This window comes from Peromyscus eremicus, chromosome 13 (genome assembly GCF_949786415.1).
Source record: "Peromyscus eremicus chromosome 13, PerEre_H2_v1, whole genome shotgun sequence".
Lineage (NCBI taxonomy): Eukaryota > Metazoa > Chordata > Mammalia > Rodentia > Cricetidae > Peromyscus > Peromyscus eremicus.
In genome coordinates, this window is record NC_081429.1 from 36,232,001 (window position 1) to 36,301,747 (window position 69,747).

The 69,747-nt window shown below is 54.5% G+C and overlaps 2 protein-coding genes across 2 annotated transcripts in view; both read right to left on the reverse strand.

The window, feature by feature from the left end:
* Positions 1-292: 292 nt before the first annotated feature.
* Speg (striated muscle enriched protein kinase) lies at positions 293-50,142 on the reverse strand. The gene is given in 45 exon segments (XM_059278063.1): positions 293-1,355; positions 1,678-1,827; positions 2,113-2,188; positions 3,041-3,264; positions 3,372-3,546; positions 3,549-3,611; positions 4,040-4,079; positions 4,081-4,613; positions 4,775-4,942; positions 5,132-5,254; positions 5,352-5,519; positions 5,700-5,816; positions 8,805-8,936; positions 9,183-11,151; positions 11,343-11,411; positions 12,451-12,493; positions 13,044-13,196; positions 13,753-13,779; positions 14,212-14,390; positions 14,480-14,557; positions 15,131-15,188; positions 16,718-16,918; positions 17,039-17,135; positions 17,336-17,504; positions 18,029-18,141; positions 20,666-20,841; positions 20,928-21,051; positions 21,705-21,911; positions 22,074-22,178; positions 22,404-22,523; positions 25,095-25,318; positions 25,426-25,615; positions 25,734-25,892; positions 27,195-27,455; positions 29,913-30,088; positions 31,020-31,108; positions 31,342-31,511; positions 40,556-40,738; positions 41,239-41,382; positions 43,161-44,464; positions 47,139-47,475; positions 47,558-47,647; positions 48,230-48,259; positions 49,095-49,137; positions 50,109-50,142. Coding segments are annotated over 45 exon segments (9,483 nt in total). The 5' UTR covers position 50,142; the 3' UTR covers positions 293-1,162.
* A 14,155-nt stretch (positions 50,143-64,297) lies between these two features.
* The window catches only part of Des (desmin), a 7,257-nt gene continuing 1,807 nt past the window's right edge, over positions 64,298-69,747 (reverse strand). The window contains exons 2-9 of the mRNA XM_059278334.1: positions 69,603-69,663; positions 69,402-69,497; positions 69,120-69,281; positions 68,840-68,965; positions 68,166-68,386; positions 66,751-66,794; positions 65,232-65,314; positions 64,298-65,025 (exon numbers count right to left, since the gene is read on the reverse strand). Coding sequence (XP_059134317.1) covers positions 64,984-65,025; positions 65,232-65,314; positions 66,751-66,794; positions 68,166-68,386; positions 68,840-68,965; positions 69,120-69,281; positions 69,402-69,497; positions 69,603-69,663 — 835 coding nt within the window. The 3' untranslated portion in view covers positions 64,298-64,983. The remainder of the gene's footprint in view (positions 65,026-65,231; positions 65,315-66,750; positions 66,795-68,165; positions 68,387-68,839; positions 68,966-69,119; positions 69,282-69,401; positions 69,498-69,602; positions 69,664-69,747) is intronic.

Consider the following 69,747-nt stretch of genomic DNA (forward strand, 5'->3'; position numbering starts at 1 on the left):
TGGTCCATTCCAGAGCCCAGCGATCTTCCAAGTTACAAAGAGGACGCATAGGGATAGAGTTGGGTCCCTGGGATCTAGATAGAGGGTAGCTATGGGAATTCAGTAGGTGACTACAGTCTCCCTTCTTCTAGAAACAAAAAGGAGTGGGAGCCAAGGGAAGGATTGTAAGGTACCAGGGTGCTCACTGACACACTCTCTATACCCCTGAAGCACCGCCATTGCCTAGAGAAGGCTAAAGCGTACTCAGGACTCCCTCCCACCCCACCCAGAGACCACACGCAGGTCCTGCCGCTTGCTGTTTTTATTTTCCTCGTGACAGACAGACAGACAGAGAGCTGCACAGACATCTGGATGGCTGAGGGGATGGTCAGGACAACACAGGCAACAGGGACTGGGTGGAAAGGGAACTCCGTAGAAGGCAATAAATAAATAAATACAAACAGGAAGAAGGACGAAGGCCATGGAGGAGCAGTAGGGACATCCTTGGGCCAGTGGAGGGGGCCCAGAACTGCATCCGCGGGCACAGGAGACCAGCTTGAGTGGCCTGAGGCCCACGTCTTTGCCTTTCTCCTTTCTCTTTCTGAAGATTCAGCTGCTGGCCTGCCTTGCCACCCGAGCCCACTCTCTGCCCTCCCTCCCACCTCTGCGCCCTCCCTTCTATCTCGGCCCTGGCTCCTGGTGCTGTCTCAATGTCCTGTCCTCCTGTCCAATACTCACGGCCCAGCTTACTGTCCCCACACCACGGGGGATCCTTCTTCCTCTTCAGCCGCTCCCTTCACTGGGTTCTCCCTGAGATATACCGCTCCCACCCCGTTCCAGAACCTTCCTCACGTTCCTCCCTCCCCAGCCTCTACTCTTCCACTCTTCACTTCCCCCACTCCCTTCTTGCCTCTTTCTGTTCTCACCCTTGCCCAGGCTGACCAGTGTGGGTCTCCTGCTCTGGCCGTGGCCAGGGGTGACATCCGGCTGAAGCCCCAGGGGCCCTGTCCCCTTAGGTCCATGAGGTAATAGCCCAGCCAGATGTTGCTGCTGCTGCTGCTGCTGGTGGTGGTATCTGAAGCCCCCCCGGCCTGTCCAGCTCAGCATGGGCTCTGGAATGTCCCTTGGCAGCGTGAGTGGGAACCCGAGTTGATGCCCATGGCCGGGCTGTGGTCCATGCCACCTAGGGGCTGCCGGGGTAGGAGCGGAGCAGCACCTTGTGCCGGGTAGCAGCCTCAGCCCGACGTCTCCGCTGCTCACCCAGGAATTCCTTGAGCCGGTTGGTGGTGAAGGTGAGGGTCTGGCGGCGCAGCTTCATCAGGTAGGCATCTTGCAGCCACGGGTGGGCCAAGCAGTCCTGCAGTGAGGGCCGGCTCCTGCCAGGCCAGTCAGAGACCGTGAGCCAGGGAAGACGCTCTCGGAGAGGGCAGGCTGTGCCCTCCCTCAGGCCCTTTACCAATCCTGATTCACACGAATATGTGTGTGATACTGGGGCAGCTCATGGGCTCAGTTTCTCGGTCTTTGGAATAGGGACAGTGATTCTGTCTTTCCCAGGGCTTTTACGGGCTTTAAATGACAACATGACGCTACTGCTGCACTATATGAAGGAGTTGGGCGTCTTTGGCCACGGGAAGGCAGGGTAGTCTGCATTCAGAGGCAGGTAACACTGGAGGGTTGGCAGGTCGGGGGCCTACTCACCAGGGATGTACTGAGAGGACCTTTCGCAAGAAGAGGGTGGCACTCTGGGACGTGTTAGGGTACAACTGGAAGGCATCAAAGCGACCCCCCACAATCCGAGCCTCTGTTTCCTGGGGGTCTGCCTCATAGAATGGGGAGTATCCGCTAAGCCTGTTGTGGAAGACAGGTGGGTTGGCGTGGTCTCTCAGATACCCTTCTTATTGCCTCCACCTCAGAATGACGGTCAGCTGTCAGGCTTAGGAGACATCAGTGTAGGACATCTGGGAGGGGCACAATACTCGGGGACAGCGCCACCTGGCCACTGGATGTGTGGTGGGGAGACAGGGCATGAAGGAGGAGGTGTGGGCAGAAGCGGGCTGAGAGCTAGAGCAGGCAGAGGGAGAGGATCACGGGCAGAGGAGAGCCAGGGAGTTGCAGCAGGGTGAGGCCACTCACATGATGTAGGTGAGCACACCCGCTCCCCAGATGTCCGTGGCAGAGCCAATGGGGTCTCCCTTCACCATCTCAGGAGCTGACAAGAGACAGAGGCCAAGCTGACCCTAGGTTCCCTGTGGCCAGGGAACAGAAAGAGGCGGGCAGGAGCGGGGTGGGGGGGTGGGGGGGGGTAGGGGTGTTGGGGGGGGGGAGGTTCTGCGGCCTTGAGGAGCAGGACCATGACCAGGTTACCACGCCATGAGTAAAATCAGAGCAGCAGGCCTTATAGGTCAGCAGACAGGACAGAGGTGGGGATGGCCACCAGGAGATATGGGCCACCTGAGGAGGCATGGGATGATGGAGGTTCCAGAGGACCTAAGCTACAACTTCACAAGCCGCCTTGGATCATTTCCATGTGGCCAACACCAAGTTTAAGAGCTTTTGAAATCAGCCTGGCTGGCTCTAATCCCAAGCCTGCCCCTCCTAACCATGGGACCTGGGGCGATTTACTAAACTGGCCTAGCTCCCCATTGTCTCTTCTATAAAGTGTGGCTTGTAGTATAACTCTAAGGAATAGAGACAATAAGCCTCAGTTAGCAGGTAGTTAAATGGCTGCTGGTTTCCCCTGCTCTGTACAGTCATAATTGATTCTCTCGTCTTTCCAGCTTTTGCAAATCCCATCGCAGTTATTTGTAACTGTCTAATTGGACGAATACTTAACGTCAGGGTTCCTCTCTTTCCTCATCTGTAAAAAGGGAGTACTATTATGCTAAACTCTAAGGCTATTGTAAAGATCAATGAAAAAAAAAAAAACAAACCTCTGTTCATTATTTACATAACAGTTAACGCACCACTGTGAATGGCACATTTGTGGGTGGAGGGGGTGAGCCTGGCATGCCCCTCTGGCAGTTCCCCCTCCCTCTACCATACCAGCGGCTGGTCTTCTCACCCATGAACTCCAGAGTGCCTGTGCGGTGGCCAAGGGGCTTCAGGGCCTGAGGGTTGTAGGGCTGGGCACTGCCAAAGTCCACAATCTTAAGGGCATTGTCAGCGGCCAGCAGCAGATTGTCTGGCTTGATGTCCAGGTGTAGCACGTGGTGGCCGTGGAGGTAGTCCAGGCCTTGCAACAGCTGCACCACATAGGTGGCCACGTCATCTTCGGAATACCGGAATCTAGGGTGGGGGTAGGGAGGTGAGGAGCGGCGGCGGAGGAGGTGAACTTCCAGCCAGCTTCCCCAACTCTGGCTACCCGCCCCATCTCCCAAGAACCACCCAGTTACCTGTCGCTGAGCCCACAGAGGAGCTCCCGGTTGCCACAGCTCTCAGCAATAAGCACGAGGTACCGAGGGGTGATGTAGGCCTCGTGCAGGGACATGAGCCGCTCGTGGTGCAGGGTTCGAAGCACCTCATACTCCTGCAGCACCCGATGCTTGCCCTCGGCCGCGTACGGCACGATCTTGGCAACGAACGTTCGGCCTGTGGCATTCTCCCGGCAGGATCGCACCACACCAAAGCGGCCCCTGTGTGTGTGTAGGAGAGGGGGATGTCACAGACTCAGGGTGGGCACTCTCATTGTGAGAGCTAAAGCAGGAAGCAGGGACCCTGGGGACAAGAATGCAGTGGGCTTCAGAGTTCAGGGCTGGGAACAAAGATTGCAGCACTCGCTGGCTCTACCTACGGGAGGGAGAGTCCGTAGCCTCAGTTTTCCCATCTGTGAATGGGGTGATAATAACAAGGCAGTGCCTTCCTCTCACGATTGTAAAGATTAAATGACAGCCCATGGCTCAAGCTCGGGGTACTACCTAGCTGAACTCAGCAGTTCTAAAGACCCACACCTCAGCATCTTCTCCAAGTCCAGCCAGGACAGTCTGTCTGCTCTGTATCCGAAACTCTGTGTTCCTTGTGTCCCACCCACTCTCCCACCTCCCCTTCCCCCATCCCCGCTTGCCTGGCCTTCTCCTCTAGGAAGGTGTAGGGTTTCTGAGGGGGGCCCTGTCGAAGAGTGGTGCTCTCAGGCCCCTCCTTGGCTGGGCTGAGGCTCCGCACAGTCACCTTGGTGGGCTCAGGAGGGGGGGGCTCAGGGGCTGGGGGCTCGGGGGCTGGGGGTGCAGACACGAAGGAAGTCACCATATACAGGGAGGTCGAGGAAGGCGCTGGTTTAACCCCTTGAGGGGTAGAGGCTGGGGTCAGGGTTCCAGTGTCAGGGACAAAAGGCTGGGGTTCACTTGGGGTGACCCGGATACTGGGTGGTGGGGGGGTGGGCTCTGCCTGCTGGGCAGCCAGCAGAGCCCTGTGCTTTCGTGGAGGGGTCTGGGGGGGTGGACCCACGGCCTTGAGTGAGGACAAGGCCTGGTTAGCAGACTTGGGGGACGTGGAGGAGCTGGGAGCGGCTGCCTGGGGACTCGGGGGAGCAAGAGCTGGGGTGGGGGCCAGTGAGGTAGGAGAGTCAGGAGGTGGGGCCCTGGCTGGCCCTGAGGTAACAGGGGCATCTTGGGGAGCAGCAGCTGGCGGAGCTGAAGAATCTAAGAGGAGACAAAGAAAATTATCACTGAGTGTTCTGGGAGCAAAGCTGTGATGCGCCAGGGGGTGGGGGGGCGGAGGGGATGGGATGGCGAGGAATGGGGGGTCGCGGGGGGTGGGGGGTCCTGGGCTCTGCCACTACCACCCTACACCTTCCACTGACCTTGAACGCCTCTGATGAGGACCTTCTCAGAAGGGTTGCTGAAGGGCCCCTGCCCAGCCCGGTTGGAACAGGCCACACGGAACCTCACGGTCACACCCACAGGCAGGTGTGTTACATTGTAGTAACAGTCGAGGATGCCTGAGCTTACAGGGTGCCAGACAGATTCCCCTGCAGAGAGCACAGGGAGGGTTAAGGCCTCAGAAGGGATTATGGCTCTAGCTCTCCATGCTATCTATAAAGAGCCCAGAGAAGATGCCTCTGTGTAGAGAAGACACTGGCCTTCCCAAGCAGCGCCCCTCCCCCCAACCCCTGGCCTGCCACTGGCTGCCTCCCCCCCCACCTCTGCCTTGGCCTCACCATCTACCCGCCGCTCCAGAGTGTATGTGCAAGGCGCCCGGCTGTCTCCTGGCTTCCAGAGCACCAGCGCTGTGTCGTGGTAGGTCTGTGGCACCTCTGGAGGCGCTAGTTTTCCTGGGATGCCTGGAAGGAGAAGGAGAGACCCCCCCAGCCAAGGGTTCGGCAAGCTCCACCCCACCTCCTCGTCTCTACGGCATGGGCCCTGCCCCCCCTAACTCACGGGCCACAGACACAGTGCAGGAGCTGGTAATGCTGCCCAAGACGTTGGTAGCTGAGCACTCATAGAGCCCAGCATGCCGCTTGCCGGCCCGGGGTATGCTCAGCAGCTGCCGTCCATCTTTGCAGGACACAATGACCACTGAGGATTCTGACCTCAGGGACTGCTTATCTGGGGACAAGAAGGCATGGGGGGAGGGGCGGGGGTTGGAAGCTGGGTACAGTCAGGTTTCTCACACCTGACCTTTACTTCTGCCTCCCTGTGGCCTAGCCTCTCCAATGCCCTCCCCTGGGAGCCTCTCGTCACCCCCTGCCTCCCCACAGGAGGATGTGGAAGATGCAATCTACTTACCTTTCATCCAGGAGATACGGGGTGCCGGGCAGGCTGCCGGTAGGCAGAGCAGGGTGGCTGCTTCCCCCTCCAGCAGCACCTGGTCCTTGAGTTTAATGTGGAAGACTGGGGGGAAATCTGAAGGAAAAGAGACAACTCAGGACCCTGGCTGCTTGCTGCCGACGGAGGGACAGATGCATGTGAGCCCCGGTGGGACGGGGCCCACAGGGAACATAGTCAATGGTTCTTTCCTCCCAGCGGGGAGTAGAACTTCACGCCGCGCCTTCAAGAATTTTCTTTTGGTAAGCATCACCTTCTCCGGGCCCTCAGCACATGCAGAACCACCTTCTCCTTGACTCACGGTTGAAGATGCTCGGGGCAAACCTCACCTTTGGAAATCACTCAGAGCTGAGACCAGCGCTAAGCGTTCTACAAGCATTTGTTAAAATAAAAACAAACACATTTTTTGAAAAATGATAGCCGTTAAAACCCTGTAATTTAAACTCCCTCTGGGCCACCGCACAGCAAGCGGAGAAGGGAAAGGAGAAGATGCAGTGACCTGAGCTAACCTGGGCTGCATGCAGAACCTGTGATCAGAACGTGCCGTCTAGGGGCCAGCAAGTACACAAGCCTTATGGCCTGAGTTCAGCTGAAGAGAGCCACATGATGAAAGGAAAAAACACACTCTGAAGGTGGTTCTCTGTCTTCCACACGCATGCCATGGCAGGCACATGATTCGTGTACACACACACACACACTACATAAATGTAAATGTAGAAAAGACTGGCCCATGGTGGCACACGCCTTTAATTCCAGCACTTGGGAGGCAGTGGCAGGAGGATCTCTGTGAGTCTGAGGTCAGCTTGGTTTACATAGTGCATTCCAGGACAGCCAGAGCTACACTTGAGAGACTCAGTCTCAAAAAAACAAAAACCAACCAACCAACCAACCAACCAACCAAAACTAGTCTTGAGAGACCGGAAGCCAGCGCCCCCTATGGGCAGCCCCTGGAAGGCTGTCTCTCTGCCTCCTTGGGAGGTAGGGGAGGCTCCTGACATTCCAACTATTGCATACTCAATTCAGGCCACTAAAAAGAGATTCTGAGAGAGCAGAACAGAGACTACAGGACCCTGAGCAAGTCACATGCACCTTCAGAAGCTCTGCTTCTGATCTGTGAATTGAGAGACTGAGCCCAGTCAAGCCTGGGTGTGGGGAGGGTTTGCTGTGAGAATCTAAGGCAGGCACATGGAGAGCTGGCACATGTCTGGTGTGAAGGAAGTACTCCCAAACGTTAGCTTTTCTTGAGTCTGTTACTATTTTCTCGTTAACACAGCCAGCAGAGAAGCCAGGAGCCGAGCCTAGAAAAAGGGATTGTTTGAGCAAAGCAGGGAAGCTTCCCGGACACTGGCTTGGTGACCTTGCCCAAGGCAAGAGGCTTGGAGTTCTGTGCCAGCCCTGCTGGGCTGGAGTTTCCTCAGAGGCATGATGATTTGAGATTGTGATCCCTCGGCTTGTTCCTTAAGATCCAATCTGGTTTGGGTCACTGGGGGTGGGGCCTATTTTCTTCACCCCAGGAAGGAGAGCTAAAGACCCCTGGGAAAGCAGGATCTGAAGACCCAGGAGGGATCTGGAATTCAGCAGGAGCACATGAACAGCGTGTCTCTCCTCACTGTAGTCTATTGCTCCCCGAGGAGGGGTCCTAACCTCATCCTCCAGTGTACTGGGAATAGCCTCATCAGCTGCTGCACTCAGGCCTAGCTGGGGCACTAAGGAGGGAGCAGAACAGGCCAGGATAAAAGGTGAAAGGTGACCCTGGCCGGGCCCAGCCAGTCCTACTCTCATCCCCCAGGACCAGCCCCAGTTGATCAAGTGGGAAAGCCTTCTTCCTGCCGGGAGATGAGGTCAGAGGGCACAGCTGAGCAGGGAACCAGCTGCACTAGTGAAATGGAAGCCCCAGGTGGGAAGGGATGAGCCATCCCACATTTCACTGCGACCACGCTCTCCTCCATCTCTCTCCTTTCCATTCTCCCAGCCAGCTGGTCTTCCCTCCCTACCACTCACTGAGACCAGTCCCACAGTCCCGACTAGGGCTCGGGAACAGTCCTCTCAAGCAAGCCAGCAAGGTCAGACCCAGGCTGAGCAGTTTAGCCCAAACCTGGAGTGGACAGCTTCTAAAATTCATGTGCACAACTTTGCTTGGTGGCTTCCTCCCGACCACCCCGATGGCCTGGCCTCCTCTTTTCCAGGTGAAAGGACATAGGTGGAGAATACCTCCCTCCCTGCAGCCCTAAGGATGCTTGAGCAAGAAATAGACTAGGGGATATGGCAGGCCTCTACTCCAGCAAAAAAAAAAAAAAAAAAAAAAAAAAAAAAAGCCGGAGGGCTACTTTTCCCTGAAGATGTGCCTTGTGGGTGATGAGGAGAGGCAGCCAGGAGTTCAGAGTTGCAGAGAACTGAGGGAGACGTCCAAGCTGGGAGACAAAAGTGTGTCTTTGAGTGCACACACTCATGGGCTCTGGGTGCACAAAAGCAGGATTTTGAGCTGCTTCAAAAGTACACCCAGGGCCGGGCGGTGGTGGCATGCGCCTTTAATTTCAGCACTCATGAGGCAGAGCCAGGAGGATCTCTGTGAGTTCGAGGCCAGCCTGGTCTACAGAGCAAGATCCAGGACAGGCACCAAAAGTACACAAAAGAAACCCTGTCTCGAAAAACCAAAAAAAAAAAAAACCACCCAGATGCAGAAACCTTCCAAGGTCTCACAAGCGACATAAGGCCAGCCAAACAAAGGCCTCAGCAGAGCGACCTGGAGATGCTTCTGGGCTGTGGCTGCTCTCCTTATTAGATCTGACTTGGACAAGCTACTCAGCATCACTTCACTGAGCCTGCTTCCTCACCGGTAAACTAGGATGCTGAAGATCATCTTTCTAAAGAACGCGGTGCTGTTAAACAAGACAGCCTTTGTGACATGCTTAATAGGACACTTGCCGTTGCTAATTAATGGCAGCTGCTACTGTAATTATCATTGTTGTTTTCCTAACTCGAGGCCTCTTCCATGGCTGCCCAAGCTCCCCGTGATGAACCACTCTCCTCACGCAGCCAGGAGAGCAACCCGGAGAGGCTTCTTACCTGATTCACTGGGCACATATTGGTGACCTAAGTCCTCTTGGACACTGGCGGAGAGGTCTGGCTGCGATAAGCCCTTGTTCTTGCGCAGCCTGGAAAGGCCCCACCGGTGCCGGCTTCGGCTCTCCCCTGGAGCTGTAAGGACAGACCCGGACTCATGAGCTCCTGTGTAGACATTACCAGCCAGCACCCACATCCCTGTACCTCTCAAGGTTAAAAAACAAACAAACAAAAAACAAACAAAACCTCTGCCTCTCCACCTTCCTCCTCTCTCTCTCTCTAGCCCTGCCAATGCCACCCTTCGGGCCTCTGGAGTCCCTTTCTCCTTTCAGAGCCATCTCTAGCACCCCACACCCGCGTCTCACCTAATCCCCTCCTTACCTGAGGAACCCGATGTGCCGCTGGCCTCTGAGCCCAGCGACTCAGCAGAAGGTGTGGTGGCACCAGCCTGAGAAGCCAGCTGATTGTGTGGAACACCGAGGCGTCGTAGGCTCTCCCCTTCCGAAGTAGCCCTGCGCAGCCGTCCGAAGAGCGGTGTGCTGCGACCCGAGGCGCCCCCGGAGTCCTCGCTGCTGCCGCTGCGCTGCAAACGGCTGGACAGACGCTCCAGCGTGGAGCTCAGTCTCCTGCGCACCGCCAGCACCGGGGAGCCCCGCGCTGAGCTGCCACCCTCAGAGCTCTCCCCGTCTCCACTGCGGGACTCCCAGGCCGGGTGTCGTTGCCCGGGAGGGGTCCTCCGCAGCTTCTGCGACAGGGACAGCGAAAGGCGGCGCACGAGGCCAGGCTCTCCCGCTACCCTGAGGTCCTGCACAGAGCGCGAGCGCTCGGGCCGTCGCACCAGCTCTAGCGGAGTTCCCGCCGGGCTGGGACGGTAGATGCCATCGTCCTCCGCCCCACGGAAGGGACCGCGCTCCTCCGAGCGCGAGCGGCTCAGTAGCCGCAGGCCCCGGGACAGCGGCGATTCGCGGCTGCGCTTGAACTTAGCCTCGAACACAGCCTCTGATTCCAGGTTCTCGATGCTGCTGCTGAGGCTGCTGCCTGGCCTGGGGGGCACCGTGGGGACTCGGGCTTTCTCGGCTAGCACTGGGGGCGTTCTGGCCGAAGGCACGCGCTTATCGGAGGCCCCGGGAGGTGGGGAGGCCACCCTGGCAAACACAGCCGCGTGGGGCTTGGGCTCTGATGGAGGCACAGCGGGGCCCTGTGGGGACTGGGTGGGACTGGACAGCTGGAGTGACTGCATGATCTGAGCATAGGGGGTGAGAGGCTGCGCTGGCATTTGCAGAACCAGCGTGGGCTGTGCTGGTTTGGCAGCTCGGACTGGCTCTGGTTTGGGCTCTGGGACCTTCTCTGGGGCAGGCTGAGGTGCGGGGGGCTGGGGAGAGTCTCTGGGTGTGGCAGCGGAAGGTTCTGGGGTCTTGGTGATACTGGGTTTGGGGACGCTGGGCCTCGCAGGGCTGGGCGGCTGGGCCTCACTAAGGGCAGACAAAGAGGGAGACTCCTGTAGCCTGCGAGCCCCAAGCCTGGCTACAGGTATTTCGAGGGGTGCCCCCGCGCGGCGGTGCCGACCCCGGGGCTCGGCCTCACCCTGAGAGAAGCTGCTACTCTTTTGCAGGCCCCGAGACTCGGGAGGTGGCTGGTGGTGGGGTGCAGCCTCGCTGGAGGCAGCCCGCGCCATCCTGGGATCCCGTGCACGGCCCCCCAGGCTCTCCAGCAGGGGGCCCCTGAGGCCGCTGACCTTGCCATCCTCGGGACCCCCCCGCAGCAGCCTCTGACGCAGGGCCTGCAACCTCTGGGCATACTCGCCCTCGCCCAGGCCTCCCCGAGTCAGGCGGGTGGCACCCGGGCTGGGGCTCCTACGCTGCGGCAGCTCCACGGATGCTGCCTTGTGCAGGCTCCGGCCCGGCTCCCGCGACCCGACCCGGGGCAGGGCGCTCTCAGCAGAGCTGCCCCTGCGGAGCTCCGGCCGCCTGGGGCCAGACCCATCTGGGGGCTCCTGGCCTGGAGAGGGGAGCGCCTCAGGGCTGGGGGCCTCCTGCTCCTTAGAGGGAGCCCTTCCCTGTTCTTGCCAGTCCATGGGAGTGGCAGCCCCAGCGTCCGGGGTCCCCAGAGCCTCATCTTCAGTGGGGATGTCAGTGAGGGATACCCGGGAACCTGAGAACTCGGGCTGCAGGGGGCGGGGCACCGAAGGAAGTTCTTCCAACTCTTCCTCTTCCGAGTCTGATGAGGATGAAAGTCCCCCACTCGGGGGTGGTCTTCTAGGCATGGCCACCCACACCCGCTCCGGGGGAGCCCGCAGCAGCTCTGGAATGGGGCGCAGCACCAGGTGGCACTTGTAGCTGATCTGGGAGCGCTGCAATCAAAGTACTAAGGTCAGACCAGAAAGACCCAGAGGCCTAACTGGCTCCCAGGCTGTTTTCAACTCAGGGGGCAAGAAATATAGGTACAGGAAGGCAGCTCAGGCTGGAGTGGGAGGTGGGGGAAATCACATGGAGGGGGTGCTGTGTGGGAGGAAATTAGTGTGGAAAGGACAGACACACTCACCTGCCACCTCCTCCGTGACAGAAAGAGCTTCAGGTGATCCGTGCTCACCTCCGCACCCTTTGCTTGTGTCTGCAAACCCAAAAAAGAGGGCCTGAGGGACTGCACTCTGTCAACCCCCGACCATTCTGAGAGACAAAGTCCACTGTGGGGCTTGGGGCAAGAAGTATGGGTTCCTGGGGGTCTTGTCCCTGTGACTATTGTCAGGCCAGAGACACATCTGAGACAAATCATTTGACTGTAAGAGGAGAAGCAGGTGATGAGCAGTACCTGAGGGGGGCTTGCCCTGGCGTACTGGGTGGGTACCCTGGTGGTCCCCAGCTCCCTTTCTGTATGTATGACGAGTATCCCAGACATCTGCCGTCCTGGTGGCCCAGACTACCAAGGCTGCCTGCAGCACCCCACCCAGCTCACTGGGTGCCACTTGTTTCTGGTCCGAGGAAGGAAACTCTTACTTCAAGGGTTGCTAGCAGAATGGCTTGTCTTCAGCTGACCCAGCACTGTGCCCAATGACGAGTATTTTGTTTTGTAGGATGATGGGCACCAAGCTCGGGGCCTTGAACATGCTAGTGGAGCAGTCTGCCACTGAGCTATATGGCCTGACCAATGGCAAGTTTATTGAGATGACTTTTCTGGACTCACTTGCTGACTGCCTCTCTGCCAGTGCCTAGCCCCAGGATGCTGGGGCTTGAAAAGGAGAACCCTGACCCTGTGACCTTCAGAATAAGTGAGTGAGCCAGGCCAACCAGCCACTAGTGTGTGGAACCAACCCAGGACAGAGGTGGGCACACAAAAGGGAGGGACTTAGGCCTCTATTGGTCTTTAGCGCTAGCCAAAACCCCGAAGAGGATCCACCAGGGTAAGAAGAGTTCAGACCTGTGCTTAGAGTCTAGCTACTCCAACTTGATCATTGACTTGGGCCTCAGTTGCCTTATTAATAAAATGGGAGCAATACTACAATCTTTTACAGGTCCGTTGTGAGGATAATAGGTCACATACATATAAAATGCATATCATAGTTATCACACACAATGCTGCTCTGTAAATGGAGCTATTAGTAACATTTTCTTCCCCTTCATCTCTGTACCATACTTGGTAGGACTAGACTCACTTTGAACCAGGGATGTTCCAGTGTCTCTTCTGCAGTAGGTCTCCTGTAAAGGAATAGAAGTAATGATTTATCATTCACTCATTCATTCATTCATGAATGGTTGAGAAAATGGGACCTCCTAAGAACTAGGGATTTAAGGCTAGAAGGATAGATAGCTCAGTGGTCAGAAGCACATGCTGCTCTTCCTTCTCCAGGAGGTCTGATGCCTCTGGTCTCCACAGATACCACTGCTCATATGCACATAACACACTCAGGTACACACGCACACACACAAAATTAAAAATAATACAAACTAGCCAGGCAGTAATGGTGCATGCCTTTAATCCCAGTACTCCGGAGGCAGAGGCAGGTGGATCTCTGTGAGTTTGAGGCCAGCCTGGGCTACAGAGTGAGTTCCAGGACAGGGCTACACAGAGAAACTATGTTTTGAAAAAAAAAAATCAAAAATAAATAAATAAAATTCAAAGTAAATCCTAAAAATGCTACAAGAGAAAAACAAAAGAGCTGGGAGCTGCGTGTCTAAGGGCAGAGGCTCGGTAGGAGTAAGCATGTGGTTTGAGGGCCGGTCTCTGCAGCGGAAGAGGTCTACTCACAGCCGATCCTGCACCAGCACTTTGATGAGGAAGCCCCGGGCCTCCCTGCTCAGACTCAGGAATGTGGTCTCCTCAAAGGCCACGTTGTAGTTTCGGATATTCATTAGCGTTGTCCGATCGTTCTCCCCCACAAATGGGGAGATGCCTGTCAAACTGCAGGGACAGAGTAGGCTATGGTAAGACGTAGGCAGGGCCTTGAGGCCCGAGGCTAAGGTGAAGTGCCATGCTTGTGACGGGGGACTGGGAACAAGGGGAGCCCTAAGGATGTGGGGACATCAGAGGCTGGGCAAACCTGGACTGGAAGCCAGAGTTTTCATATTACTGTCCTGCTCTGCCCTGAGGTCCTCAGAGGGTTAGGGAGGCCATGGGAGCTGGTTGCCTGTGCTTTGGAGAACAAGTTCTGTCCCTCCCCCAGTGTGGCTCTCCTATAAGGAGACATCTCTCCTTCTAGGCCATGCCCTGGACCTCCTAGGACCAGGAAGTTCCCTGCCAAAATGGTGCTAAGCCTACGGGCCTCTGTGGATCCAGTATGCCCAACTCTTATGGAACTGGGACATGCCAACCAGGGTAAGCAGCCTCATGCATGTGAAAGCCCTTAAGTGGGGAAGGAGCAGTGTGTGTGGAAGAGACGGGAGTGGGCTGTGGGCGGTGTAAATGGTAGGGGTGGGCCAATCGGAAGACCAGTAGGAGACTGCAGAGGGGTCCTTACCAGAGGAAGGCAACGACACCCACGGGCCTGTAGGAAACCAGAAGTATGGGTGAGAGGCCAGCTCACTCCGGCCAGAAATGAGTCAATCTCTCCACCACCATTCTGAAAAGGATGGGTCCTCCCGGGGAATGCTGCATAGCAGTACCTACTTCAGGGAGGAACTCAACCCAAAGTCAGGGGCCATGGCAGGGTTGGCTGAAGGATCCCAGAAGTCTGAGTACCAATAAGCTTATACCAGTCTTACTTGGGGGAGGCTCAGCCCTAAGGAAGCTGGAAGCTGAGGGCTACAGAGCTGAGGCCCAGAGGGCTGGGTTAGCCCTGAATGATGAACAGGAAGGCGATGGGCAGGAAGAGAAACCTTAGGAGCAATGCTACCCACTGAATATCAGATTCCCAGTTCCCCGAAGCTCTTCCCAGCCAGTGAGCAAGTCCCCAGCATGGCCAGCATGCCAGCATTACCAGATGTCAGTGACTCCAGACACGGGGCTCTGGTTGACGATCTCGGGTGCTACAAACTCTGGAGTGCCATACTGACAATATTGGGGCTCCCCTGGAGTGAGTTCCTGGGCATTCCCGAAGTCACAGATGCGCACCTGCTCTTCACCCCCTGCACCATCCCAAACCAGCAGGTTCTCGGGCTGTAACCAAAGCACGGAGGCTGATTAAGGATGAGCACCCGACACGACAGCCCCCTCACCTTCTGACTGTTCTCCACATCCCTCCTCACCTTGACATCAAGGTGCAGCACATGGCTGTGATGCAGGTAACATATCCCTTCCAGCACTTGCCGCATATAGGTCCGGGTCTGCGGAAACAGGGGGACAGAGTCCGCGGAGGTGGCGGGGGGGGGGGGGGGGGGGGACACATTCTGTTTGAGCATCACCAGGGATGTGGCAAGAGGTCAGGCCATGCCTGGGCGGTGACCTTCAGGTGGGTCGTTGAAAGCTCATCTGTGGCCCACCACACGGGATGAGGGATGCTAAGACTCAGGGTCGCCATTTGCCACTGTACGAGTTGTGCACAGTACACGTAAAGAGGATCGTGATTTATATGATATAAACAGAACTGTGCAGTAGACAGTTTGCACAGCCATACAGTGAGGTTAAAGTCTCGGGAGTTTTTGTAGAATGTACATGTGAGGAAAACGGGGAGGCCACGGAGTTGGGGTCCGGAATATGTCTGCTGTTGTTTACAAAAGACAGGACAAGTCTTGTCTGGTGGGATGGGGACTCCTGCTGTGGGGCTGTGCTCTCCACCGCCACCCCTGGCTTCCTGGTGGGCACAAATGGCATGCATAGGACCCCCCCCCCATCATTCTTAGAGTTCACACAGGTGATAGGTGGTGTGCAAGCCGGCCCCTGCCACCCACTGCCCTCACCTCAGACTCACACACGGTGGGCTTCCTGGCCATGCGCTCTAGAAGCTCTTCTGTGCAACTGTGTCATAGGTCAAGGAGAAGCGTCAAGCACTAACTACTAACTGCTCGGCCCGGCCTCAGAACTGAGCCCAGGCCCTCCTTCCCCACAAAGCGTATCTGACACAGACAGGTCCAGACACTATGTCCCCCTTTCCTGGCATCAGGTCATACACATGGGAGACCTGCTTGAACTTGGACTCCCAGGCAACTCCCTGACCCTTTCTGAGCATAGCTTTCCTCCCAGAGTGAAATGAAGGTGACCATTCCTCTCCTGGCCTATGGAACATTTTATAGGGTTCACATCACAGTAAAATCTTGTCGACTAGAGATGAAACTCCTCGACCGTATTTGAGAGTAACCCAGAGGTCCGTGTAATGAAATTATTTGTCGTTTTGCTGAGGTCTGGACTTGAACAATGCAGACTGAGAGGCTGGTGTTCAGGTCACAGTCTCCCTGCTCCCGGAGGGTCAAGCCAACCGCCAGCGCCAGCGTCACTAGCTCAGTGTGCCTTTGTTTAGCACATTCAGAGAAAGGTGTGGCTTTGTGAAGAGTCCTCGTTAGTAAACGAGGTATCGGTTCTCAGCTGAAGCAGGGTCCTGTCAAATGTGTAGATACATTGGACCCTGTGATAAAATCATACGGTGTTTGCTAACTGTAGAGCCGTAGAATACACTATTTAACCTCTTTATGCCTCTTCCATCAGCCAGAAAATAAGGATGAAATTCTACTGGGAAGATATCCATGAGGACTGAGTCTATGCTAAGTGTAAAATCCAGGCATATACTAAATGCTATGTGAACTTAATGCTTTTTTTTTTTTTTTTTTTTTTTGAGACAAGGTCTCCTTACATAGCCCTACCTGTTCTGGAACTCTCTTTGTAGACTAGGCTGGCCTGGAACTCAAAGAGATCCACTTGTCTCTATCTCTTGACAGCTGGAATTAAAGGCATACACCACCATGCCTGGCATGAACTTAAATTTTTCTTGTTGGTTTTGTTTAGTTTTTTTTTAAACAAAAGATCTAGAAATGATTTTCAAAGATGTCTCCAGATTCATCATTCATCCCAACTGTCAACAGGTCCGTTGTTTTTTAAGGGTCTGATGTAGCCTGGACTAGACTATGTAGACAAAAATGACCATAAACGTCTGATCTACCTCCCCAGTCCTGGGGTCACAGGTGTAAGCCTCAACACTCACTCTTTTTTTTTTTTTTTTTGGTTTTTCGAGACAGGGATTCTCTGTGTAGCTTTGCGCCTTTCCTGGATCTCTCTCTGTAGCCCAGGCTGGCCTCAAACTCACAAAGATCCACCTGCCTCTGCCTCCCAAGTGCTGGGATTAAAAGCGTGCACCACCACCGCCCGGCTTCAACACTCACTCTTATGCAGTGCAGGATATTCGAGCATGCTAGATGAGCTAGATCCCACTCCGGTTACAGCCTAGCTCAAAGGACCACTTTGCAAAGGGCAAAACATGTTCCCACTCTGCCTTTACGAAGGACAGTCTTTCTTCTTCGTCCCCCCCCCCCCCCCCCCGTCTTGTCCCAGGATACAGCTCAGTGACAATGACAAGTCCCCGGCGCCTCTCAAAGGCCTCGTGGAAGTAGAGCACACAGTCATGCTGGAGTCGGGCCAGCAACCGGGCTTCACGTCTGGCCGATGCCTTTGGCTTGGCCTGGCTAGGGATGAACTTGGCTGCGAACTCCAGGCCGGAGCTCCGTTCCACCACACGCCGCAGGTAGGAGAAGGCACCCCTGGATGACACAGGGTGACAAGACATGGCTGTCACTACAGCGCCGACCCTCCATCTTTGCTGGCCCTCAGACCCAGCAGCCTCCTCCGGTCCCTGATGCCCGCTCTTCCTTGCCCCATACCTGCCGATCTCTTGGTGGATGTCGTAGTAGTCACTAAGTCTTCTTCCTCGGGGCTCCTCATCCTCTCCAGCCCCCTCGACCTCCATAGTTGTCTGAGCTGGGGAGGAGGCAGATGTCCCCGTGTCGGGAAGGGGCCACATAGAGACAAGGGCAGAGACAGGGAACGTGGGACAGATTCAAAAGACAAAGGGCCGAATGCTCACACTCTGTCAGGTGCTGGGGCTAGGGGCTGTGGCGGTAGGAAATGCAGGGCAGGGTACTGCCTGCCCCGAACTTCTCCCCCAAACACTAACCCACCTGAATGCACAGACAGCTCTGCCTTGCAGGAGACTTCGCCGGCCAGGTTCCGGGCTGTGCAGGTATAGACGCCTCCATCCTCCGTTCCTGCACTGAGCACCACCAGGGAACACTCGTTCTCCTCATACACGAAGCTCACGTGATTGCTCTCGGCCAGCAGCACCTCATCCTGCAGAAGTGGGTGTCACCTGCAGCCTAGGTCTGACCTTACTGCCATCTGGGAGTTAGTTTTTCCTCTACACCAGACCGCCTCCTTCATCTGGACCTGACGGCCAGGCGCCTGCCTGTCAAGCCCCACTCTGTCTCCGTTCAGTTCCTCTGACCCCGGGACCAGAACCAGCTTCTCCCTTATCTCTTGTTAATAACCCTTAACCAGTGCCAGGCAGTGGTGGCACACGCCTTTAATCCCAGCACTCAGGAAGCAGAGGCAGGCAGATCTCTGAGTTCGAGGCTAGCGTGGCCTACAGAGTGAGTTTGAGGGCAGCCAGGGCTTACACAGAGAAACCCTGTCTCAGAAAAACCAAAACCAAAATTAAAAAAAAAAAAAAGCCCCTAACCCTCGGTTAGTCCCCTGAGCCCCACCTCCCCCTGCTAACTACACCTCTGCCCGGACACTTCTCATCTAAGGCCTCCCAGAACTGCACAAATCCCAGGGCTCCCTGCCAGCTGCTTCAGCCTAATTTACCCTCTCACCTTGTACCACATGATGTCTGGCAGTGGTTTCCCCTCAACTACCACAGCAAAGCGGGCGGTCTCTCCAGGCCCCACCTCCACGTCTTCCATGATAGACTCAAACCGAGGGGCCTCTGTGACAAACAGAAGAGGACCGGACGTTATCACCACAGGGGACTGCCTCCTCAGGCCCTGTCCCTGTCAGCAACTGGATAATGAGAATACCAGGCCCTGGCTATCCAGACCCTCCCACACTCCCCCACCCCACCCCACCCCACCGCGCCTGAGGACACTGGAGTTCCTGACTTGGCTCTTAGGATTCATCTGATGGCTTTGAAATCAGGACATTTTCACACACAAAAGAAATCCCCTTTCTCTTGTCTGGCTATCCAGCCCTTTCTTCCCTGCAGTAACCAGGAGGCTGGTGCAGTGTGGCTCAGAGCTGCCCCCTGTGGGTGACTGCGCTTCTCAACACCCCACCTGGTGGCCTCTGATTGCCTCTACTTGGCCCCTGCAGGAGACTGGGGCTGTGACCTAGAATTCAGCTCCTGAAGGACGCCGCCTCTGTCTGGAAGCTCCTTTCTCGTTTAAACGTCCAGGAAGCCTTCTACCTTCTGGGAGATGGCAAGCTGAACAAAATGCCCTGCCCAGGTATTCACCGGACAGTCTAGGAGTGAACTCTCGGCTTCCTCCTCCCACAAACCACATGGCCACGTTATGCCCTACAAAGCAGCCTCTCATTCTCATGGTAGAATTAAACACACTTTGCAGTGGGCCTTGGAAAGACTGTGAATTCCAGGCCCCGTATTCTGAGTGCGTCCTCAGAACCCCAGCTTTAAGAGGAGTGAGAGTAATCAAGCCCCAAGGGAAAAAAAAATAGAGCAGCTGGGTATAGACTGCCACCACCCCAGGGACCTCCTGGCTTTATATAGACAACAGGAGAGGCCATTCTGGGTCTGGGAAAGAGGCTATTATGTGGCAGACATAAAGAGAAGGGGGCTGTCTTTCTATCTATCCTGCCTGACTGATGGCGAAGCAGGGCCACGCAGAATGGAGCATCTGGTATAACTATCCGGTTAAGATAGTCTCCCTCAATCACCATCCATGTCAAGCTAGAATTCAGGGCTCCCAGGCCTCTCCAAGCCCCAAATTTGACTACACCTGGGATGGGCGACCAGACACTGTGATCTGGGGACAGAGGGGGGACTGAGTAGGAAGTACAGGGTGGGAGCTGGGCAAGAGCAAAACTCCAGAAATGGAAACCCTATCAACACGGGGTCAGGAGGGTCCCACCTCCTCCTCACACCCCCGTGGCTGCTTGTACCCACTCCACAGCTGTCTTCCCTCTAGGAGCTTGGTCCCCGGTCTGCTGAGGGAGGAGGCATCTAACAAAAGTCAAAACTCTGGAGGTTTTCAAGTGAACTTCAACGATTTTGTTTTTGTTTTTGTCTTTCGAGACAGGGTTTCTCTGGCTAACAGCTGTCCTGGACCTCGCTTTGTAGGTCATGCTGGCCTTGAACTCATGGAGATCCACCTGCCTCTGAGTGCTGGGATCAAAGGTGTGTGCTACCATCACCTGGCCTCCCCCCTCCCCGCCCCGCCCCCCCACTCCCGGCAGAAAATGTCCATTTGCTCATAGATTGTCTGTGCTAACTAAAATGTCACTTTCTTTGGTTTTGGCTGGGACTGGATCCACTCAGCAGGTAAGAACATTCAGTTCAGGTGGAGCTGAGGTTTTTCAGTGGCACTTACAGATCCTGGAGTGAATTAACAAAGCAAAACACACACAAAAAAATGGCTACTTAATGCAGCTCCAGAAGCTCCGACTTCAGAGGAGAAATGACAGAAAGGGACTTTGGTTCTCGGCCTCCACATGGTTAAAGGTGACAGTGACATGTCGGACTGGTAGTGCTGACGTGCAGCCGGGGGGCCGCAGAGCTGGGCGGGGGGTGACGAACTGCGCTTGAGGACGTTTGCTTTTAATCAGCTCCTCCTCCCATACCGCTTTAGCTGAGACACGGTTTCCTTACTGTCCTTAGCACACAAGCTAACAGTGCTCACAGCTTTGCAGTCTGACGGGGGAACTCGAACCCGGCTCCTGTACTTATTGGACTCTGGGACCTTGGGCCGGGTTACCTAACACTTTGACCCTGCATCCTCATTTGCAGAACGGGAAGGACAACTAACCCCATCTTACAAGGATAATGCGTTAAATGAGGTAGGTGAAGCTCTTCATTCTGATCCCGGCACGTAGGAGACGTTAAATACTACATGTAACATTATGTATAACGTTGTGTATGTATAGGTGTGTACATGTGTGTGAGTGTGTGTCGGTGCCTATGGATCCAACCTAAAACTTTGTGCTAAGCAAGTACTCTATGGTGAGCTACCGTCCAGGCTTTTTTTTTTTAAGGCTAGACCTCCCTCCCTTGTGGCCCAGGTGGCCTCAAACTCATAATCTTCCTGTCTTGGCTTCCTGAGTGTAGTTATTACAGAACATGTCACCATGCATGCTCAATAAATATTAGTATTATTACTCTTATTATTACTAACGCTGGTATTGTTACTAGGACAGGAATGAGAGGGAGGACGTGGAATTGAATCTCCAGCAATGGCAGCGTACCTGAGAGGGTGGAATATTAAGACATTGTCACCCACCTGCCAGCTCCAAGGTGACCGAGCAGGCCTTGGTGCCATGGCGGTTTCGGGCAGTGCAGGTAAGGGGCCCCAGGTCTCGGCGGCTCACCCGGCAGATCCGGAGACAATACTGGTCATCATCTGGTTGCCTCAGTTCATACACGCCTGCGCGTGCCTCTAGGAGGGCTCCTCGGCAGCTAAGGAAGATACGATGAGTGATCTTGCCAGGCGGAGTTGGGGCTGGGACTGTCCCAGGTAGGGGCTGGTGAGTAAGGACTCCTACCTCCTCCAGACAACCTGGGCCTCCACATGGTTAAAGGTGACCGTGACACAAGCCGGTTGGCCCTCTACTACGTATACAACATCTGGTTTATCCAGCACTGCCGGGGCCTCCTCCACGGGTGGGCCTAGTGGGGCGGGGGGAGAACACAGGCTTTGTACTGGGCTGGCAGTGGTGCCAGGGCACCCTCTGCACCTTCACCCCCACTAAAGTTCCAGTTTTACAGATTGCTGTGGATGATGGTTTGATAAATAAAACACTGGTTGGCCAGTAGCCAGGCAGGAAGTATAGGCGGGACTAGAGAGAGGAGAGAGGAAAGGACAGGAAGACAGGGAAGACAGACACCAGCTGCCGTCCAGGGAGCGTCAAGGAGAGGCAACAGGTAAAGCCACGGAACACGTGGCGACATATAGATCAACAGAAATGGGCTGAGTATAAGAGTAAGAGCTAGACAATGGTAGGCCTGAGCTAATGGCCGGGCAGTTTAAATAATATAAGAGTCGGTGTGTTTATTTTATAAGTGGGCTTCGAGACTGGCGGGGATTGGCGGGAGCTGGAGAGAAACTCTCCAGCTACAAAAGATGGAGAAGTTGAGGCTCAGAGAGGTGGAGCATAGCCAGGAAGCAGCTAAGGAAGGAAGAAGGACTGATAACACCAGTCTTTAGCTTTGTACCCAGACCACTGCTGCCACTGATGGGATGGGATCCTGCCAAGTCTAGAGCGGCCTTTAAGCCTGTCACTGACTCCTCCTCCCCCCACCCCCTACGGCATCGGGCTCACCATGCTCTATCAGCTGCACAGGCTCCGAAGGCGCCGAGGGCTTGCTGCTACTCTTGCCGCTGGTGCTGAGGACTCGGAAGATGTGCCGGAGTCCCTTCTTCAACCCCGTGGCCGCCCACGCGGGCTCCCGCAGGCCTGTGACCAGTGCGGTCCACTGGTCTGAGCCCAACACCTGGTGCTGCACAGTGTATGTCAGAGAATCTGGGTCTAGAGAAGAAACAACGGAGATGTTCCTGGGCCCACTTCTCGCATACTACCCACTCACTCCCCCATCCTATGCTCGAAAACCTGGACCTTTTAGTGCCCCTGCCTGAGCCTTCTCCATCCATGCCCCATCCCTACCCTCTGGCCTGTGTGGCCCTGACCCACCGATAGCCATGTCCAGACTCCTGGGTGGGTTCCACGTGAGCGTGACCATCCTTCCGGTCACCGCCACTACTTGGGGAGCGCCATCTGGAGGGCCCGGAACCACATCTGAAAGCCACAGGTGGGAGGTGTGGGGGTGCTTCAGAGCCCGAGGGCTCTACAGGATCAGCTACCCTTAGATAGGAAGCTGGGGCTGAGGCTCAGCCCCAGGTACAGGGCAATGCCAGCTACTCCCTCAGCAGTGGAGAAGAAGCCGGTGTAGAGCCGCCCCTCCGCCCACCTCCAATCTAGCCCTTGGGTGGTGCCATAGGCTAGAGAGGGTGTTTGCCTCACCTGTGACGTAGAGATGGGCGTAGCAGGCAGCTTTACCCAACTTGTTGGCGATGACACTCTTATAGACACCGGCATGCTGAGGCCCCACAGCGGGGAACACCAGGCGATGTATGTCCCTGTCTGTCGGGGAGGGACAGGGACACATGGCTGATCAGGAGAATACGTTGTGGGCTTGGCTCATGTAACCTCAAGCCTGGCCACACGTACACTACCCACTGCAGGGAGTGGGGAAAGGGGAAAGAACAGGGCAGCGACACGTGGTGCTTCCTGCAGCCAAAGCTGGTCCTTGTACCTCTTGCGCATGTCACTTGGCATCTTCTTCTCACACAAGGTTTGTCTTTGTCTGTGTGTCCCCAACCCCGTGACAGGCCCCCCACTCCTGTACCCCCAAGGGGTTGAGACTTCCAAGTCAAAGTTCTGACAAAGTTTGGTGAGTAGGTCCCTCCCCGGTCTCTTCTCACCCCAGCGGACCCTGCCTGTGCCTCCTCTCCCACAGAGCCTGAGGAAAGCCCACTGGAGACCAGCCAAACCCAGTGACCCCCAATGCCCTCCCCACCATCTGGCTATTTCTTTCCAACTCTCATAGACGATAGGGTCCCTGAAGAGGCCAATGATTTCCACCTCTTGGTTCACCGAATTCCTCCCATTCAGAATGTCCTCAACTCTTACCTAAAGCTCCCTTCTCCTTTAAGACATAGTTCAGGCACCTGTCCATGAAGCCTAGCCTGCCATGGCCCCACCCCTCCTTCCGGTACCCTGATGCCCTCCCTGGGTCCCCAGCCCTCTTGACGCTCATTGCTGGGTACCAGGTCCCCGTGATTTTGGAGATCTCTTCTTTTCACTTCCATGAGTGACAGCTCCTGTCCAGATCTGCTGGTTCCACCCAGGACTCAATGCTTTGCGTGCAGTAAGCACCAAATATGTGTCACAATATAAATTACAATAAGAGTTGCCAGCTCTGCGTTCATCCTACGCCAGGTACTTGACATGCTTTTCTCAACCCTAATCCTCCCAACAACTCTACAGAATTATCCCCATTTACCAGTGAGGTCAGAGACATTAATTGGCTTGTCCAAGGTGACAGAGCTAATGAATGAGGAGGCAATGGTTCGACCTGAAGATCCATTTCCTCCCAAAGCTCCTTTCTTGCACTCTGCTCCGTCAACGATAAGGAGGCTGTCCCCGGCCGGACGTGAAGAAGGGACAGTCTGTACTGTTCTCCTCCACACCAGGGATGTACCCAAACAGCCCTGTCTTCCTTTCGTGTTATCTCACTCTGAACGGCCATCCGTTCACTTATCTCCGCCTACACTACTTATAAGGGAAGAGAAGCCAGAGGCTGCCGGTGGCCCCAGGTACAGGCACAGCACAGACGTCAGCTCAGATCCTGAGACAGACACCTACCAGGGCCTCCAAGGAAGTGAGGACACAGGGAAGCCTGTGACTGAGCAGTGACAGCTCTAGAGGGAGCAAGGGCCAGGGCTGCTGTGGTGGCACCAGGGATGAGATGAGAGTGGAGTTGGGAGAATGGACCGTTAGTGACTAAAACAGCCTTTATTTCTCTTTCCTTTCTCCTTTCCTCTCTCTCCCATATTCCCTTTTCTTTGGCAGAGTTTCGTGTAATCCAGACTAGCCTAGAAATCACTATGCAGCTGAGAATGACCTTGACCTTCTGGCTCTCCTATCTCTGCCTCCCGAATTCCGGCATTACAAGTGCATGCCGTCGTACCCAGTTTACGCAGTAGGAGAGGTCACAGCCAGGGCTTGGGGCTGGCAAGTACTTTACTAACTGAGCTGCATCCCCAGTCAGAAGCTCTTAGAGAGACGGGCTTGGGTCAGGAAGTCCTTGCTTACCTTTGAGGAAGTGTCTGTACCTCTCTAAGCCTCAGTTTCCCCATCTGTAAACAGGTATAAGAGTACCTGCCTCACAGGCCTATTGTTCCTGTCAGGGCTTCAGGACTTGGGGTGCACCACATAGACAGCACACACCAAGGGGCTATTAGATGCAGCTGCAGAAGAAATCCGTCACGGGCAGAGGCAGGAGGAACTCACAGGAGATTCATGTGGCTTCAACAATGGAACACAAGTGTTCCTTTGGGGGAATAACCAGGCAAGAGGACTCCCACCCAAACAGCCTGTTCTTCGTATCCCCTGGCTTCCTCTTTCTCATTTACTATTTGTCAGCAACCCTGGATCTACTTCTCTTCACAGCAAGACCCTGTGCATGCCAGCCCTGCCACTGAGACTTCTCGGGCATATGGGCAGCTCGGCTTTACCAACAGTGAGTGTAGTGGCCGCAAAACCTGTCATAAGATTTATCATCTGCTGACCGCTTGTTATCTACCAGGCCCGGCTTTGGGTGATATATATCACTAATTTCATTCTCATCACGGCTCCGTTGCAAATGAGGGAAGAAGGGCACTGTGGGTCCTGTAACCTGCTTGCAGTCCCCAGGCTGCTCAGCAGCAGGCTGTAAGTGCCCAGGAAGTGCTAACGGAGCCACTCGGGGGTGATTCGGCAGATGGCACTATTGTGGACTCAAGAAAGGACAGACTGACCTCCGAGCCCCTAAAGGTTCTGTTCCTCGGCCCCTCCCATCTCTAACCAAATTATGAAGAGAAGACCCTGAGAGGTTCCTAGGGGAGGATCCAAAAAGCCAAGAGGTCGCTGGGTCCCTTCCCAGTCACATACACTGTGTCATGCGTCGGTCGTCACTGCTTTGAATTCGGTGGCCATTGTGGAACCAGCTGATGGTGGGATAGGGCAGGCCGGTCACTTGGCACTCCAGCATGGCCTCTTTAGCTAGCCCCACTTCCAGATCTTGTAGTGGCCGCAGGAAGTCGGGAATGGACAGCCTCTCCAGATCCCCATGCTCCGGCTCCTCAGGGATGGACGGCATCTTCTCCAGCTTCGAGCTGTAAGAACCACATGGCTGCCCTGATGTGCACAGCTATGCCCTCCTGGCTCGGGGTAAGGGTCCCTCAGAGGCACGGCAGGCAGCACCTGGAGTCCTGTGTGGTACCTGGGGCCAGAGGCGGCTGTCCGAGGCTCCTCCACATACAGCTGGGCAGAGCAGTGGGCCTGGCCGTGAGTGTTGGTGGCATTGACTTCATAGAGTCCCTCATCCTCACTTCCCACCCGGGCGATGTGCAGTGAGTGCAGACCCCCATCCTGCCGCAGCCGCAGGTTCTCGCTCTCATTCACAGGGTGGCCTGGGGGCAGGAGGACATAGACAGGAAGCTACTGGAGCAGAAGGAAGGACTGTCCTCTAAGCACACCCTATCTTAGCCCTTGACGTTGTCTCAACATATTCAGAGTGGGGGACCATACCAAAATGAGTCCAGGTAACAGAGGGAGGCGGGGTACCGCTGATCTTGCAATCCAAGCGGGCCGCACGGCCTTCTAGCACCTCGACGTCTTCCAGCAACCGGGTGAACAGAGGCGCCAGCGATGGCCGGACCGTCAGCCGGGCACTGCAGGTCAGTTCATCTGCGAGGAAGTGGGCAGCACTAAGTCAAAGAAGGCTGTGGCAGCTCAGACCCCTCATCTCATGGGTCCACTCCAGCCTTAAGAGCCTGGGCTGAGCCCTATGAAGCCTCTGAGCATGAAGGCCGAGGCAGTGGGCAAAGATTCATAGGCCAGGCCTTCTTTGGAGGCAGGGAGTCAACAAGGATGGGTAGCAGCCTCGCAGTGTGGGCTGGGGACACTATAGGAACACAGGGCCTGCTGAAGCTCTTACCTGCCTCTGGCCATTCAAGATGAAACATAGCTTGATTCTGAGAAGGTTCTTGAAGAGAAGCCCCCTGCCCAGACTTGTCTGTGTCTGGTTCATGCCCATACTGTCCCACCTGTCATACACCCAGAGGCAGGTGCCCTCATCTCTCTTCTTCTCAGAGAACAGGACCAGGACAGAGATACCATTGATAGTAACAACAGCTGGCCTCCATGAGTCTCCACCCTTTGACGGGCACTGGGGCTTTGTTCTCTGCAGGGGTTAGTTCCCTAATCCTGCCAATCCCCCTGCCTGGTAGGTATTAGCACCATCCCCTTCCACAGACGGATAGACTAAAGCTCATACAGAGGAAGTGACTTGTTCAAAGACGTGTGCTTGGCAACGTGCAGGGCAAGAATAGAGCTGCCCAAGTCAGGTTTGTTTGCTATATCTCAATGGACTTGCTCTACCTGGGAACAACATCACCTTCTGTGCGGAGCGCTAAGTCAGTGGTTCTCAACCTGTGGGTCACAACCCCCTGCCATCAAATGACCCTTTCACAGGGGTCCCATATCAGATATCCTGCGCGTCAGACATTTATATTATGACTCATAACAGTAGCAAAATTACAGTTATGAAGCAGCAATGAAAATAATTCTCTCCCCCCCCCCCCCAGACAGGGTTTCTCTGTAAAGCTTTGCGCCTTTCCTGGATCTCGCTCTGTAGACCAGGCTGGCCTCAAACTCACAAAGATCCACCTGCCTCTGCCTCCGGAGTGCTGGGATTAAAGGCGTGCGCCACCACCGCCCGGCCAGCAATGAAAATAATTCTATGGTTGGGGGGGGGGGGTCATCACCACATGAGGAACTGTCTTAAAGGGTGACTGCATTAGGAAGGTGGAGAACCGCTGATTTAAGTGCTCATTGTTCATGGGCCAGAGGCCCATACTCTCTCCTGCCCCCCCTGGTTAGAATTCCTCTTCCCGGGCGGGCGTCTGTTCTGCACCCCGTCTCTTAGCCCCCGCCCCCCCAGCTCTGGGCACCAGAGCAGCCCTAGCACCTGAGTGAGTAGGTAGGTACCTTTGGCGGTGCTCAGCTTACAAGTGTAGACCCCACTGTCATCCTCATGCACAGAGGTGAGCAGCAGCTTGCTCTTGCGGCCGTCAAAATGCATCTTACACTTGAGCAGCGCGGGCTGCAGCAGGCGGCCGCGGCACAGCCAGTCCACCTCCACGTCGGCTGGACCCGCCACCAGGCACTCAAACAGCGCCATCTCCCCGGCCCCCACGTCCACGTCCTGCAGGGGGGCCAGCACGGCCAGGGACCGGCTTTCAGGGTGTGCTGAGGGGAAGGCAGCCACGGGGGTGGGGGAGGGGAGGGCACAGACAGAGCAGAGAGACACACGGGGCAAGGAAGACACACGCACACGCACACACAGAGAGACAGACAGACACAGAGAGAGAGATGCATTTGGTTCCTCTGGAGACTGGGAAAGCCCATCCGCCCCCAGGCAAGACAGCGAGGAGCCCCTAGAACCTGGCTCTGGGATGGGAACCCACGTTGGCCCCTGGGAGGGAGAAGTGATGAGAGGTGGAAGGGCACTGGGGGAGGGGATCCAAAAGGACGGTGGCAGCAACGACGGCGGCAGCGGCGGCGGCGGCGGTAAAGAAAACACAGCACGCTAGCTGGGTACAAACTGGACTTTTATTTGAGCTACAAAATAGTTCTCTCCAAGCCTCCACCCCCACGATGACCCTGCTCCTGTGCTCAGCCTGGCCGTCTCTCTCCTTCCCAGACAGAGCATGCCAGACATGGCTGTGAAGGAGGGTGCCCCACTGGACCCTAAGCTTGCCAGCAGCCAGGGCTTTGCCCCAGACCTCCGGCCTTTGGTCTCTTGTGGAATAGAAAGTGTTGTGCCATTTTAAAACCCATTTCTGAAATGGTCAGTGCCCTGCCCCTTCCCGGTGAGCCTCCTGGCCACTGCGCCTGCCGCTCTGGGCCCCTCCATCCCATGGATGCCATGTTCTGCCTTATTCCACCTCAGCTCAGAGGCATCCTTCCCTAACTGTCACAGACACACAGACAGACAAACGGATAGACAGACAGTGGCCTGTAGCAGCATAGCACATGCACTCGCTTGATGCTCCCCTACAGGGAGACTGGGGGAGCTTGGCACCCCTCATGGTTGTCCCTTCCCAGCACTCAGTCCTTCTGGGGGCCTCCTGGCCTGCACAGCCCCGTACCCACTTAGGGAGGATGGATCCACTGGGGCCCATGGGCTACCCCAGAGTGCTTCATGGGCTAGGGAGGGAGGAGTGGGGGAGGCAGGGATAAGTCCGGGCCGGAGAGCCGGCTGGGTCTGTGGGCAGGAGGCAGTGAAACACAGCGAGGTCCGAGAGGTGCCTGAGACAGGGGCGCGGCCCGGAGGGTAGCGGGGGGCAGCGCAGATGGCCCCCTGAGCTCACTCGCCTGTGTACAGACAAAAACCTCAGTCAGCAAGCGGCAGGTTAGTGCGGCACACGCACACGCACACACACATGTGCGCACACACACACATACACACACACACACAGGCACACACAGGCACACAGGCCTAGCTAGGGCCCCTCTGGATATGGAGCTGCCCCTAAAACTTCCAATTTCAGGTCCTCCTAGATCAGTGCTGGGGTAAAAGGGCCAGTGGCTAGCCTGGTCCCTGGGGCCCCTCGACAGACAGAGACCCTGAGCAACAAGGGGAGAGGTGTTCATAGCCGTTAGGAGCACCCCAAAGCCTTCGGAATGCTGGACGGAACCCCAAAGAGAAAGAAGCACCATGACACAGGTTAACACTAGAGACGCGAGGTAGAGCCCAACCCCAGAGAAGGAAGAGGGCGGGGAACGGGCCTGAAGAATCTAGAGCTCGGAGAGGTTGGTAACCATAGCCAGAGGAACCGGGGAGACTGAGGCAGGCGAGGCCTGGCCGAGGAACTAGGACTGTAGGTCTGGGTTCCAGCAGGGGCTTGGGAATGTCTTGGGAAGCCCCCAGAGCTGGCCTTTGCCAGGCTTGAAGGAACTGCGCCCAGTGAGGGGCAGGGAAGGACCATGGTAGAGTAAGGGGCTGAGGAGATGTTCCTAATCCTGTGACGTCACATGGAAGGGATGGTCAAGTGGATGGCCACCCTTTGGAAGGGTGACCCAGCAGCCTCCGAAGGTCAGTCTGGAGAGATCCTATTCTGCCAGCTGCCTGAGAACCCTGCCTTATGTCCCCAACCCTGAGGGCCTAGCCCTCTCCGTACTTCAGGGCTCTATAACCCTGGCACCTCTGATGTCCCTCCATCATGACGATGATACCCTCGGGGTCCCTTCGAACGGGTCCAGCCACCAGCCACTCCCAATTGCTACCCCAACCCCAACAGTTTCTGCACAACAATCAGATGTGTATGGAGGGCGAGTGTGGGGGACAGGAGGGCAACGGGGTCAGGGAAGAATAGGCCTGCACAGAGCAGGCGGCAAAAGCTTAGAAGGACGGGAAGAAGATGGCTATCTACAGGAGGCAGGGCTTCTAGCTACCATCAGGCATTGTCATGATGGAGCACAGGGAAGGCAAACCGGGGAGCCAGCTGAGTATGGAATTATTTACTGTGTGATCTTGGGCAAAGTCTCCTCCTTTCTCTGGGCCTCAGTTTAGCCAACTATGGTACGAGCAGGTGGACTAGGGGTCCTTCCAGCATGACCTATTGTAACTGAGGTGGGATGTGAGCTGTCAGGAGGGTAACAACCAGGACAGGCAGGCGTTTCATGAGTCTATGTGCCTCTCACCTCGGACCTCCAGGCGGGCCTCACACTGCCGAGCGCCATACTCGTTGACGGCCTTGCAGGTGTAGAAGCCAGCATCACCCCGCTCGGCAGCCAGGATCCGCAACCGGCACAGCCCACCCTCCGCCTCCTCTGCGAAGCGCCGCTGGTCTGGGCGCACGGGCTGACGATTTCTCAGCCTGTCAACAAGACGAGGAAGGCTCAGTCCTACAGCCTGAAGGCCTTACCGCAGTCCCAGCAGCAGGAGGAGGGAGGCTGTGGAGTCTCCCCACTGGCTGCAGGCCTCTCCTCCTCACTGGCTTCCCAAATCTGTATGGCAGATGTGAAGGCAACCTTGGGATCCAAGGCTAGGCTTACCCCAACTCCACCTTCCTACCTCCTCCAAGTACTTTTAGACCCAACTGGATCTCTACCATCTCACCTGCATCACCTCTAAATATTTCTTAAATGACCCCATATCATATTTCCACTTATTTGTAACATAAACATAGATTCCCATTCCCCCAACTGATACTGATGAACTTTCAGTCTTAAAATAATAATAATAATAATAATAATAATCATCATCATCATCATCATCATCATCTCCAGTGTGCACTGGAGACTACACAATCAATTCAAAATAAAAAGCAGAACCCAAACCAGCGTGGGGGCGGGGACAATGGCATGCTGAGTAATGTTCCGGGCACCTGGGAGGCGCCAGGCATGGCAGCTGAGAACCACATTTAACTCAGACTTGGGTAGCTCAGAAACAGATTGTGACGACTGAGTCCACCACAGCCCGGGTACAGAATGGCTTGGCTTTAAAAATCACCCTGCATCAGCTGATGGCATAGAGATGAGTAGCCGTCTACATGGCTAGAGGAGTCCTGGCCATTCATTCAAAGTGGGTGGACACGAAGTCACTCATTGTCCCATGCTTCTCCAACAGAGGAAGCCCTGGGCAGGCATGCAGAGTGGTACTGCTATACCCGAGATGGGGTCCCAAGAGAAGTTCTCTAGAGCTCTGTTCCCTTCTACCAAAGCCAGTTCTTAGGCTTAGCCTGGGAAGGGGGGGGGGTCGCGGAGTGGGCGGTACTGGTGGGTGGTATATTGTGGTTTGCTACTTACCAGGAGACCACAGGCTTGGGCTCCCCCTGCACTCGGATGCTCATAATGACATCTTGGCCTTCTCTTACGGATTGGTCCATGAGTGAGACCTGAAGGAGAATCCCAAAGCATCAGGGGTGACAGAGCACAGCACTGGCTGCTGAGAACTGGGGGACCTGGGACAGAGGTCTCTTCCACACCAGTCAGTGGCTGTCTCTGGGTAACAAGGGTTAATGGGGGCAAGGTTCCATTAAGTGCAACACTTAGGAGTGGCCTCGGGAATCAGGGGTGCACAGAGGGATGGTGTCCACAGAAGGCTGGGTACCAGCCTCGGGGGTCTGACCTTGAAGGTTGGGGGTGCCTTGGAGTCAGAGGAATCCCGATCCTGGTTGGGACTGAGCTTCATGGTAGGGGTTCGGGGCCAGGTCTCCCCAGGCTCTGGGAACTCCTCTGGGGGGCTCAGGTACTCCTCATCAGAGGTGATAGGGCTGCTGAAAGGGGATGTGGACCCGCCTGGAGGAAAGATAGATGATTTCAGGGAGAAAAGATGGAGAGAGCTGGCTGGGGAGTGTTACAGAGATGAGGCCGCCCCTGCAGGCCCAGCCCTGACTTCACCTCCTGGGGAAGCTCGCTTGCTGTGTGACCATGCCCAGCTACCTCCTCTCCCTGAGTCTGATTCCCTCCTCTGCCTGGCGCTGCCAACCCTGAGCCTGATGATAGTCTACAGAGAACAGCCTAGAGCAAAAGATTTGGTCAGCTGAAGGGCCACTGCTTGGTCTGGGGGCGATCCTGAGTCCTACTGAAGCAGTTCAGTCACGTCACTAGCAGGAAGTGGGCCTCCAAACTCCCAGTCACAAGCCCCAAAGGAGGTAATAGATATCTCTAGGACCCCGCGACAGCAGGATCAAGACACTGGTTCCTTAGGTGAGCTGGACCTGGCGCAGAAAGAGCACATACCTCAGACAAGCCCCATCCTGACCTCTATCCAGGGCCAATGAGGTGGCAGTGACCAGGCGGCCCTTCCCCCTCTCCCTTCTCAGCTTCCCCAGGGGCACCTGTTGGCCCCATCATTACAGCATGAACCCCACATTCTCAGGGGACAGGAAAGCAGAGTCAGAGTCATCCATAGAAAAGGGTGATTCAGCCTAGGGAAAGAGGAGGGGGACCCCTGAATCTGCCCTGGGAGGGGGAGGGGTGTCCCCAGGGCCCTGAAGCTCTCCCCTCCAACTGGCCAGGGGCCCAGCCTCGCTGAGCTGGCGCTTTTCCGACTGCCAAATACAGACATGAATCTGCCACAGCCCCCCTGGCCCCTCCTCCTGTTTCCCCAACCCCAAGCCCCCAGCGGTGCTGCGCCCCAACTCACCCTGAGACTTTGCACACGGACCCCCGGCCTGCACCTTCCTTTAAGCCTCTGCCCTGGCACCGGGCCCTCCTGCTCCCTGCCCACTGCCCACGGGCCTTAGCTCCCCAGGGAGCAGGCGTTCAGCCTGCCCAGCCCCGCTCACTCGCTGACCCAGCGGAGGCCCCGCACTGAGCCGGCCCTGGGGGAGGGGAAGTGAGCCCAGGAGGGGGGAAAGGAGGAGGTGGGTGGGGGTGGCCAGCGAGAGGCAGGCGCTGGCTGGGAAGGTGGTGCCTGCGGAGACCACAGGGAGCAGCAGCCCCTGGAGGGAGCGGTGGAATCGGAACTGGGGGAGGGGCGGAGCCCAGCCCGGCTGAATTTAGCCGCTGCTCATTCCAAGCACCCAGCGTCTGCCTTTCCTCTCATTACAGCTTGGGACACTGACAAGCGCTGAGCGCCTTGGTAGGGCCTGGACTCTAGGTGTGGGGACCGCAATCCTCAGAGGGGGGCCGGGGTAGGGTGACCCTTCACTGCGGCATTTAATATGCTTGACTGATCCACCGTAAGAAGTGCCAAAAGCAAATGGCGCTATGCTTTGCTTTGCCCAAACCAACAAGACTCAACCTGGGAATGCATGACTGGCCAGCCTTAAACCCTAGAACAGGCCACAGCCAGCTTTCTCAGACATAGAGAACCGAAGAACTGCCGGGGCTTGGGGCCCCTCCTTCCCAGACGTGTCCCCTCCCTGTCAGCCGAAGGAAACTTAGCAAGCACATGGCTGTCGCCTCCCAGGTCCTGCAGTAGGCAAGGACCCAGGCCGGCATCTAATTCAACCACGGGCTCTACTGGGTCCCTGCTGGCAACTTGCCCTTCACCCATCAGCCCACGAAGCCCGTAACCAGGAAGGTGTAGGCTATTCCCCACCAGTGGTCAGTCCTCACCGGCATCCATGTGCACCCGGGGAGTGGGGGGAGGAGCTTGGAGAGAGCAACAGAGACAGAGGTGTTGAGCCCAGGCCACGAGTCCTTCTCCCTCCCTACCCCCTCACTCCACCCAGGGCCACATTCCCAAGCTATGACCTGTGTTCCCCAGCACTACCAGTGAGGAAGAGGGGTAGAGGCCAAGAGGAGGGCCCAGTTTCAGGTTGGCTGTCTCAAGGTTGGGGAGGAGAGAGAAATCTGGAGACATGACCCCCAGCTGACACTGAGATCATAGGCACAATCCTGGGAAGAGGGGGCTCCTCTCCCTCCGTGGAGCTTAGATTCCTGGCTCCAGGGTCACCTCCAAGCTGGACAGTGCTAACGCAGCTCCAAGGTTGAGGAAAGGAGGGCGGGGCAAAGATTGAAGTCTGATTGGCAAAGGTCTGTGAATGCCTCGGAGACCCCTGGTGGCCCCCGGGGGAATAGCACCTAGGTGCTATCCAGCCAATCAGCAAGTCTAGGTCAAGTCTCTTCCGGCCAGAAGGCTAGCTAGGCTGTAGGCTCAGGCTCCAGAGGGGGCAGAACGAGTGCTCTCTGCAAAAAGTGGTCTGTGCTACACCATAAGCCCAAACTGTGTCTCCAAGGAGGTTAATAGAGGATCCTAAGCTCCATTGGCCTCATGGGCAAAATCGCCTTTCTAACCAGTCCCTAACACTCCAGGCCTGATCCATCCATCTACAAACCCAGATTTCATTGTTGGAGATACTCTTATACCAGCAAGGAAACAGGGGGGTGGTTCTCCCGAACCTTCCCCTTAAAGGACCACTATTCACACAGTGACTCCATTCACATAGCTGTCCTGTCAATGACACTTTCAGGTCAGTCCCATTCCATAAAAACTGGTTATTAGAAAGCCTGCAAAGCTCCTCCGGCCAGTGCATCCAGCCGGTCCCAACTGTCTGTGGCGCCATCACTACAGACACAGCTTCTGCTCCCGCCCAGTGTCTAGCACATGAATGGCATCCCCCGAGGCCCTTTACCTCAAGACTGTCAGAGTGATGCTCAAGCCACCCACACCAGCACCACTTGGGGCTTATTTTGAAATACAGAGTCTTAAAAACCTTATCCAGACTACAGAATTGATTTTCTGAAGTGAGAAGTCAAAAACTGTATTTCTTTTTCAAAAGCACTCTAGGGATTCCTAGGCACATGAAAGTTTCGAGACCCAGGCAAATCCTCGCGGGAGGAGGGGAACCCAAAGAGGTGATTTCACTGAATCTTAGAGCACTTGGCCATTCAACTTCAAAGGACAGCTATAAACCCAGACGTCTGCATCGACAGCCCTTGTGTTTTCAATTGCACCAGCCAGCTCCCCATTATCAGCCAGGTCCTTAACACCAGGCCAGTGATTTTAAACATTTAGGGTTTTTTTTTTCCCCAGCTTATTGATTTTCTTTCTTTTTCTTCTTCTCCTCCTTTTTATTTATTTTTATTTATTTTTTTTTAGATTAATTTATTTATTATGTATACAGCATGTATGACTGCAGGCCAGAAGAGGGCACCAGATCTCATTACAGATGGTTATGAGCCACCATGTGTTTGCTGGGAATTGAACTCAGGACCTCTGAAAGAGCAGCCAGATGCTCTTAACCCCTTGAGCCATCTCTCCAGCCCCTCCTTTTTATTTTTTTAAAGACAAGGTTTCTCTGTATAGCCCCGGCTGTACTGGAACTCACTTTATAGACCAGGCTGGACGCAAACTCAGAGATCCACCTGCCTCTGCCTCCTGAGTGCTGGGACTAAAGGCGTGTGCCACGACCTCTGCCCAGCTCAGCTGGTTGGTTTTCAAAGTTTGCTGTGCTTTAGAATCACCTGGAGAGTTTTTTGGGCTACAACCTACTGGGACCCTCCCTGAGGTTTCTGATTCATGGACTAGGGTGACAGTCTGTTTGGGTCATTTATTTTGCAGTACTGGGACTTGAACTTAGGGACTTGTGCCCACTATGCCAGCATTCCACTGAGTCTCTTTTTTATTTATTTTGAGACAAGGTAGGGTGGCCTTGAACTCACTCTGTATCGCTAGCAGGTTATGATCTCAGCCTCCCCAGTAGGTAGGATTACAGGCCTAATTGGACAGGTAGGGCAACAGTCTGGATATCTAGCACATCCCCCAAGGGATGCTGATGCTTTCGAGGACTCAGAGGACCACATCTCTGTGGTCTCTGCTGCAATCTCAACCTCCCATCTCAGACAGAGCCTTATTACTCTGTGTGTCTCCCCAGTCTCCATAGGTCCAGGGCTCAGGGTGTGTCCAGGCTTGAACTTCCCGGACAATGTTTCTCTCATTCCTCCAACCTCATCCCCGAGCCTTGTGATCCACACAGCCCCTAATCTGTCTTCTAGCAGGGCCTCCAGGCATGGCTGCAAGGACCACGATGTGGAAAAGACACAGCCGTGCAGAAAGGGGACTTTGGCTTGGTAAGGAAGACTAGCCAGATACATTTGAGTAGAATAGTGAGCCGGACTGGGGACATGGTGGCAAGGGAAGAGGAGCCAGTAAAGGCCACAGAGATGACTCTTGGCTCTGGGACTGGGGGAAAAAGTAGTATTCAAATAAGAGTTTGTTTTAGAGAAATTGATTCTAAAAAAAATTTTAAAATAACCCCCAAACCTCCAAAATTAAAAACTTACATGAGGTAGAAAGTGTAGGCTCAGAGGCCTGCCAACTGTCTGGGAACAGAGGAGGGTGGCAGAATAAGAAAGGGGCCACAGGGCTGGGTGTCTTTAATCCCAGCACTGGGGAGGCAGAGCCATGTGGATCTCTGTGAGTTCGAGGCCAGCCTGGTCTACAGAGTGAGTTCCAGGGCTGAAGGGAGCCCCACAAAGTTTGTGGGAAAGGAAGAACTGGCTGAGGGTTAGCCAGTACTTCCATGTGGCCAGGCCTTCGCCTTTGCCCTCCATATGTACTGCCGTATGTACCGATAGTACATACTCCATATGCACTGGTAGGTTCTGGACAGGCACTTTTATGGCTGCCACAGTGATCACCAGTGAAGAAGTAAGGAGGAATGGGGGCTGGGCTTGGAGGTGGGACTTGTCTCTGTGTGTTGGCATTAACATTTCCCAGAACCCCCTGGGGCAAGAAGAAATGCTGCGGAGAGTGTTTCGGGTTTAGTTTTAAATGTATGAAGCGCTGGTGAGAATTCACACAACCCAGCCCGGCGAGTGATGAATTTCTCACATATGATGATGCTGGATTGGGTCAGCTACGCTATTTACATCCACACTAAATTAGGTCTCCATTCTTGTGACAGGTGGTGGGTGAGAGCTAAACTCCATCCTAAATAACAGCCTGGGGGAGTCAGTCCACAGGTACCCCTGATGCAGGACAGGGAGGGAGGGCTGAGTCTGGTTGAGTAGACCATGGTACTCTGCTTCCTCAAATGTGGTCCAGATCCCAGTGAAACGGTTAACAGGGACTGTGCGACATTCAGAGAGCCCATCTATCAGTGGCCACTGTCACTGCAAGGGAAGAACCTCAAACCATGCAGATGATCGCCTAGGATCCAGACCAGGAAGAGAGGGTAGAGGTTGGTGGCATGATTTTTTTCCTTTCCTTCTGTATTCATGATACCCAATAAATAGCCTCTTTAAAAAAAATATTAGTGGTGATCTTAAATATAAGATAGATAAGTCACAGTGAATGATGTCTCCTGGTCCAAATATTGGAGGCCAATATTCTGTCCCCTTAGAACCTCACCTGTCTTACTGAGTACATAGCTCATCCATTAAGATGATCCTTACATGACAGACAGACAAAAAAAAAAAAAAAGAAAAAAAAAGAAAAAGAAAAAGAAAAGAAACCAGGCCAGCTAAGGCAAAGTGAAGAGACCAAGGTCTTGGCCGGAAAATGCTAGGCCTTGAGTTCAAGTACATGAGACATGCAGGCACTGGAGGAAGTACTCTGAGCCGCTTCCTCCTGGCCAGCACTAGAGGGCCTCCTGCCAGAGTTCACAGAAGAAAGGACCCAAGAACATCAGGACACAACAGGACCCGAGCCACAAAGGATGGAGATGGAGAGGAGGCAGAAACACCCCCTCCCCACATCTGGCTACTCACAGAGGTCCGGGCAATGTCCTCCCTACAAGCTCAGGACACACCTTAGCTCCAGTCTCTTCAGAGGGACAGGAAAGGGGCTGTACCGTGCAGTGGTTAGGGATATTCAGCTACCAGTTGCCCTAGCTTAGCATCCTAACTGGTGGGGGGAAGTAGCGGCTGAGACCATTAACATGCATCACTAGTAAGATGACATTATACAAAACCTGAGAGTCCTAATTGCACTAGCCACATTTCAAGTGTCGGATGCAGTGTGCAATTGGTGTTCCATACAACATTGCACAGTTCAGACATAGAAGACTTCCCTTGTCTTGCAAGGTCTGGTGGTCACCACTGCCCTGGAGCACTTTGCTAACACTGCCCTGGTCTCGGTGACCTCATCAGTGACGTGGACACAACAACAGGACCTACTTCACGGAGCTGGGTCAAATGTGACTATGTAATCAACAGTAGGCCCAGTACACAGGAAGCACCCAGCAAATACCAAATAGTGGTTGTTTTTACCCAAGGCACGCATTAACTTGTTACTTGGATAAGTAATTTCCATTACTATATCACTTATTATTAATAACCTTCCCAGGCAGATTCCCAGGCTGCTGGCCTGGTTCAAGCTCTATGTAATCATAATCATACTCTTTTTTCTTTCATCTGAAAGATGGGAGTAACACACACACACACACACACACACACACTTCTCCATCTATACACACACACACACACACACACACACACAAACACACACACACACACATGCATGCACGCACAGGTACAGGATGCAATATTGCCTACACACACACACACACAAGCATGCACGCACAGGTACAGGATGCAATATTGCCTGAGGAAAGAAACATGAAAAGAATACATGACACTCTGCAAACAGAAGCGACCGTTCAGAGACAGGGCACCTGGCATCTGCGAGGCCTCAACGGAGGCTTGGATGACAGATGTGACAGCTGTCAGAAGCTTCACTTCAGTTAGGCACACACCCCACACCCCGGAGACTCCCTTTATCTACATTCAACTTGAGAGTTATTCGGTGGGTAAGAGGGACTCAGGGCTCCGACAAGAGAGCCTTCACTGCAGCCCCTGTTCCCCAGGCCAGGGGCTGTGTTCTCAGGTTGCCTGGGTCCCGGTTACTGGGGTTCCCAACCAAGAATTGACATCCGTGGGTTTTAAAAGCAGGCCCTGATGGTGTGGGTACCCCTGGAGTGCACTGGGCATCCATCCTGGTTTCCATGGCACTGAGTCTAAGGGTGGAGAGGTTGTAAGAAAGGGCTGTGGCTGAATACAGGCCTCCTTCCACAAGACAGTGCCACTTCCTTCCACATACCCCCTGTACCCCCACAGCCAGACACCCTCCTAGTCCCATCCTTCAGTAACTACAGCTGCCTGGTCTGACACCCCTTTTTTTGCCAAATGTCTTTACCACCACCGGTTCTGCCTGCTCCAACCACTCTCTGGGCCCCCTGGCCTCCGTCCAACCACTCTAGACCAAACAGTGCCTTGTAGGGTAAGAAAGTCAGTTTGGTCCGTAACGAGTGCTGACACTGGACCTGCGTGCCAGCCTCTTGGGTCCTGGAGTTGGTCTGACTTATGGGGGGGATGCTGCAATGCTTGGTGTAACCTAATGACATAATGAAAGGTTTCTGGGTCCCCAGGATGAAGCAGGCACAGAGATGTCGTGACAAGCTGAGGACCTAGGGGCTGGAGAACAGGGAAGGTCTAGAAGACAGTGGCTTTGGAAGAGCAGGAGTGGAGTCCCCCAGGCACAGACAGTGTGGAGAAGCGGGCAGGGAAAGGACAAGGCACTTTCCAGACCCTCATGGAAAACTGAGCTCGTGTGCACAACATCACCCTCAAACGCCAGCAACGAACCTTTGTCTACAGCTTTACAGTTCATAAAGCCCATTCGCACATTGACTTCCGTCCGTGAGGATGGCATAATTATCTCTGGTTTACAAATGAGGGAACTGAAGCCCAGGAGAGTCAATGTGGCAAACACAGAGCTCCCAGGCAAGTGCCCCAAGCTGCTTTCCCAACCTTAAAAGGCTCCTGGATGGCCACCCGCCAGTACTGGGGCACCTCCCACCCCACCCCTTGCCAGCTCTTAGCCCAAGCCAGGTATTGACTGGAGCTCTGGAGCTAGACCTGGGGCCCCTGGGAGAGCTGGGAGCTGAGTCAGAAGCCAGTCCCAGAGGTGATGGAAGGCTGGAGGCACCGAGCGGAGGGGTGGGCATGATTCAGCATAGTGGGAGGGTGAGGAGAGAGGAGAAAGCCTCAGATGACTCCAGGGAGGGTTGTGGAATGAAAGAAGAAGGCCACAAGATGGACACGCACCAAAGGAACGAAGATGGCCCAAAGTCTCAATGCAAGCATCCCAGAAAACTGGTCTCTGAGCTCTGGCCTCCCAGCTAATTTGGATACCCAGTGGTAACATCCACCTCTGCGGGTTTCACCAGTACCTCTTCCTGATATAACACCCTCGACATCCCCTCCTTACCACGCAGGATCAGCACACTGTTAGACTCAACCATCTAAATGACTAGAACTTCCATGCGCGTAGATACTGGTCCAGCCCTGCTTGAACCAGAAAGATAGTGGGCTGAAACACAAAGGAAGTAGCCTGACACCAAGTGAGAGCCTTTGTAAAAATAGACAAAGCAGCCTCAGGATGGCCATCTCTGAATGGTGCTCTCAGCTGCGGCCTCTGTGGGGCCTGAGACCTAAGAGGAACGGACACAGCACTTGGGCCCTTCTTTCTTACTTTCTGTTTTCTTCTTGTCCTGGAAAGAAATGACCTCAGAAGCTCTTGGTGACTCTTAAATCCTTTGAACTAAGACATTCTCCCCCCACTCCCCGCCCCCGAGACTCAGAGACAATCGGCCTTTCCACAGACCCCATCCAGAGAATCATCTTGGCAAGATAGCATTTAAAGGATGTTCAAGGATGAATTTCACCAACTTCATGGATTTTTCTGGATTAGAGTGTCTTTGTCCTGAGACTGGGGCCCCTTCAACTGCTTCCTCCAGAGAGTCAGACCCAGCTCAAGGAAGGATCGCGCACACCGGGAAGCCAAGTGCTCAGGCACAAGTGGGGAGACTCTGAACCCACATCCCCACGTTCACCAGGAAGCGTCCACAGCTCACCCCAAGCAGGACCCAATCTGGAAGGCTCCCTACCAGGTCTCACGGCCAGTGAGGAAGCACAGCTAGCCTGGCCCAGTTCGTTGGTGGCAGTGGCGGTATAGTTTCCAGCATCAGCAGCCCGGGCCTCCCTGAGCAGCAGCGTGTGCCGCTCACCCTCGGCCCGGATGAGAAGGCGCCCCTCACTGTGCAATGTGGACCCATCCTTTTTCCAGGACACTGTGGGGAAGGAGGAAGAACCAGCTCATCATGGCCACAAAGGGTTTGCTGGGGAATTGCATCCCTGCCCACCACCCTATCTCCCCGACATGTTTTCCCATGCCAATAGATATTTTTTTAACTTTTAAAATGAGATGGGATTCCATGCAGCCCAGGCTCACTATGTAGTTGGGATCACAGATGCTCTCCCACATTATGTGGTGCTGTAGGTCAAACCTAGGATCTTGTGTGTGCTAGGCAAGCACTCTACCAACTAGGGTACCTTTAGCCCTCCTCCCTCTAGGGAATTCTGAGGAACCTACCCTCACTCCAGAGGCCCAGGCTGCCTTACCCCTGAGCTGGGGAGGTAGGGGATCATCTTGCAGAATACACCGGAGTCAGGACAGCCCCATGGACTGACAGTTTTCCTCTTCCCCACCCTGCCATAGAGGATTCCTGGAAACCTATCCTGTCCCCATACCACATGCTCCTGCCAGCCGCCAGCCCTCCCTGAGGCTCACCTTGGGGTGGAGGGTTGGCGGTGATGATACACTTAAGCAGCACGTCAGCTCCTGGTGCCACCACCACGTTCTGCAGGGGTATCTCAAACACTGGTGCCTCCAGCGGCTCTTCTCCAGCGGATACATAGGAGTCGTCCGAGGACTCTGCCAGACACAGGAGCAGAGGTAGAGAAGACAAGGGGGCATGAGCCTTGTGGGGCCATCGGGGGACATTTGTCGGGAGGAGGAGATGTTGGTCGTATGGAATCCTAGAAAACCCAGACCCAATGGACAGAGAACAAGCTACCAGCGACCTAAGACCTAAGCAGCAATACTAGGTTCACAGGCAAACGTGGGGGGCGGGGCGGGGGGGGGCAGTCAAATGTGTAAGGCCACCAGATTCCAAAGAGGCAGTAGCAGAGAGGTCAGGGGGGTCTATGAAGATCAGCTTTGAATATGTCCCTTCAGCAAACAGTAACACTATATACTGAACTGCCCACTGAACACCGAGTACCAGGAATAAACAGACAATAAGATATGGTGCCTGCTTATAGGATATTATACACACAGAGAGATAAAAATCACCCTGTTGTGGTTCTCCCTAGGTATCTTCTGGATGTATGCTGGAGGTTGAACTCAGGGCCTCCTGCATACTGGGCAAACGCTTCTCTGCTGAGCCATACCTCCAAACCCTCCCCCGGTATTTTCCACCTCTAACATTTTATCAGCTAGATAACGGACCACATAGGTATCCAAAAGGGCAGCGAGGATCCCAGGTTGGCTGTCTTTTTAACTATATCACCTTCAGCAAACGAGATCATCTCTCTGAGCCTCAGCTATGTTATGGAGAAGAGGAAGGCAGAGCATTCAGTGTTCTCTGTACAGCTGGCATGGAGACTGAAATGGAGTAACATCTCTATGGGCCTATTTGACGCAACATCTGGGCCACTGTGGTGGAAACACAGTAATGGTGCTAAGTAAGACGAATGAGAGCCTACACGCGTCTAAAGATTCTGAGGGGCCGATCCGGAAATGAAAAATAATTTTGATAGAGAAAATTACAAGGTGGTAAGCGTAATAAATAATCCAGGTACTGGCAGGCCCTAGGACACCCCGGGAGAAAGCATCAGGGAGTAGGGGAGAGTGAAGGGTGCTTTCCTCTTGCTTCTCCAGGAACAGGCCCCGGGTTGCTGTTAGCAACGTTCGGGGATAGAGACAGTAGCATTCTGTTGGTGATGGTGCTCATCATCCATAGGAATCAGTGAGGCAGGATGCAAGGATGAGACAGGGGAGCCTTGAAGGTGAGTGTGGCTCAGACCTTGGTGGCCACAAAGGGGTAAGGGAATCATGCCGGAATGGGGGTGGGGTGGGAGCTGTGACAGAGTAAAGGGTTAGGGAAGCTTCCATTTTCTTTTGGTTTTCTTTCTCCTCTCTCCCCCCGCCCCTCCAGTAATTTTAGACTCTCTTTCCACAAAGGGATGGGGACCATGAGAACTCCTTAGGTTCCAGCCAGCGCCTCCTCCAGCTGCCGCGCCCTGGTAGCAGTTCGCTGGACCTTAAAGGACATACAGCAGACACCGGGGCTTTGCTCACATCTCTGCCCCCACTGAGCACACTCACATTTCCCCTCATCAGTGGCAGATTCTAACACAGGACCTTTGCTCCAACCCCTGTGTCAGTAACAGAAGCAGCAAACAAAACCCGTTTGCCAGCCGGGCGGTGGTGGCGCACGCCTTTAATCCCAGCACTCAGGAGGCAGAGCCAGGTGGATCTCTGTGAGTTCGAGGCCAGCCTGGACTACCAAGTGAGTTCCAGGAAAGGCGCAAAGCTACACAGAGAAACCCTGTCTTGAAAAACCAAAAAAAAAAAAAAAAAAAAACAAAAAAACCTGTTTGCCTTAGCCCGCTCGCCCTTGCTGTTCTCAGCCATATCTGTGCTCTTACCGAGCTCAGGGGAAGTAGGCCGAGCACGGCGACCTTTGCCTTGGCTTCGGGTCCCTCTGCGGTCCCAGGCCCCCCAGGGACCATCCTCCTCAGGTCCTCTGCGAAGCCTCTTCTCAGCCTCAGGACCGGCTTTGTTCTTCTCCAAGGTTTGGGGCAGAGCAGAGCCCTCCACGCCCGGAGTGGCCCAGGGTAGAAAGCGCACCGCTTGTGCAGGGGGTTCCCGCTTGCGACCAGAGGGCGCTTTTGTCCTGCTTTCTTGGGGATCAGCAGTGGCGGGCGGCACAGGGCTCCTGCACTCCTGGATGGCTCTGCTCCTGGTTAGCGGGAACTGGTCCCGACGCTTAACCTCCTGCTGCGGGCCTTCCCCCAGCTCAGTCCTGCCCACCGGTCCTCGGCTCCGGGGCCTCCCAGGTTCGTCCCCAGATTTGCCGGGGCCACTGGGAGGAGGCGGCTGGGTGGCGGCCGGGCTCACAGCCCGTGAAGTCTTGGGTGTGGAGGGCTGGGAGAAGAGCGGGGGCTCGCCGGGCTCCCGAGGAGATGGGGCGCGCTGCAGTGTGGCGCGCAGGGACTCGTGCGAACGCACCAGTTCCTCCCGCGACGTGGATCTGCGGATGCGGCCCAGCTCCTGGGCGAAGCGGAGCTCGAGGTCCGAGGCTGAGCTGCGCTGTCTCGTGCGCTCGTCCAATGAGGCCGCCTTCTGCTGGAACAGGCGACGCCGTTCGGCCACACTGCCTCTGGGTGACCGCAGCTCCTCCTGCGAGGCCCCTGGGGTGCCCCACGCCGCGCCGCCCTCGGACTTGGGCTGCTCCAGCGAGCGAGCCTTGCGCAGGGGCACCCAGGGCCGCAGGGGCGCTGGGGGCGAGTCGCTGCGCTCCAGGCTGCGTCGCCGCTCCTCGAAGAACTGCAGCTTATCCAGGATGCGGGAGCCCGCACGCACCAGCCGGGGCGAGCGGCCCAGCGCTGACAGGCGACCCGAGGCCTCGCTCAGTGGCGTCTGGGGCCGGGACTCCACCGTGCCCGCCAGCGACGGCCCTGATGACTTAGGCTTTTTCCCTCGCTTCTCTTCGGTGATGGTGTCCTCAGGCAGCGAGGGCTCCTGAGTACGCCGGTGGGGCGAAGTGGGAGTAGCTGGGGGCTGGGCACTAGGTCCTGGCAAAGCCCTCTTACCCACCCGAGGAGATGGTGGGGGAAGCAGCGCGGACTTGGAGGGAGGTGGTAGGGCAGGGCGTGGACGAAGGGCATCACTGGCTGGCTGAGGCTGAAGGTCAGGCTCCTCTCTGCGCAATCCACTCTGAGGAATGCTGCTGCAGAACCAAGGCCGAGAGGGGTGGGGGACTCAGGGGGCCTTTCCTCCTAGACCCCTAGCTTGTCAGAAGGATCAGGCAGTGGGGCATGCTGGGCAGGCTTGGGGTGACATGGGCCAGATTTTCCTGCTCCACCCCCGCCCCCACGAGGGCACAGCCAGAGCAGGTGCTGGGGAGAGGCCAGCGGCTCATGCACCAGAAGACTGGCCTAGTAGCTGGGTTCCAGATACAGACTCAGCTTCAGGGGTTCTGGCCAGCCCCCTCCCCCCAGCCCTGGAAGCTGGGACACAGCAAGAACTTAGCATGAGGGAGAGAAAAAAAGGAAGCGGAGGACCCAAAGATGAGATGGTGAGGGAAAACACGAGGGGTAGACGGGGAGGGGCTCCTCTCGGGAATGTGCCTCCTACTCATTCCTGCCCCCAAGCTGGTCCCCACAGCGGCCCTGCCCAAACTGGACGGGATACTTGTCCTTCCCAGTGGCTCCTAGAAAAGCAACTGCCTCCTCACTCGGCGTAGCCTTTAGAGAGAGCAATGTCGTACCCGTGTGGCACACCTTTTCATCCATCTACCCCTAGTGTAGACCTCTGTCTACCCTTCGTGGGAAAAAATCATCTGAGTCCTTGGAAACCTTTCTGAGAAGGACAGAAGTCCTCCTTCAAGGGGCGCACTCAGAATTAGTCCCACTCAGAAATAACTACCAAGTGGGACTGAACAGAGAATGTGTGGGCGGGGCGGGGTGGGGGGGTGAGGAGTGAAGAAGCCTGTCAACCCAAAGTACCTCCTCATCAAGCAGAGTGTTGATGCCCATGACCTAGATCTCAGTTTCCCCCCATCTACATGGGGAAACGGCACACTGCACATGGAGACTGGCAAAGAATGGCACCTGAGAGCTCTTTTCAGACCTGACATATTCCAGCTGAAAACTCATGAGTGAGCTCACTGACTACTTAGTGTGTGCCACACACAAACTAAGGCTTCACGCGCACTGAGTTATTTAAATCCTTACAAAAGTCCCCTGGTCGAGGAGCTGATGTTGTCCCCATTTACAGATAAATAAACTGAGGTTGATTCAAGGAGGGCCAGTGGCCCTCCCAAAGGTGACAGCTAGGAGGTGGTGCTGGGATGAAACACAGATAAGACTGATCCCTAAGCCCTTGCTCCCTTCCAACTGTCTGGGTTTCTGGGAGCATGGAAAGGAGAAGAAATCGTACAGTACCATCCAGGAGCCTAAGTTCTGTGCGCGCATCAATGTAAGGATATTTTAGACTACCTGAGTCACCACCCACGCTGTAGACCCGCCCCTGCCTGGAAGAGGGGGAAGGGCCAAAGGAGCCTCAGATGCCTTCGAGAAGGCAGTCCACTGAGGGAGGGGCAGCAGAGTCCTTAAGATTCCTTAAGGTCTCTGGGAACTGGGTAAGGCCTGGAGAGAAATTGGGGACAGCGGAGGAGACCTCTTGCCAGCAGCTTGCAGCTCCAGGCCAGACTCTGTACCATAGATATCACTAAGGAAATGGGTTCCTCTGAAGTTGCCATAGCAACTCCAGGCTCCAGGCTGGGGCCTGGGAAAGAAAGGCAGGGAAGAAGTGCCTGATAAGCCAATAAGATAAGCCAAAGGAGCTCCCTAGGCCCCTGCCATGGACCCTAGGCCTCTCCCCTGTCCATCACTGGTCACTCTAACCACCCTCTTAAAAAACACACCAGGGCCCCCCCTGTTATCCTCCATGTCTGCCCAACACCCACACCCATCACAAGTGAAGCCCTTCTTCAGTTACCCAAATACCCACCATCACATCTACCATCAACCACTCCCTCTTCGGCTACAGCACCCCCTCCTGTTTCTGCCATCTCCCGAATCTCCAAAAATGGCTTCAGCACCTCACCCCAACTCCTCCACTTGTCAAAAACCCCCTACCAGGTCAGCCATGGACCCTCCTCAGGTGCTGTCCATGAGATCAACCCACGCCCCTCTCCGGGCCACTGCTATTCCAACCCTCCACCTCCACCCCAGCTCCCTATCCCCACCCCCTCCTCATCTCTCAACCGGCTGCCTCCCCACAACCCACATCCTCCCCGTGCCCGGTGCCCGGGTGCCCGCAGACCCCTTCCTTGGCCCAGCTGCCCCTGACCACCTCGCTCTCTTCTCTCTCCGGGGTGCTGTGTCTCGCTGCCCTGCTCTCTCCTGCTCTCCCGGGAGCTGCCGTGCAGAAAGGTTCTGTTCCTCCCAGAAAAAGGCCCACATGGGAACAGGAATGTGCAGAGAGATGAAAAGACGGCAGCTGCTGAGACAGCAGGCACGGAGGAGCCCCTGAGGGGGGGTGGGGGGGATCCTGGGACAACTGGAGCCTACATGAGCGAGGCGGGAGAGGGGCCCTGACAAAGCGGAACTCCTAGAGGAGAAGAGGAAGAAGGGACACAGGGGTCCACAAGACCGTGAAGATGGCACTGTGAGCCTGCACAGGTGGGAGCGGGAGGCCGTGGGTGGCGACGGCAAAAGGAGGGAGTGGTGTGGAAAGAGAGTGTAGCCAGTGCTAGGAGTGGAAGCCGTGGGGAATGGAGTGCGGAGATGGATGAGGCAGAGGAGACTGGATGGCGGCTAATGGAGCAGTGATGGGCCAGCGCAGGGGCGGCATGGTGAGATGAGACGGTGTGGGCCCCGGGTGAGGCCATTACTTACACGTGGATTGAGAGCGCCCGTCCTCTGTACAGACTGAACGCGCTGCCATACAGGTCACTGGCCACCGAAAGGCTATCCTCTGACCCCCAGCTTGCGCCCACCAGATTAGCTCGCGATGCCCGCACCAGCGGCTCCACCCCCAGGTGCCGTGGCCCGGCCCCGGTTGTCTGTGCTTGCCTTGGGCTGCCTGGGAGGGGGCGGGTGCCACCCCCGCTGCCCGCTTCTTGCTCCAGGACCGTCTGCCCGCTGCCCCACCAGCTCACTTGCTCTTCTGAGGTGCCTGTCACGGAGGTCGGGGGTGTGTCCAGGGAGGTGCCCACCAGGGTATCAGAGCCCCCTAAAGAAAGGAGCACAGTGAGACCGAGGCAGCCTCTGTAGGAAGCTAGTCTGCTTGCTCTTGGAGCACCCAGAAAGCTCACCCGTGGGGGTGCTGAAGGCCCTGTCATCCCGAAGCTCCAGGCGCTGGGTCCCCTGCACATCGCTGATGTCATCCTCAGCAGTCTCGGAGTCTGGAGAAGAAGGGGTCTGTGTGGGCAAGGACCTCCTCCCTATGCCTCCAACTCTTCCCTAGTCGCCTCCTGCCTCCCCCATAGCAAGTTCCATCTTCATCTTACAGGGAGAGCTTCCAGGACCCAGTCTACTCTTTTGCTCCTGACTCCCCCCGCCCCCCCAAGTCCAGCCTGGGATACTTAAGGCAGCCCCTCCCATGCAAGTGCCCTGGCTCCATCCTTGGACCACTCACCCTCAGATGATTACCTCCACGGACCCCTCCAAATAAGCCACCCCCACCCACTTACAGGCTTACCAGGGCCTCTACCACCCTCTCCATGTCCATAACACCTTAAGGTCTCGAATAGCGGCATCCCACATAACAAGGCCCTAAGTTCCAGGGTTCCAAAGTCTAGGTTCCAGTACCCCAGGAGTCACCTCAGAGCTGTACTGTCAAGGCACGCAACCAACCGCAGGACCAGGCTGTCCTGCACCCCAAAGCAGCCGGAAGGCATCAGGGTGTAACTGAGGCAGGGCGAGGAGAAGCCCAGACTGGGATAGGGGGAGGGAGTGAGGGGCTAGGGCAGGAGCCAGCTTCCTACCGTAACTTTGCTTTCTGCAGGAGCGGAAAACTTCGCTTCCATAGGAGCAGCAGGAGAGAGATGTGGACAGACAGTTATCAGAGTGTTTGTGGGATGGGGCACGGAAGGCAGGCAGAACATAGGGAGCATAAGGGTCCCTGGTGCCCAGAGATGTTCCGTAGGATGGGGAGGGAGACCCCCCAGAATGTACCAGCACTGGGGAGCCATATGCTTAAGCTGTCATCTCAAATGCCCAGTGATTCTGGTACCCTCAGCACTTACTGGTACTCTCACTACACACACACACACACACACACACACACACACACACACACACACACACACACACATTTATGACCAGCCACAGACTCAGGTCTGTCTCCCTAATGCTAGGAATCAGGACCATTTTCTATTACAGTGTTTGCATGGTAGTTTCCATGGTGCTGTAGCAGCTGTGTTCCTCAAGACCTACTCTACTCCTGAATGGTCCTCCAAAAAAATGCCATGGCTAGGTTAGGAGCAAAGATTCCTGGGCATTTTTCAACATCCCAGAGCCTATCATGTTCCGTGCCTCAGTTTCCCCTTGGGTACCATAACAATCAGGGACCGTGTAGTCATTGCCAGAACATGGCAATGCAATGCTTCTCACTTGGTCCCACAGATGGATAACAGAGAGCTGAGGACCATGGTGGGTGTGCTAGGGAGCACCTTTCCCAAATACTAGGGCCTTTCTCAGCTGCAGAGAATAGGGGTTTCCTTGGGGATGGACAGATGGGGAGGGGGTTCCACATCTCATGGGCTATCTTCAGGTCTGAGATGCCTCATGAAGGGGCATGAACCAAGAGGAGAAGTGGGCATGGGCTACAGCAACCTGAAGTCCACGCACCATGGGTAAGTCGGCCAAAGGCCCGGCGGGAATGGCCGGTTTTCTGAAAGAGAAAAGCCAGAAGGAGTTGTTGAGGGGGAGGCTTGTTCCTGAGTCCATATACCTCTCATCCCGATCTGCTATCATCAAACAGGAACTCATACTAGGGGCTAGGGCACAGAGGCCAGAGCCATTAAGTTGCCCTAGTCGTAAGGGCTCAGCTCTCCTTCCCCTAGGCTATCCAGCTGGGCTTTGGGGAGGAGCCAAGGAGGAAAGGCTAGGGAACAGCAGGGCCTGTAGAGCAAACCCGAGTACTTCCTAAGGACTAGAGGCTCAGAGCCCGGGGTCAGAGCAGCACGCCCAGAGATACAGGGGAGGAGATAAGGAAATCAGCATGACTGAGGGAAGATGGAGTGGGGGCGCTAGAAGGAATAAGAGATGGAGGACACAGATTCCTGCTGCGGGGAAGGGCAGATACCTGGGATAGGTGTCAAGCAGGCAGGGTAGGGGCTGGCAAAGGATAAAGTCCTTCAAAGGCCAGCACCTTGCTAATGCAGGAAGGAGGCCCCAGTGCATAGAGGACAGGACAGAGCTTGGGGAAATTTATTGAGCTCAGCGCGGATCCATGAGCTTTGCTTTCTGTCTCTCCGGAATTACCGAAGGCTGCGGAGTAGGGGGCCCAGGAAATGCCGGGCGGGGACTGAAGCCAGGGCTGGATGTGGGTGAGATGGCAAAGAAGCCAGTGGGCGCTGCGTGCTGAGACTGTAACCGGAGCCTCCAGGGGTCGAGGGGATCGGGCATGATGGGGGCTTCTGCCCTTCAGCACGGGGAGGGGCCTGAGCTCTCCAGTCGTTGGCCAGGGCGCAATCCCCCCCCCCCCCATGTGCCCGGCCTGTCGCCCTCCGCGGGGCTGGGGTGGGGCCAGCGCCACTCCAGCGCCCCCTCCCCTGGGCCCAGCCGCGGTGACCCGCCCTCCCTCGGGGCGCCCAACCCTTCCTGCCCCCTCCCGGCGCCACCCGCCCCCGGAGCCCTCACCTGGAAACGCTTCTTCACCCACAGCTTCTTCATGGCGGGGGAGGGGGCCGGGCCGGCGGCCGGGCGAGGAGGGGACAGGCGGGGGCGGGGCGGAGTCGGAGGCGGGGCCGGGGGCGAGCTGGGGAGCGGGCCGGAGCCGGCGCGGGTGGCGGAAGAAGCCGCGGGGCCTTGGGAGCCGGGGTGGGGGTAAGACGAAGGCGGCTGCGCCCGGAGCCCGCCCCTCCTCCGCCAGCCTGAGTCCTACCTGGCGACCCTTCCCTTGCGAGCCCTTCTACCCACCCTGGGGCAGCACTCGCCTGCTTTCCAGCTCTCCCACGGAACACCTCCCTGCGCTGGCAGCCGGCACCCCCACCCCACATCTGCCTTCCGGACCCTGGGCACATGGGGAAACTGAGGCACAGAAAGGAGTGCAGTAGGAGCCTCTAGTTCAGGCCACTTTCGTTGGTAGCGGGAGGCGGCCTCCTCGCCGCATCCCCCTTTCCTCCAGCAGGCTGGCTATGGAAGGTCAACAGCATCTTCGCTAGCGTACTCCGCAAACATGCGCACAGGCAACACGGTCAGACAGCACCCAACTCACCTCAGAGCCACAGCGCCGGGTGGGGGCGCCTAGGTCATGCTCAGCACAAAGATCCTTGGGTTGGGGCTACGTGCTGACTTGGAGTCAGGCTCCTCAGGACAGTAAAAAAGGGCTTTCCTCTCTTTGGCTCGACTTTCTGGATGTTCCTTGTACTGTCCCCCTCCCATCCATCCTTCCATCCATCTACACACCACACCACACACACACACACACACACACACACACACACACACACACACACACACACACACGACACGGGCTAAAGTGCTCATAGGTATTCTTAATAATCAGTCAACTCACAGTCCCGCAAACGAGCCACTTACAAGATTTTTGGGTGTGTCCCCCCACTGCCCACCCCACCTTATTCAGCACCATGTACACACACTGCGTCTAAACAAAGTTCTACCTTCCTTTCCTCATAATAATGTAGCTAAGTTTCATTAGCATTTGCCAAGTACCCAGCACCTTACACATGTCAATCAGTTCATTCAAAACAACCCCCGGGAGCCTGAAACTCTTGGGAGTATTCCCATCCCCATTAAACTGGCAAGCAGCTGAGGCTAAGAGAGCTGGTAATCACCACAGGTCTCCTCATCCCAGAATGCACTGTTGTGGTGCCAGCCCCAGCTACAACTACAGTACTAATCATTAATGTGTACTGCCTTCGTGGTCCGTACTAGGCATTATGCTGAGGACTTTGTGTGAGTAACTCAATTAATCCCCATAAGGAGAAAGACTGAGGTACAAAGCAATTACTTGTCCCAGGTTGCACGGCTAATAAATTGAGGGAGCTGGAGCCTTTGACTAGGTTATTGACCATTACGTCATAAAGAACCGTATGCCGGTTCGTCCCTGTGTCTCCTGACCTTATTGCTTTAAAAACCTTGGCACTGAAATAAACACAGAGTCAGACCCAATGAATTTGGTTTGGTTAAGGGTGAGACGACACACTCACATTCAATTGTTGACAACAATACCTCTCTCATTTTTTGTTTCTACCTGACGCCTGTAGTTGTTCACATTTGAGAAGCTATTATTATTATTATTATTATTATTATTATTATTATTATTATTATTATTTTGTTTTGAGACAGGGTCTCACTTTATAGCCCTGGCGGGCTTGGAGCTCACTCTGTAGATCAGACTGGCCTCAAACACAACCTATCATGTTCTGGGATTAAAGGTATGTACCATCATACCTGGAGAGCTTAAGATCCTGCCTCCTACATTCTCGCTACATACAGGTGTTCTTGTTTCTCAGACAAATGGCCAACGGTACAGATGGAGACTCATGGGTAGCGATGTGCATTGAGAAGGCACATTGATCTGTGCATACTAGTTCCAACCAGAGGACCCCGGACACCCCCAAACACACCATCTTGCAGATGGAGGAGCTGAGTGGACAGAGAGGGTAACATGAACCCCTGTTCCCCAGGAGAATCCGAGGGGCTGGCACATTCCATAGCAAAAATAACCAATGGGCAGCAGGCATGAGTGACGGGACAGCTGGGCTTGAAAAGCCACTGGCAGGATTTTGTGTTCCTGCCCCGAGAGTCTGAAGGACTGGCCTGGGAGGTATCACTCGCAGCAAGGGCGCCCCCCACCTCCATTTTCTTCTTCATGGCAGAACATCTGAGCTACACTGCCACTTTCTCATTTCAGCCCTGCCAGCCTTCTCTTTAGCAGGAAAAAAAAAAAAAAAAAAACTCTAAAAGATGCTGCCTGCCCTGATCTCTTGGCAGACCTTCCTCTGAGCCACGCACATCAATCACTCTTTTACCCTCCACCTCTCTTTCCTGCCTCTGTTCAGTTTCTCTTTCCCTTCCTCTAATGACCGTCCTGTCTGTCACTCTCCTACTATCCAGGGGACAGTGCCTTGTATTATCTCTCTCCTTGCTTTCGGTCATAGCTTTTGGTTCTCTCCCCCCCCCCCCCATATGTACCCTAAGCACCCAAAATGGTAGAAAACTGGTGCATAGGAGACACTCGATAAACACGGGAGTGAGATAGGTAAGCAGCAGTAGGGAACAGGTGGTGAATCTTCTGGAACAACCCCTTTCATCCAGCCTTTCCTTCCTCTCTGTCCCACCCCAGCTAGTTCCCAAGAAACTGTTGGAGAAGTGACGATCCCCCATTCTGCCCAGATCTTCAGGGAGGGCTTGCTCTGATCAACAACGTGAGGGAGGCTTCTCTGCTACTCTCTTTCCCCTCCCAGGGTTCCTCTGTGATTCCACTGGCCCCTCCTCCTCTCTCTGATTGGCACTTGCTGTGCTATGCACACATGGATGGTGACACTCTTTTCCCATTTCCAATTCCACAGTAGTTCCTCATGGCTTTTTATACAGACAGTCCGAGTCCAGGTGGGAAAGATGGTAACTAGAGAACAGTCCTTCCTAGGGGGGTGGGGTTCTGCTGCATTCCTCTCCTTTCCTGGACTAAACTATCCCTCTTTCTATCTGACTCTAACCTCTCCCTTCCATGACTTCAAGTGTCCAGGATGGTTCCTTGCCGTCTCTTGACCACTGGCCTTTCTGATTAACATCAATCTTCAGATTCTCACTATAAAGCTTCAACTAACACACACATACCAGCTCCCCCTGCTTGCCCCTTCTCTCAGCTGCTCTGTACCCCCTGCCCTGCAGTGCAAGAAGGCCTCCTCTTGCTGGGCGGTGGTGGCGCACGCCTTTAATCCTAGCACTCGGGAGGCAGAGCCAGGCAGATCTCTGTGAATTCGAGGCCAGCCTGGTCTACAGAGCGAGATCCAGGACAGGCACCAAAACTACACAGAGAAACCCTGTCTCAAAAAAACGAAGAAGAAGAAGAAGAAGAAGAAGAAGAAGAAGAAGAAGAAGAAGAAGAAGAAGAAGAAGAAGAAAAAGGCCTCCTCTTAAGCCACACTTGCCCTGTGATCTGAGAGTACCACTTGACTTGTTCTGGTCACTTGCTAGAGAGCCACGTAAGGATGGAAGCCAGATGCTTCCAAAGAGAAAGCCCACCCGTGTGTGAGGCAGGCTGGAGGAGGCCTGGGATATTGACAGGAGAAAGGTGGGCGTGGTGAGAAGCTCTTCACTTAGCCTTCCCCTCTCTTTCTGTGGACAGGCAATGAGGACCCAGGCTCAGAGACCCAGCTTTCCAGACCTAACCCTGCTACCTCACTCACTAGCCATTCAACCTTGGATACATTGGAATCCTGGCTGTCTTATATATTAGTAAAGTCCAAATAACAATCAGAGAGTTTGGAAGATTAAATAATTAAATGAGATCGCACCCTTAATCCATGTTAAGAATTTTTCCAGCATCCTGAAATTCTGCCAGTTTCTCTCCTTTATTTCCTATTGCAACACCCTAAACCCTGCACCTTTACCACCTGGGTGTTCTCATCCTACAAAACTCCCACCCTGAGGCAGACTTGTTTTCCAGAGTCTTGCCAAGACCCTTCTACCCTGAACTAACATCTCAGGCTTCTGGAGCGCCAGGAGCCTTCACATCACCCTGTCTCACCCAGCCAGAACGCAGTCATGGCCAGGAAACCACTCCTTCCTTCTGTAGCCAGGTCCTTGCTTGGCTTCCTCAAGTTCCTTGAATGTTTGTGCTGTTGGTTCCAAATAAGAGCGTTTTCTATGAAGCTGAGCTCTTGGCTTAGCTTCCCTGGACCAGGAGCTGTCACTGAGCAGGGATGTGAGGGATGGGCAATAGAAGGGGCAGAAGCCAGACTCATCTCGCTTACCCTCCAGCATCACCAAAGCCATTGCCCCCCACCCGGCCCAGACTGTTTCATCACCTTGTATCTATACATCTGGGCATGTTCTCAAAGGTGACATGCTTCAGCTCAGTACCCTCTTCCTGTCTAATGTGGATGTCAGAGGCCTTAAACCCAGCCCCACAGCCTTTCTTCACTCCAAGCCCTTCACCCTGCTGTTCACCAAGACGGCCTCAGCCAGGAGATTGTACTCCTATGTCTAGGTGTGCCCAGTCTGGGCTTATCTCGGCCTAGTCCACCACCCTGATTCAAAAGCAGCAAAGAAACGTCCCTGCTGGGGGTTGGACGTAGCCTGCATCTTCACAGTGGTTTCCTGGCCAGGCCAACTTCTTAGTAGCTCCTTCTAAGACATTGAACAATCTCTCTCCTTCCCTCCCCTAGAACATCTTGAGTAGTAGAAAGGCCCCAAGATCACCAAGGTCGAACAGGATGCTCAGTCCTGACATGCCATAACCAGCCCTTACCTCCCTCCTCTCTGGTCCAAATTGTTCTCACCTGTCCAAGGAAGCATTTGGAGTGGCAGGGGGTTTTGTTTTGTTTTGTTTTTGTTTTCGAGACAGGGTTTCTCTGTGTAGCTTTGGTGCCTGTCCTGGATCTCATTCTGTAGCCCAGGCTGGCCTCAAACTCATAGAGATCCGCCTGGCTCTGCCTCCCGAGTGCTGGGATTAAAGGCGTGCGCCACCACCGCCCGGCAGAGTGGCAGTTCTCTATGGCCCTGTCCAACATCTAACAAGCACTGTGACCACCACTCTCTTCCTCTGTCTTTCCTTTTCCTGATCTTGCCTCTCTTTCCTCCCAGTTGTATTAATTTATCTACCTTAATCTTTGAGTTATAGTCTGTTTTCCGCTTCTTTTACTCCAGACTATAGGTGAATAAAAACTACAAGAATCGACTCCTTCAGCTCAGAATGCTTCCAGAACATGCTCCAGCCCCTAGGCCCAGGTTAAGGAAGTCTGTCCTGGCAGTTTCTAGGCCAAATGAAAGTCACCCTTGGCCGTCTACAGGCCAGGCCTGGCCACTGGGACTACAAGAAGACTCCAGGAAATGGGCAGGGTGAAGCTAGGGAGAGGAGGCATTGGGAGAGGGCACCTCACTTCCATCTCCTGCCTGCACTTTGGACTTCTTTCCCCTCCACTTTGTTAGGGGGGTCTTTCATCTCTGGACTTCCTCCCCAGATCCCAAAGATTGACCCTTATATTCTACCATTGAGTGGGATGAGGTGTCTCTTAGCAAATGACCAGAACGGTGACACCCCAGTCCTTGGCATCTCTCCCAGAATTCTCCCAGTTTTTCAAAGTTTGGTAGGTCCAAGACTGTCTTTGGTTTAGAGAACCACGTGATTCAGAAATATGAAAAAAGGAAACCCCAAAACTGACCCAAGGATTATCAACCTGGCCTGACACCCCCACCAGCTACAACAGGACCATGCTACAAGATGGAGGCTCCTGCCCCTCCCCTCCTGCCCCTCCCCTCCTGCCTTAGTATATCAACCTAAAACTCTGCCTTCACACCAGCCCAAAGCATGTCCCCCGACACTCACCTGGGAACCTCAGTAGACATGCTCCACAGGTTTGCAATATCGTCTCCATCTACCCTCGTCATACATATCTGTATTTACACCGCCAGAGTCCAGAGCCTCCCACAACTCACAAATGCCACACACACACACACACACACACACACACACACACACACACGCACACACGCACGCACGCGCTCGCACGTGGATTCTAAGCAGCCACTTCTAATGTCTGGCCTTAGTTCCATCTGCTGAAACCCTGGGCCCTGTTCATTCACATCTGATCCCTTCCACCTTGCCTGGTCCTGACCACATCATCCTGTCCCAGTGTTAATCTTCAAGAGAGAAGATCTGGCCATCCTCCTTCCATGCGGGCCCCAAAAAGGGGGATTGGCCCCTTCAGACGAACACACACATCTGTGAGGGGCTGGTCACCAGGTCTCGTCTGTCATTGGAGCAGAAAAGGGCAATTCTCCCCAGGGGGTTTTCTCTTTCTACTAGATAAGAAGAGCTTTTGTACTATCATCCAAGAGGTCTGCTTGGGTCTCAGGCTAGGCCCACTAACTGCTGACCCTTGACCTCTGACCTTCATTGGGAAGCCCCTCTACTTCAACACACTTTCCCTGTTGATCTACCCTTTTCAGAGTGGGCGCAGCTGAGAAAACTGGGCACCTAGGAAGGAGGTAGTGAGGGACTTTAACCTGCATCGCGTGGCCTGGGCAGCCGTCTCTACCCCTGTGCCCCCAGCCCTGCCAGGCAGGCCCCACCTCCGCATTACCTCTGACCTCCAGCACTGTGAGCACAGCCTCGCAGGAGGCCTGGCCCCGCTCATTCTGGGCGCTGCAGCTGTACACACCGGCGTCCTGTGCCCCGCAGCTCCGCAGCCACAGGCAGCTGGGCTCTGGGGCCGGTGTGGGCAGGAGCTGCCCATCCCGGAACCAGCTGAGGTTAGGCTGGGGCGTCCCGCTCACTACCACCCGCAGCCGCACATCACTGCCCGCACACACCGCCGCGTTCTTCAGGGGCCGCAGGAAGACCGGCGCCCCGGCCCCTGCCCCGGTGGGGAGGACCCCTCTGCCGGCCCCCACCTTGGCTCTCTTCGGGGGCACCCCGGGGCTGGGAGGTGCCCTCGTGCCGGCGTCCTCGCCTCGCGCGCCCCGGCCTTTCTGCATGGCCTCTGTGATCTGGACTAGGGGGACAGGGGACGCTAGAACTGGGTGACCAGAGGGACGCCCCGGGGGGTATGGTGCCTTAGGGGATGGGTCCTATGGGGCCGGCGGCCGGCCTTCCTGCTGCCCGCCCGCTTTCGGCCTGTGCTACCCAGAAGGTCACCAGGGCCGCCCGCGGTTGCGCCTCTCGGGGACTATTTTTAGGCCCCCCGGCTCGGGTTGCGAATGAGCAGTAGAGGGAGGGGGCAGCAGAGGAGGGGACTTGGACTCCATGTGGCTCCTTCTGTCTCTCCCAGTGCCCCCATCGCCAGCGCTGGCCTGAAAGAATCTCCTCCCCCACGGTATGTCTGTCCTCCCCCATCCCCGCCCCCAGCCTGCTGGACCTGGGGAGTCGAGTTACCCCTGGGCTCAGGCCCACTTCCTTTCTTCGGCCCCAGCGCCCCAGCAGCTCACTAGGCTGCTGGAGAGGAAGAGGAAAGGTCCAGAGGAGGTGTCAGAGAGGTGCGTGGAGAGATAGACCCCCGGGGAGGTGAGCAGAGGGACCGGTGGGCTCTCCCAGCGCCTCCATCACAGCTGGTAAGCACCAAGACCCATATCCTGGAGTTCGGGTGGATTTCTGGCTCCTAGCTGGTCCTGCACTCACTACCAGCACCAGCCCACCTTCACCGGCCAGGCCACAGCCAGTCCTTTCACAATCTGCCCTCGCCTGGAGAAGAGGTAGTTGACTAGGATTGTAACCAGCCGCCAGTAGCAGCGAGGGCAGTGGAGACCGAGGGACAGCTTGAGGAGATCATGGTAGAAGCCGGGTTTGGAGGGCTTGAACTGTGCGGATGAGGGCAAAGCTTTGGTTGGTAAGGACTCCTCCGTTCCGAAGGCAGGAAGCCCACGAGACACAAGTTGCAATCCCTCACCATCTTCCCAGGTGACCAATTTTCTCAGCCGTGCCCATTCCAAAGGGCAGATCAACAGGGAAGGGCAGGGAAAGTGTCAAAGTAGAGGCTTCCCACATGGAGGTCAGAGGTCAAGGGTCAGCAGTTAGTGGGTCTAGCCTGAGACCCACAGAGACCTCTTGGACAATAGGGCCGAAGCTCTTCTCACTAGTCCAGGAGAGTAGAGAGAAACTCCTGGGGAGACCCATATAAACATGACTGCATATAAATCTGATAAGCTGGATATGCCACGCCAATGTCACTTTCCTGATATTCATACAAGGTGTCACCCCTGGAAAAACCCGAGTGAAGTGTCCAGGATCTGTCTGTGTTATTTCTGATAAGGGCACATTAATTTACATTTCTAAACAACAACAAAAGAAATTTAAGGTATACAGCCCGGAGAACACCTCAGTATTAGAGGGCTTGCATAGGATTTCTGAGAGCCTCAGTTCCGTTTGCAGTCATACACACACACACACACACACACACACACACACACACACACACACACCCGTTTAGAGATCCAGACCTGACTGTGAACTCTAAAAGGATGGACCCTGGGAAGAGCTGAAAGCCAGGGTCACTCAGAGATGGGGGTAAGTATTCTTGTCTTGTTGGTTGGTTAAATGAACCATCTTCATTCTGGGAAACTGAAGTCAAAGCGTGCATGTGTGCATGTGTGCTTGTTTGTGTGTGTGTGTGTGTGTGTGTGTGGAGGGGCGGGCATGCATGTGTGCAATGGTGCTTGTGAGCGTGAGCATGCATTCCCAGGCGCGCAGTACAGAAGAAACAATTTAAACACTGAATTATGTCCATAAAGATTAAGAGCCTTAGGGAATGACTTTTCATGTATTTTGCATACATTAAAGCTGACTCTTTGTGATGTGCAGGTCCGTGGGTTTTGACAAATGCATGAAATTGTGTATTTGCTACCCCGGGAACATACAAAGCAGTTCCATCACCCTAAATATTCACGTGCGCTTCCTCTTTGTAGCCAGCCACACCCTGTCTACCAGTCCCTGGCAACCTCCAGTGATGAATTGAATTCTACAGTGTAAGTTGAATTCTAAAAAGGTTTTTTTAAAAAAAGAGAGAGAAGCCATAATAGACAGAACACCAAGAACAAAGGAACAGGTACTGTCTCATTTTTGTTCTTAAGCTTACAATCAGCTAGAGGAGGATGGCTCGGTGGGAAAGTGTTTATTGTGCAAGCATGAGGGTGGATGTTCAGGTCCCCAGCAGCCAGGTAAAACCCAGGTATGGCGACACACATCTCTAGCCTCAGTGCTAACGGGGAGAGTCAGGTGGATTCTAGGGACTCACTGGCCGGCTGGCCAGCCTACCGGAATTAGGACGTTCCGGATTCGGTGAGAGATCCTGTCTTAAAATATAAGGTGAAGAGCAACAGAGAAGACACTACCACCAATTTCTGTCCTCTACACAGGCATGCACGGGTGGTACGCCTGTGCACGCCACCCCCTCCACACACATACACAAAGCTCACCACCCAAAGCCGTTTAACTAACACCGTGCCTCACCGTACAGGGAACGCAGCAGATGGTCTGTAAACGTTGGCTGATTGGCTGGTTGGTTAAATAAATGAACCATGTGACCTTGAACAAGTCACATAACACCTCTAAACCTCAGTTTGCTCATCCATGCACGGGGGGTAGCCAAACTCGGGGTGTATTTGTTCCTTCAGCAAACATTTCTTGAGTTCTTCCTGTGAGGCGGGCACCATTCCATTGGCCAGGAGCATAGCCATGGACGAAACAGACAAAGATGCCAGTCCTGGGGTTGCTTATATTGGAGAAGACAGATAATTTGACAAACAGAGAAAGTGTAAAGACTGAGGAGAGAGATACTGTGTGGATAACTTGGCAAGGAATGAGAGATACGAGCGTGGTGGGGGTACTGCTTTAAAGTAGGGTGGCTGGAGACTGTGGTGGTACATGTCTGCAATCCCAGCATTCCAGAGGTTTAGGCAGGAAGATGGGAATTCAAGACCAGTCTTGGCTATACAGTGAAGGCCTGTCTCAAAAATAAATAAATGAAATAAAAATAATATAGGGTCACTGGAGTCACCTCCACAGCAACACTGGAGCCGGTCTGGAAAGGATGAGGAAGGAAAGGCAGGCTGCAGAGAGCTGGGCAGGATCGGTGCCACCCAGGTGGGATGTGCCTGGCGGATTCTGGAAAGAGCTGGAAGGCCAGCAAGGCTGGAAGGAATGAACACAGAGTCAGGGTGAAATGGATCATATAGCTTGAAAAGATGACCTGCAAGCATCTTGCAGGTCATGGTGCTTTTATTCTCAGCAGAATGGGAAAGCATCTCTGGGTTTTGAGGAGAAGAATTACATGAGCTGACCTATGTTGTGATGGTATTCAATTATATTAAATATTAAACCGAATATTAACTATTTAAAAGGCCCTGGCACAGGGCCGGGAGCACGGCTTGTTTCCTGCCTTCTATGTCCATTCAGAGATATACCTTGACTTGTTCCCCAGGGTCTACAGTCACTGGCGCCCTCTCCTGGACCAGGCCGTCCCAGCCGAGACAACTAGAAAAGGTCAGACTGCGGTCAGGCCAGTTGCTCAAGACAGCTGGCTGTAAGGTGTTTGTCTGTCCCTCAGCATGGGCCCCACAGTACCCTGTATGCTGGCGCCAGGCTGGGTGTGCATGCTGCCAGGTTGCCCTGCCTTCTGATCACAAGTCTATGGTGTCATGGAAAGATCTCTGGGCTCTAGAGGGCCTGTCTTCCTTTGCTACAGATGGCTGTGTGACCTTCGCAGATCATGCCACCTCTCTGGGCCAAGGAACATTTCATCTAAGTTGTTTTTGCTTGTTGTTTGTTTGTTTGTTTTAAGAGGTCAACTTGGAACTCATTATGTAGAACAGTCAGGTCTTAAACTCATGGTGTGCCTCCACCTCCCCAGTGCTTAGAACCATTGTGTCTGGCTCCTCTGAGTGGTTTTTCAAATGTTTTGTTGTTGTTGCTGTTTGTTTTTTGTTTTGGGGTTTTTTGTTGTTGTTGAGATTTTATTTATTTTTGTTTATGTGTATGAGTGTTTTGCGAATGAACATCTGTGGACCACGTGCATGCAGTACCTACAGAGGCAGGAAGAAGGCATCGGATGTTCTGGGACTAGAGTTACAGGTTTTTGTAAGCTGCCATGTGGGTGCTGGGAATCAAACTCGGGTCCTCTAGAAGAGCAGCTAGTGTTCTCAGCTGCCGAGACATCTCTCCAGCCCCCTCCTCCAAGTCTTAATGACATACTATGTGCTCCTGGGGTGAGGGGAACTCTCAGTAAATATCCATTGAATGGGTGAAGCAGTGAGTGTCACCAGCCCTTCCTAGTGAATATTTAATATAGAGAAAAAAGTAAATAAACGTGCCCAGTGGGTATTCATTCAAGAAGCATTTAAATATTTAATGAGTATCTACTGCCCACCAAGTACTCTTTGGGGTGCAAGGGATATAGTAGTGAATAAAACAGATAAAAACTGTCCTTGGGCAGCTGACATTTTTAGGTATTGAATCAAAGGTCACTGATTCAGTTGCATATGTGCCCTGGTGAGCTGTGCAGAGAGGGATGAGGTGGAAAGGAGTGACCTCAGAGGGCAGGGCTGGAGTTCAGCCAGAGTGGACAGATGGGATAGGAGCGTGCCCACTGGGATCTAGCTGCCTCCACAGTTCTTCCTGCTGCCCTCCTCCTCAGAGAATTGGAGCTAGCCTGAGCCTGGCCTTCGGGCTATGGAAGCCTCAGAAGGTCTGTTCCCTTCTTGATGTACACCGTCTTGTAGAAAGCTCCCCAGCATCTCAAGGAACAGGGGGAGATCTTGCCGTGGAACAGCGGAAGAAATTGGGGTAAGATGCACTGAAAAGCTGACTCTAGGTTCAAAACCATGTGAGACATGAACCATCTGTGGTTTGTTTTGTCCATCCCCGGGGTCACTGCTAGCTCATGGGAGCAGGCTCAGAAAAGCTCTACTCAGAATGTACCCTTTGGGTGTGGAGCGCAGCACTGGCCTCCTGTCTGAGGACAGGCAAGGGTAGTTACAGGAGACAGGTGTGTGAAGGAAAGACTTCCCTTCAGAGCATCCCCTATGGAGGGGCCTCCAGAGAACAGCCACAGATGATGGGATGGGATGAGGTTGGGAAGGGGATTCCTATATGAGGGCTGTCTGAGGTCTGACTGAGTCTGGAACCCCCAGTGCCCCACAACCTAAGGATTAGTCTGTACTTGAGCTGTTATTTTAGGACAGTGAGGCTACCCCAGCCCCGACCTATGTGTCCTTCCGCCCTGTGTGGAGCCAATGAGGGAACACAATTCACTTGGGGTGAAGGAGAAACAGTGAGGCTCTAGAAACTTCTTCCAGGCTGCCGTGGCAGCCTTATCCACCAAGGCTAGGCCCTCAGCCCAGATATTTTCCAGAGAAGTCAACACATATCTGAGTTTCAAAGATAGACAGCTCCTTGCTCACGCTTCCTGCTCTAGGTCCACGTAAAGACACTGGATGTCATTCTAGCCCATGTTCTATGAGAGGTTGTCTCTAGGCTGACTCCATTAGAGCACGTGGGAGACAGAAAAGATCAGCAGTCACAGGTGGCAGAGGTGGGGACTTGGGGTGGATCCTCAAAATGGGCCTGCTTCAAGAAGGTGGGGAACTGGGTGTATCCAAAAGGGGAAGAAAGATAACACTACCAGGAAGGATTCTGGAAGGTTTTGGAAAGCTGTTTTAGAATGACCGGTAGGGACGCTAAGGCTACAGCCTCGTTGGTTTATTCACGTGCAACCTACATGTATTCATCTTCTTTCTGCCTTCTATATTCTTCCATCTCCTTTAAGGGGCAGTCACTTAGATACAGGAGGAGCAGCATGGAGCCTCAGGTCCGAGGGCTTAGCATGTTCCTTAAATCTTTCATTAGCCTGAAATATGTTTTAGGAAGAGAGACAAACTTCATGCCCTGCCCCCCAGACCTTCGGGCTACTCTATTGTCTCTAACTATCGATTATGTCTTCTTCCCATAGATTGAAATGCCTCCTTAAACGTACACCAGTGTTCCATGCATATGTGAGGCTTGTTTTATTACATGAATTCCTTATACAGTTCCTTTTCATTAACAACACTGTCTAAGTCAGTGGTTCTCAACCTGTGGGTCGTGACCCCCCTTGGGGGTTTCATACCAGATATCCTGTATCTCAGATATTTTCATTACGATTCATAACAGTAGCTAACTGACAGTTATGAAGTAGCAACAAAATAATCTTACGGTTGGGGGTCACCATAACATGAGGAACTGTATTAAAGGGTCGCAGCGTTAGGGAGGTTGAGAACCACTGTACTAAGTTATCACGGCCTCATAATACATATATACATGTTTTATTCTAGTTTCTCTCTTTTTTTTCTTTTTCTTTTCTTTAATAATTCCTATACACCCTTTTATGTTGTTTGGATTTGTTTTTGTTTTTTTTACATAAGAGCCTCATTAAGGTAGCCCAGGCTGGCCTTGAACCTGAGGTTTTCTGGCCTCTACCTCTTGAGTACCGGCGCTAGGAGTAAGGCAGCACACCTCCCCGGCTCCCTTTGGTATTTTAGTTGAGACTGCATTCCATTGGAATTGCGTATGGATGAAGGATGGGTTGACATTTTCTCACAGTGTCGAGCCTTCTTATCTACGTAAAGATTCTGTCTGCACTTTTGTGAACACTGTTATTTTGCCTGGATTGGCCTCTGTGCATTAAAGAGCCTTAGAGAGGGTTAAAAGGTACTTGGAAGACTGAAGAAAAAGGATCAAGAGTTTAAAGTCAAACCTTGGGTACAGAGGGAGTTTGAGGCCACTCTGGGCTATATGAGATATTGTCTCAAAAAAAAAAATAAATAAATGAAAGGGGCTGGTAGTTTCTTTGGGAGAAAGGACTTGGGAGCTTCCTTCAGAGCCAGTCTGTGGAAGAGAACTGTCCCCATCCCTGCCTTCGCCCAGATGGCCAGATGATCGGAAGGTAGGGTAGGGGGCTTAAGGAGGAGGCGCGGTGGCTTTTTAACAGAAGCCCCCATCCAACCTCCCCTACAGTGCACACAGCCTGCCGCTCTGGGAGGCCCGTAGGGCAATCTAGCCGGGCAAAAGGGTGACACAGTCCATCTCAGGGTAATGGGTGGTTATGACAGAGTCCAGGCCACCCCCCCCCCCTCCCGAGAGACTCATCAGTCAAGACAGCAGGGCCATGTAGGTTTGTGCTTGGCTCTTTATTGTTTCTGTCCAGGGCCCCTGCAGTGGGAGGGGCAGGCGCGGGAGTTGGTACCCTCCCACCAGCCTGAGCCCACTCTGCCTCTCTCTCTTTTCCCCTCCAGCTTCTCACCCACCCGCTCTCCTTCTGTATCTCCTGCTCCCACATCCAGCACCTTCGGGTTCCCTCGTACAGCCCCCGTTTTTCTAAGCCCATCCCGGACTGGGATGGGAAAGAGAGGGGCCCTTCGGACATTTTTCAGCCCCCCTTCTCTCCATCTCAGCTGAGAAGGCTTCACTCTGTCTCTGACCCAGGCTGGGGGTCGAATGTGGGGATGTCCATAAAGCTCTGTCCTGACCCTGCAGATTCCCAACCCCCTCTCTCTGGTACCCTCTCCAAAGCCGAAGGCTGGAGCCTGGGGTAACAAAGATGGGAGGGGCCGGGCCATGACTTGAGCCGGGTTCTATCTGAAGAGCCAGGCTTGACACCTGCCAACAGCCAGGACTCATGGTAAGGTCTGCAGAGGTGGCTGGGGCATTTCCTGGGCAGCATGAAGACCGCCCAGGGGTGATCGGTGAGGAGGGGTCAGAGGCTGTGAGTGGAGGAAAGTGGCTAGGTGTGACATCCGGGAGTGGAAGAGGCAGGCTTCAAGAGGCAGTGAGGACGGGGCCAGGACAGTGTCTGGCTTAGAGCACCTCGTGTTGTTGCTGTGTGGCCTCGCTGACGACCTGAGCAGATGGAGAAGTCCAGTCCATTCATTGCTGGCTAAGAGGTGCCTCAGCCCCATTTACTCCATCCCAAGGCAGCAGGACCTCCTCACCCCCATTCAGGGTAGGAAGTCGCCCAGCTGGTGAAAGACACTGGCTGGTAGACTACCATGGTGTCCACCCCCCGCTACTCCCACCAAGGACAAGGGGTCCCACAGACCACTCACCTCTCCATCCCGGGTCTCAATGGTCTTGATCATCACCGTCTTTTTGGTGTGGACTTCGGAACCCCTCTGCTCAGGGCTGGTTTCTGTAACAGACCCACCACACGCTCAGCCTGGCCAAGTTCATATCTAAGCTGCGCCGTGGATGGCACTCCACCCCAGGCTTCGTGGTCCCATGTGCTAGCTGATTTCCACCCTCCTCATGACAGACAACCTTCTGACTTCTCCAAGACCTGACCCTTGAGCCCAGCACCCAGCAGGTGGTTCTGTAGAGCCAAGGGCCAGTCCTGCTAAAGAGATGTTGTCGTCAAGAGTCAAAACATGGTGTTGTAAGTGCTGGTGCAGGATGGCAGGGGACCCAAGGCCCAGGCCCAGTACTCATGTTCCCTAGCCTTCTCTGCCTCTGGATTTTCAGAAGAGCCCTACATGAGTATGTATCCTTAGACTCTCCTCTATGACAGAGAGCCCCAAAGCCCAGGCCTGTGAGTCTATTGGAGGAACTTAGAGGCTCCAGTTCTTTATCTCTGGACAAGCTGCTTGATGTCTTAATGCCAAAGCTAGTCACTGATTCACTGTGCTGATCCGCTGGCTCTACTGTGCCTCAGTTTCCTCTCTGGGAAACAGCAGCCATGGTACTTCCCTTATTGTGGCACAGGGCTACTGATGTGCAGCAAAAGTGATTTGATATGCAAAATGCATACTTGGTAACTGAATAAACAACTAAGTGGGAAAAAAAAGAAGCCTGAGTTTCATAGTGGGGGTCACATTCAGTTCCTTGGTGTCAGGAGTTTGGCGTTCATGAATCCCTTAGCAAGCAAGTAGCCTGTAATGAACGTTTGACTCGATGGAGCACAGCATGTATTTTTCCTGATGGAAATGAACATCGAAGATGTAAAAGGTTTGATCTAGGAAAGGGGAAGCTGCCAAGATCTCCGACTCCCTTTCCTAATGTATCATTAGTGAGCGCTTTTCTGCTCTCCGGGGTTGGGAAGCCACTTGATCTGCATATTACTAATGTCAGAATGGCAGAATGCCCTCAAAGCTCATTCTCTTCATTGTTTGGCTTTGCTAAAAAATTGGCTTCCTTTTTTCAACCGTGCATCCAACATCTTGCTCCCTGCAAACAAGGCACTCAACAAACAGCCAGAGAATGGTGTGCCAAGTGCTCTCTGGCAGCATGCCAGACAGATCATGAGCAAGGGGTACCTTCCTGCCCAGAGAGCGAGATGCTCCTACTGCCAGGGGAACACCCCTGCAGCTTCCAGAGTTTGCCATTCAGGACACATCCTGATTCTTGAGACCCAATAATCCAGAAGGTACAGGGAATGTAGTCAGCACAATAAAACACAAACCAACACCCCACCTCCCTTCCCCCACCCCTCGGTGCCGTATCTACAGCCTTCTTTCTCTTCACGCCTGGTCTGCTCCAGGGTTCCATCCTTCTCTCCTAAAAGGTTTGGGCTACCCAAGCTGACTCCCTGGCCCCTGCAGCCCCCACCTCTACCACCCAGCACACACTCACCTCGGAAGTTGAGAGCAGAGAAGGTCTGGATAGGAAGGTTGATCCTGAAAAGCGAGAGACCGTGTCCCCAGAGGGTTAAGGACACTCAAATCTCTCCCCGAAGCCGAAGCCACCATTTCCAGCTGCCCCAGTCTCCTCCCCCGACCCAATACTCTCACTACCCACAATGCACAGATCAAAAACCAACTCCAGCTGTTCCAGGAACTGTCCCCTTCTAGAAAGATCACGAATTCTAATCCTGACCTCGGGCATGACACCAAGGTATCTAACCCCACTGCGCCCTCCAGGTCCCCAGGTCCTCCTTGCTCCTGGTACTAGAGGAAGCGACACTCACTTGGTGACCACCCTCCTCCAGGCAGGCCATTTGCGCCTCGTCTAGAAAAGGGCATCTGGCTCTAGCTACCTTAAAAGGTCATTCATGTTGTGTTAGAGGTAGATGTCATTCTCCAAAACTCACGGGCTGGTGATGTAATTGGGTTGGTAAAGGGCTTGCTTAGCATGCATGAGTCTGTGGTTCAAACCCCGGTACCACAGAAACCAGGCATGATGGCCCAGCCTGTCCAAGTCCCAGCATTTAAGAAACAGAGACAAGAGCAACAGATGTTCAAGGTCATCCTTGAACTACATAGTGTGTTTAAGGCTAGGCTGGGCTACGTTAAACCCTTCTCAAAGGAAAGAAACAAATAAAAATCCTGAATTCTCTTTGTAAGTCCATACCTAAACATGGCTGTCACTCTTTTATGAGTATTGATGATGCCATTTTCTTTTGGCATAACGGATCTGTCTTAAATTGATGTTAAACTTACATACAATGAAACGGGCAAACCCTTAGGGTACATCTAGTGGGTTTGGAGACGTATCTATCTCCATGTAACTGCCAAGAATCCAGATTCACAGAATTACGGTCTCCCGGAAGACTCCCTTACACTCCTGTTTCTCGTGTCTGGAGGTTGGGCGGGTTGCCTTGAGCACATCATCTGTGTCTTTTCCTTTGTGTGTGCTTGTGTGTACACTCACTGTAGCCTCCCCTCTCTGAGGCCTTCCATGCCCAAGGCTTCCTGCCTCTTCATGTCTGTCTGTCTCCAGCAGGCCCCCCTCCCTTTTCTTCCTCATCATTTTCCACTCCGCTCTCATCTCTCCCTGGACTGGCAGTAATATTTTATTACTGATTGCCGAATATGATTTTATGCTGCGGGTTCTTAATTCTAAAGGTAGATAAGGGAATACTTACATTTCTCTTCTTTATAAAAAGCTGTTAATTACATCTCGCTTTACCCAGGTGGCCCTGGTTAATTTTCCCGCGATGGGCAGAATAGTGGCCTCTCGCCTAGCACTGTTTTCAGGTCTTGCTGAGATCATCTGTGATGGACTGGGCTCCCAGCACCCTACCCTGCCTACCCTACCTAAATCCTCACCGGCTCTCCTCGCCCTCCAGCAGTTTCCGGTAGGTGGCAATCTCCACATCCAAGGCCATCTTCACATTGAGCAGGTCTTGGTACTCCCGCAGGTGGCGGGCCATCTCATCCTTCAGATGCCGGATCTCCTCCTCCAGGCGCGCAATGTTATCCTGATAGCCGCTGGCCTCGCTGGCAAAGCGATCCTCCAGCTCCCTCATCTGCCTCATCAGGGAGTCATTCTGCAGGGGATGAGGGGGCCCAAGTCAAGGATAGTCCCAGAGCATAGCTAGGAAGGAGGGCACCAGAGAATCGGGGTGGGAAGAAACCCAGTGTTGGATGTTGGAGGCAACTCCTTATGGTCATGGTCAGGTAGAAGAATCATCAAAGCTTTCTTCCTTAGCTATGGAACCCTGAGCTCTAGAGAAGTCTTATGTGGCCATTTAGAACAAAGCACCTAATAAGGAGCGTCTATACTAGCCCTCCAACCCTACACAGGGAGACACCCCCAGGAGTCCTCTGATTCCTTAGTATCTAACTAGGAATCCACCCGTCTGCCTTTACCTCCCTGTACGTTTGAGGGAGATGGAGGCCCCAGAGGGTCTGTAATGGGCTCCAAGTGTCGCAGAGTGAGGGTGCGGAACTAAGCTGTAGGCAGAAAGAGGCCGAGCTTGTGGGCATGGGGAGGGACTCACGGTGCCCTTGAGGGCATCAATCTCGCAGGTGTAGGACTGGATCTGATGTCGGTACTCCATCATCTCCTGCTTGGCCTGGCGCAGTGCATCATTGTTCTTGTTGGCTGCCTGGGTCAAGTCTGAAACCTGAGGGCAGAGATGGAGAGAAGCAGGCAGGATGTAGTGTGGGCAAGGGAGTCTGGAAGTTCCAGGCTCGCCCTACTCCACGGATGCAGGTCCAGGAAGCACCTCACATGGAGACACAGGACGGGTGCCAGAGCCCCTCGGCCAGACCACCTACCTTGGACTTGTACCACTCTTCAGCTTCAGAGATGTTCTTAGCCGCGATGGTCTCGTACTGAGCCCGGATGTCCCTGAGGGCTGCTGTGAGGTCTGGCTTGGACATGTCCATCTCCACCTGGACCTGCTGTTCCTGAAGCTGGGCCTGAAGCTCACGGATCTCCTGCAGGACACAGCTGGGTTTCAGTCCCCTTCCAACCCCTCCCAGAACACCTTCGTTCCCCTCGTTTCACAGTCAGCCCCTTTTCTGTCTGCTTTCTCCACCACCCAAGGGCCCTGGTACCTCTTCGTGCACTTTCTTGAGGAACGCGATTTCCTCGTTGAGTGACTCGATTCTGCGCTCCAGGTCGATGCGAGCTAGTGTGGCTGCATCCACATCCTGGATAACGGGGAAACAACAACATTAGGGTCTGGAACAGCTCAAGTGGAGCCAAGGGGGAGGAAAGAGAGAGATGACTGTCGGGGACCCCCGGAGAGGGCTCACCGCTCGGAAGGCAGCCAGATTGTTCTCTGCTTCTTCCCTCAGTTGGATTTCCTCCTGCAGCCTAGGCAGGACAGACAGACAGACAGATAGTGAGGGATAGAGCTGTCAATAGAAACCACTGCCTGGGACCTATCAGGGAGCCAGC